General features: G+C 37.0%; 3 protein-coding genes and 1 non-coding gene across 4 annotated transcripts; 2 read left to right on the top strand and 2 right to left on the bottom strand.

Moving 5' to 3' along the window:
- Positions 1–12,797: 12,797 nt before the first annotated feature.
- LOC114411188 lies at positions 12,798–13,265 on the top strand. Its single transcript, XM_028374941.1, has one exon. It carries the CDS (start codon positions 12,798–12,800, stop codon positions 13,263–13,265), a length of 468 nt encoding a protein of 155 aa, XP_028230742.1.
- A 16,938-nt stretch (positions 13,266–30,203) lies between these two features.
- LOC114413865 lies at positions 30,204–30,310 on the top strand. The gene has a single exon (XR_003667009.1). It is a non-coding gene; the product is annotated as a small nucleolar RNA R71 (small nucleolar RNA).
- Positions 30,311–47,977: 17,667 nt separating this feature from the next.
- Positions 47,978–49,320, bottom strand: LOC114411501 (N-terminal acetyltransferase A complex auxiliary subunit NAA15-like). Its single transcript, XM_028375161.1, has 3 exons — positions 48,873–49,320; positions 48,360–48,438; positions 47,978–48,156 (listed from the first exon to the last, which is right to left on the bottom strand). Exons 1-3 carry the CDS (start codon positions 48,921–48,923, stop codon positions 48,026–48,028), a joined length of 261 nt encoding a protein of 86 aa, XP_028230962.1. The 5' UTR covers positions 48,924–49,320; the 3' UTR covers positions 47,978–48,025.
- A 691-nt stretch (positions 49,321–50,011) lies between these two features.
- On the bottom strand, positions 50,012–53,963 carry LOC114411186 (somatic embryogenesis receptor kinase 1-like). Its single transcript, XM_028374940.1, has 7 exons — positions 53,935–53,963; positions 53,121–53,264; positions 52,025–52,096; positions 51,857–51,928; positions 51,664–51,776; positions 50,559–51,280; positions 50,012–50,442 (listed from the first exon to the last, which is right to left on the bottom strand). Exons 1-6 carry the CDS (start codon positions 53,961–53,963, stop codon positions 51,102–51,104), a joined length of 609 nt encoding a protein of 202 aa, XP_028230741.1. The 3' UTR covers positions 50,012–50,442; positions 50,559–51,101.
- Positions 53,964–72,089: the final 18,126 nt, after the last annotated feature.

The raw sequence follows: 72,089 nt of genomic DNA, 5'->3' as shown, positions 1-72,089 counted from the left end.
GTTCGAAGGGATCTTAGGATGCCCGCTAGGGGGAAGTAAGCCATACCTTTTTTCCAGGTTCTATCCTTCTATGGCATGAATAGCAAAAGTGGTCAAGATCTCGGAATAAGAGCTAGACCAAGTGAAGCATAATAGGAATGGGGTGGCAGGGATACCAAGGAAGTGCTTGGAGGAGAAGGCGGAAGGCGGAAGCTCTGGCCAGCCAAGGAGAGTGGGTAGCATTCATCGACATATTGGCTGGATCTTTGAGCTTCAATGAGGTCCTTTAATGGTGGTTTTCCACCATGGAGATGCAGTGGAAGACAAAGGAGAAGAGGTGAGAGGAGGCGCCATCCACTAGGGAATAAGCCATGGAAGAAGGAGCTTCACCACCAAGATGAGCCTTGGATAAGAAGCTTGGAGAGGAGGCTTCAATGGAGGAAAAGAAAGAGGGAGAGAAAGAGAGAGAGGGGAGCACGAAATTGAAGGAAGAAAAAGGGAGAGAAGTTGAACTTTGAGTTGTGTCTCACAAGACTCTCATTCATCAAAGTTACAACAAGTGTTACACATGTTTCTATTTATAGACTAGGTAGCTTCCTTGAGAAGTTTTCTTGAGAAAACTTCCTTGAGAAGCTTCTTTGAGAAAACTTCCTTGAGAAGCTAGAGCTCAGCTCTACACACCCCCTCTAATAACTAAGCTCACCTCTTTGAGAAGCTTCCTTGAAAAGATTCCTAAAGAAGCTAGAGCTTTGCTACACACACCTCTCTAATAGCTAAGCTCACCTCCTTGAGATGAGAAGCTAGAACTTAGCTACACACCCTCTATAATAGCTAAGCTCACCCCCATGACAAAATACATGAAAATACAAAAAAAGTCCTTACTACAAAGACTACTCAAAATGCCTCGAAATACAAGGGTAAAACCCTATACTACTAGAATGACCAAAATACAAGGCTTAAACGAAGGAAAAAAACCTATTCTAATATTTACAAAGATAAGCGGGCTCATACTTAGCCCATGGGCTCAAAATATACCCTAAGGCTCATGAGAACCCTAGGGCCTTCCCTTGGATCTCTGGCCCAATCTACTTGGAGTCTTCTATCCAATGCCATTGCGGGGTAGGATTGCATCATTCCCTCCACCTTGGAAAGGATTTGACCTCAAATCCCGAGGTTCTTCATACTCTGGGCTCCTTCCCTCAACACCTGTAAAAAGACAAAAACATATGTATTAGTGGTTTTTGGTATGTTGAAGTAAAGTAAGGTCTGAAAACTCATTTCCTGGGCATCTTCCCATGAAGGAACATGGTTTCTCACCAACTCAATGAGTGGTGCTACAAGTATAGAAAAATATGGGACAAACCTTTTGTAAAAGTTTGTTAAGTCATGGAAGCCCCAAATTTTTCTTATACTTGGTGGAGTGGGCCACTCAGGAATGACCTTTATTCTCTTAGGGTTCATGGGAACCCCTTGATCACTATTTGAAAAATTAAGAAAAGTAACGCAATAAAACATACCTTTTTCTGTATTTTCATATTGATTATTCCTACCAAAAAGTATGACAAACCTAAGGTGTCCCATATGAGTACCTAAGTTTGTATTGAAACTAAAAATAAGAACAAACCTACCTAATGGATCCCTATGTACACACACCATGAACATGTTAGGTGTACGAGTGATTTTACAAAAGAGGGTTGCACCACTCAAAACATTCATCATGCCACCCATTTTAGGGACTTGGTGCCTAATAATACCTATTTTGGGCACCAACAAAGCACATGGATTTAAGCTCTTGCGAACCAAACCCTCATCCAACAACTTCTTTACTTGAGGAATAAACTCAAGCCCAAGAGGTGTGGCAATGCTAGCAAGTGTCTTTTTACAAAAGAGAAAATGTGGAGGTTGTCTAAGAGGGAAAGTTTCTTTAATGTTTGTCTTTATTGTAAAATGAGTTTCCTTCTTAGCTAACCTCTTGGAGGAGACACTTACCTCCTTACACTTCTCTTTAACCACTAATGGTTGTCCATCTTCTTGGGGGTAGATTTCTTCACTACATTCTTCCCCTTTTGCTTCTTCACTTTCACTAGATGAAGGTGAAGTAGTAGCCTCATCTTGGCTACTATAAATGTCTTGGCCCCTCATAATCATGGTTTTTGTGGTGGGGCTTTGAGAAGTAATGTGTCCTCTTATAAGATATTTAAAGCACTTTATAGAGCTAGTTTTCTCTTGCATACTAGCCTTAGGGGCTTGCTTTTCTATTGTCTTCCCCTTATCATCTTTGGGCTTAGAAGGTGTCACCCCTAAGATGCCTTGACCTTGGTCTTTCTTTGGATAAGAGTGAAAGCCATAAGATTTTGAAGTAGACTTCTTTTTAAGTTGTTGCTCTACCCTTATTTCCCAATCTAAGTTAGCCTCTACATTGTCCTTCCCATGGAAGTATAAGAGGTTAATGTTAGCCTCTTGAGGCTTTCTTTCCTTTTCTCTTCTATGAGAATGAGGTCTAAGATGTGACCTATGCCTTCCTTCGTAATAGTCACGAAGTTCTTCACTTAGGCTCTTGCAAGAGTTATGACTACTATAGGAGGCATGTTTTTCTCTTTTCATTCCTTTCATTATTTTTCTTCTTTCTTCCTCTCTTATTTTCTTTCTTTCATCTTGACTTATTTCTTCCACTTTTTTTTCCTTTTTCTTTTCTCTCTTGTTTTTCTTTCCATAACTTGAGGGAACTCAACTCATCTAAGATTTTAGATAAAGGGTCTTTATGACTAGTACCCTCGCCATTAACACTAGATGAACGATGACTCATGTTGGTTCCTAAGTTATGGTTCTTTCTTGTTGGAGGTTTGAAAATAAAAGGTAAAAGAAACTATGGTTGAAACTAGCCAAAATAAACACTAAAAGAGGTGTGAAAGATAAGGTAAACAACTAATTGGTAAAAGGAAAGCTATCTAGGCGGTTTGGCAAGAAATGAAAACTAGGCGAATCCTAAGAGTGTTTGGATGACCACATTCAAGGTTCCCAACAAAACACTCACTATCCTAAGGAAAAATTGCCTAAAATTATTACACACAAATGGAAGTTTGGTAACCTATTGCAGGCTCCCAACACACTTCCAATGAAAGGCCTTTTTGTTACAAAACTTGAAAGCAATGAAGGTAAGTAAATTGCAAATTACAAAATTACAAAACGGTCCTCAATTTTGGTGGGTGTCTTTGGTGATTCACTCAATTTGGAATTCTTCTTAGTCCAATAGCTCTTAAGGTGGTTTGCCCTTTTTTCTTGACTCAAATTCTTCAAGGGATGGCACCAATCCTCCTTCCAATTCCCTATATGGCAACCCACAAACAAGGAAACAAAGAGACAAGCAATAACCAAAGACCAAAACAAAATGGTTTTAACAAGACAATTTTTCAAGGATTATTCAACAATTAAAGCAATGAAAAGGACATAGAAGCAAGCTAGGACTCAAAGAGAAACTTAGAATGGCTCTAGAGTAGAGTAAAAAAACTGGAAAAAAAAAGACTCAAAAAACCTCTAGCTTTGGCACTTGTCTTCACACTAATTTTCAATTGAAATTTCGGAACTAATATTGGTATAACATAGGCACCAATTATAGAATAAATTTTGAGCCAAAACAACAAGCACACTTCCCTTTCAGTTTTTTTCCTGGATACTGATTTTCCTGCCAACTTGTGTGATTTTTCGTATTTTTTCCTTTTATCCAAATCACTTGTTTCTTTTTTTCTAACTTTTTTTCAGATGTCTAGAAAAGTCAGTAAAAATTTCAGCTCAAATTTTGAAGTAACCAATTCTCAGTAATTTTTACAAGTTTGTATGTCCAAGCTGCCAGCACCAGCGATTTTGTTTTTTAAGCATGGTATATTGATTGCCTTGGGCTTACTTTCAACCTTCCTATGTATGTTGAACTCACTAGGATTGTTTACCACAGTTTTAGGAGTTCAATATTCACTTAGGATCAACATTTCAGCCAGCAATTCAATCACCAAAACTCAAATTCACAATAGACCCAATCATAAGAAAACCTAAAAGTTCAAGAAAAGGTTCACAATCAAAGACTCTCTAAGAATTTTGCATGAACATGTTAAGGACTAATTAACATGAAAGATTTGACTCAAATCAAATAATAGGATAAAAGAATTTCATACACTAATGAGCAAATGAGTTAGACAAAGAAACAAGAAAATAAAATTCAGCACAACATAAGAAATCTTATGTGACAAGTTTCATGACTAGACATTACTTCTATGACAAAACTACAATAGGTGAACAAGTCACTCTAGATTTTTGAGGTTTTCTTCTACTTTAATATTTTTGTAAGAATTTTATGGTTTAGGTTTCAGCCACAAAAAATAACAAGACAAAACTCAAAGGAACCTAAACTCAACACAATTCATGGTTCAAGAACAAGAACAAGAAATTTGAACCATAGAAAATAAAATCTAGCTTCTATAGCAAGTTTAATCGGTGAAAACTCTAAAGAATCATGTTAACAACATTTAGCACAAGACATTTGAGGAGATACATGGAGAAAAAATGAATAAAAAACAATGGAAGAGAAGGTAAAGCAAAAAATTAATGGAGGTTTAAGGAGCACCTACTTGAAGCTCTTGTGCTCTGATTACCACTTCATGGAAGCTTGCTTGTGGAGCTTCTATGGAGGCTGGATCTTTGAGCTTCAATGAGGTCCTTTAATGGTGGTTTTCCACCATGGAGATGCAGCGGAAGACAAAGGAGAAGAGGTGAGAGGAGGCGCCATCCACTAGGGAATAAGCCATGGAAGAAGGAGCTTCACCACCAAGATGAGCCTTGGATAAGAAGCTTGGAGAGGAGGCTTCAATGGAGGAAAAGAAAAAGGGAGAGAAAGAGAGAGGGGGGAGCACGAAATTGAAGGAAGAAAAAGGGAGAGAAGTTGAACTTTGAGTTGTGTCTCACAAGACTCTCATTCATCAAAGTTACAACAAGTGTTACACATGTTTCTATTTATAGACTAGGTAGCTTCCTTGAGAAGTTTTCTTGAGAAAACTTCCTTTAGAAGCTTCTTTGAGAAAACTTCCTTGAGAAGCTAGAGCTTAGCTACACACACCCCTCTAATAACTAAGCTCACCTCCTTGAGAAGCTTCCTTGAAAAGATTCCTAAAGAAGCTAGAGCTTAGCTACACACACCTCTCTAATAGCTAAGCTCACCTCCTTGAGATGAGAAGCTAGAACTTAGCTACACACCCCCTATAATAGCTAAGCTCACCCCCATGACAAAATACATGAAAATACAAAAAAAGTCCCTACTACAAAGACTACTCAAAATGCCTCGAAATACAAGGGTAAAATCCTATACTACTAGAATGGCCAAAATACAAGGCTTAAACGAAGGAAAAAACCTATTCTAATATTTACAAAGATAAGCGGGCTCATACTTAGCCCATGGGCTCAAAATATACCCTAAGGCTCATGAGAACCCTAGGACCTTCCCTTGGATCTCTGGCCCAATCTACTTGGAGTCTTCTATCCAATGCCATTGCGGGGTAGGATTGCATCAGGGACTGTATTATTCTTAAATGTAGACGGGTTGGTGGATCTAGCGGCAGTTGACACCTTTCTTGCTTATCACCACAACAAGGAAAGCCCAGTCATTGTTGTTTTGGTGGATGCATATGATACATTCAACTTGAGATGCGAGAAGAGCAATGCAAGAATTGTCTGTTGTACGCTTGCTCTTTATGTATGGTTGGTATCCCATGTTTTTTATCATGAAGGTAGATCTGTTTGTCCCCTACAAGGTCATCGCATGTGCTCCGAAAAGGGTAAAGAAAATTGGGGAGAACTCTTGGCAAGCATGACGGGAGCGTCCATTAGTTGGTTCCCATGGTGGAAAGAAGGAGGGGCATGAGTGTTATGGTCAGGTGAGGGATTCCCAAATGTCCCCTTGATAGGGATGAGAGATTATATTAATTATAATCCCGTGTTGGCCATAGGAAAGTTAGGCTACCCTATGAGAGGTGTGTCGTCGAAGGAAACCATCGCACCTTTCATCGCGCGAGGTTTCAATGAAGCTAATGTGAAGATACTTCAGAGAATTCATAAAGCATGGAATAGGGTGGAAAGAAAAGATAAGGAGTTTAGGGGAAGTAGCAATGGCATTATCAGCGGCTATCACAAATGGTTGAAGTCTAGAACGCAAGGGATAACTTGGTTCCCAAAGCTAAAAGGTCTAAGTGGGAAAGAGGCTAAAATTCCTGAAGAAAGTGAAGAAGTGCAAGCTTTGAAAGGGGAGCTCGAAAAGACAAGAGTGATGAAAGAGAAGCTGAAGGTGGCAGTCACTAGGGTCAGGAAAGAATGTGATAAGCTAGAAGATATCAACATAGCCACGATTAAAGCGCTAGAGTGGGAAACGAGAAAGCCCCGAAAGGAAGAGTGGAGCAGAAACAAGTTCCGAGGGGCTTTGTGGGGCAGTAGTAACGAGCTCAAACTTAGAAAGGCCGAGAGGGATGAACAAGGATGGAAAGCATGGTGTTAGAGGATAAGTTAAAGGCTTGTCAGAGGTCGAGTAGAAGTTTGACTGAACAGTTGAGCAAAACAGAAGAGAATATGTTAATAATCATTTATCAATATAAGGAGAAGGTGAACCTGGCTGCTAGTCACGGGCAGATGCTGGAAGATGAACAGGCAAAGGTATCGGCTTTGCAGATTGAAAGGGAAGCAAGAGAAGGGGTGATAGAGAGATTGCACAAGGAAGCCATGAAATGGATGAATAGATTTGCTCTCACTCTGAATGAAAGTCAAGAGCTTCCAAGGTTGTTAGCCAGAGCCAAGGCGGTGGCTGACACATACTCTGCTCCCGAGGAAGTTCACGGTCTTTTCGATTACTGCCAACACATGGTCAAACTAATGACCCACATAATTAGAAATTGCTGAGGCGTCTGTGTTGTATTTATGCTTTGACTCTGACAAGATGTGATGAACCATGTTATTTTAATGAAAATGGGATTTGATTCGACCCTATGTTATATGGAATGTCCTGTGTGAATTTAATACTTCAGTGACTTATCATTGTGATGCATTTATTCAGTTGTTGCATTACTAATTACATTCTATTTTTAGCAGTCATTGTCATCCTCAAAAAATAATCATAGTAACCAAAAAGAAAAAACGTACTTTACAGTACCCTTACTGAACACGTGCCAAGGCTAGAGTCATGAGCGAGATAGAGGAAGTTCAAGAACAAATGAAGGCTAAAATGGAGGCCATGAAAGACCAAATGACCACCATGATGGAGGCCATGATGAGCATAAGGAAAATCATGAAGGTCAACATGGTTACAGTCACCACTACAAGTGCCGCCACTGAGGTAGACTCGACTCACCCATCTGGTGTGAATCAAGTAAGTCGTCCAGTCCCGGATATGGTTGGTCAAGGAAGCGAAGCAATAGGAAGTATAGGCGGCCCCCATTTTGCACAAGTCCAGAGCAAGCATTCTTTCTCACCGTATGGCCTGCCTCCCAACTAGGCACCACCCAATGTTGTACATGTGCCCGAGGAGAACATCGACCACTCTGCTCCTATACCCCTTGAGAGCCAACAACCTCAGCCTGGGCATGCACATGTCGCTCAACCCATGGGGGAGACACATGAAGTACCCCGACACCACACTCGGGCTGACTTCGACCCTTACCTCAGATATGCCACTGAGGTTTAGGCATTTGGTGGCATACCCCAGCCGAACACCTTGGGAGGCCCTTAGTATCGTCCACAACCGCAACTACAACCCTTACATTTTTCGGTGGGAAGACTACCTCCTGCCATGTTGGAAAGGGAAAAATTTGATCACATAGAAGAAAGGCCGAGGGCCATCAAGGGAGTTGGAGACTACCCCTTTGCTGACATGGCGGAATTGTGCCTAGTACCCAACATCATCATTCCTTCGAAATTCAAGGTACTAGACTTTGACAAATACAGGGGGACTACTTGCCCCAAGAACCACCTGAAGATGTACTGCCAGAAGATGGGGGCGTACGCAAAGGATGAGAAACTCTTGATGCATTTCTTTCAAGAGAGTTTGGCTGGGGCAGCTATCACTTGGTACACTAATCTGGAATCTTCCCAGATCCATTCTTGGAAAGATGTAATGGCTGCCTTCATCAGGCAATACCAATACAACTTCGACATGGCTCTAGATAGAACGCAGTTGTAGAACATGTGCAAAAGGCAGCATGAATCCTTCAAAGAATATGCGCAAAGGTGGAGGGATCTGGCAGCTCAGGTAGCACCCCCAATGATGGAGAGGGAAATGATCATAATGATAGTAGACACTTTACCTGTGTTCTACTATGAGAAAATGGTGGGGTACATGACCTTAAGTTTTGCAGATTTGGTATTTGCAAGCGAAAGGACCGAAGTAGGCCTAAGAAGGGGCAAATTCGATTACACTACTTCAAAAAGTGTTGGTAATAGAAGGACTAGAATAGGTGGGGCGAAGAAAAAGGAAGGAGATGCCCATGCCTTAACCACAACACCCACATGACCAAATTCCAAACAAACCCCTCACAACCCCATGTACCAGTATCCCCTGCACCAATACAATTACTCGACCAATATCGAATCTCCCCCCTGCCTGACGCTTGTCCGATCGAGCATGCCCAATCAACCACAAAGACCTCCCCAACACCACCCATAAAATCCATTCCCTACACAGCCCGGACCAAGTGTAAATCCCAACCCCAATACAAACACCAACCAAAGGAGGAACTTCCTAGAAAGAAAACCTGTGGAGGTCTAAAGACAAGGGGGAGGCAAAGGCAGATATAGGCGAGAGGGAGAAGACGGGCCCAACCGCGAATGATGAAGGAGATGACTTTAGCAAGAGATAGATATTAGCTGAGGAGGCAACTATATTTCTAAGAATCATTCAATAAAGTGAATTCAAAGTGATTGAGAAATTGAACAAGACTCCAGCCAGCATCTCTATATTAGGGTTGCTCATGAACTCCGAACCTCATCGGGCGTTGTTGGTCAAAATTTTGAATGAAGCCCATGTAACGTAAGACATATCAGTGGAGGGCTTCGGGGGAATAGTCAACAACATCACTGTCAACAATTACCTGACTTTTGCCGATAAGGAGATGCCAGTTGAAGGCAGGGGACACAACAAGGCTTTGCACCTGTCCGTCAAATGCATGGATCACATAATGGCCAAAGTACTCATTAACAATGGCTCTTCCCTCAATGTCATGCCCAAAACTACATTGGATAAGCTGCCATCAGACGCATCGCATATGAGGCCAAGCTCCATGGTGGTAAGGGCTTTTGATGGTAGTCGGCATCATGTGAAAGGAGAGATCGATCTCCCAATTCAAATTGGGCCACACACGTGCCAGATAACTTTCCAAGTAATGGATATAAACCCCGCCTATAGTTGTCTACAAGGTTGGCCTTGGATCCATTCTGTTGGGGTGGTCCCATCAACGTGGCACTAGAGACTGAAGTTTGTGGTGGAAGGACAACTGGTTATAGTGTCAGGTGAAGAAGATATACTAGTGAGTTGTCCATCCTCTACACCCTATGTGGAGGCACTAGAAATTGTGAACAATGCTTATGTGGAGGCTCCTCCGGTGCAACCACATTTATCTAGTGCCTCTTTGATGGTGGCCCGACTCATGTTAAGGGATGGGTATGAGCCTGGAATGGGATTAGGCCAGAATGGTGATGGCCCGGTAATCTTGGTGAAGTTCGTTGAAAACCATGGAAGGTTTGGTTTGGGTTACGAGCCTACACATACCGGCAAGAGAAGGGTCACCTTAGAAAGGAAAGAAAGAAGCCTAGCCCATTTACAAGAGTGGGGATCATAGATGGAGAGGGTCCCTATCTGCCACATTAGCAAGAGCTTTGTCAGCGCGGGGTGGATGCATGAGAATCAGGTTGTTGTGCTACACGAAGAAACCAACCAAGAGCAGCCAAGTTGGGTGCAGTCGTACTCCCCGGGTTTCAAATTAAAGTTTTGGCGGATCATGGAGCGACCAGAGATTTCGGTGTCAAATCCAATGTAATCCAGTAGTTCGAACCCTATTGCTAGGCCTAGGCTTTAGGGTCTGCTTCTTTTATTGGGCATACCTTTTCTTTAAATGTTCCCACAATTATAAATATACAACCCTTTTTTATTGATATGGTCCCTCTTACACTTTCGTCCATTTAATTTTTTTGCATATTTATTTTCGTTGCGATTAAATGATTTGACGCAGATCCAAGAATGAGTCCTGTGAAAGTAGTGATACCGAGGACCCGGATGTTGACTTTGAGCAACTAGTAAATCAAGCCGAGGAGGAAGAAAATGAGGATTGGGGACTTCCCCCGGATTTAAGGAGAATGGTGGAGCAAGAAGAAAGGGAGGTAAAGCCGCACCGAGAAGAGACAGAGGTAGTGAATTTAGGCATTGGTGAAGAAAAAAAAGAGGTCAAGGTCGGCACTTGTATGTTCATGAATGTCCAAGATAAGTTAGTGACTCTATTGCGAGACTACCAAGACATCTTTGCTTGGTCTTACCAGGATATGTGATGTGTCATTATATTCTCCTATTTCTTAACCCTTTTTGTCACCAATTTAATTACTGATTTACTCATATTGTTAAATTTATTATTCAGTCTTATCAATTGGGCCCACTTGACTAATTTGGTGTTTTTAATTCAATTTCAGGATAATTATAAGCAATTGGGCTGAGCCAGATTGAACTTGAAGAGATAAAACAATTTTATTAGATTTCGTCTAATTTCATTTTATTGCATTCAGTTTTTTATTTAGTATTTTTATTTTCATTTTAGGCCAAAATAATGTAATCAGGCCCAGTGACTTTGAGTGACCCTTATAAATAGCAACCTTGGGATTCGTGTAAAAGGATTTTGCTATTCTATTATTCAAGAGTTTTAGGGTTTTACGTTTTGAGCTTGATATTAATGTTCACGTGAATGCATTTTTCCATTTTTTCTGCTTTTAATTGCAATTTCGTTTCTGTTCCTTCTTTTGCCTTTAGTTTCATTTTTGTTTTCTGCCTTTAGCTTCATTTATGTTTTCTGCTTTTGTTGAACTTACAGAAGACTAAATTTCTAGTGTTGTTTCTCTCTGAGGATGAAGAGTAACTCTCTTTGAGGTTCTGTTTTTAATGTTGCTCTCCTATCGGTTTTCCCTTCACTAATTAACCCACATGCGCTCTATTAATTTGTGCACGCTTCGTGTTCGATTAATTGCCTCTGTGCTTAAATTACGTTCGTGCTTAATGAACAAGGGGTTAATTGGTGTATGTGTTGCTTAATCACATATTGACAAACCTAAATTGATTTTCGCTTAGTAAATTAAATTAGGGTTGGATTAAGTGGTTAACTGCCAGGGGTGAAATCCTCATAACCTAGGATAAGAGAATGGCTTCTGAATCAGAGGAAACAACACGTTTTTAATACTATTAATTTCATATTCCAATCTTCTTGTTCTTAAATTCACAAACAAACACCCCCCCAACTGTTACTATTATAACGAAGCATATTATGAACATTTGGTCAGTCATTACTCGTTGGGAAATGACCTAGGATCACTTCCTAGTTACTGCATTTTAATGTTTATTTGATTCGGGTACGGCCTCGATCAATATGTCTGGTTTGAGCTCAAAAATCGTGCAGCACAAGCTACCTCTGAATCCTGAGTGCTCCTTGGTAAAACAAAAATTGAGGAGAATGAAATTTGAGATGTCCCTAAAGATAAAGGAGGAAGTGAAGAAGCAATTCGACACCGATTTCTTGGCTGTTTTTCGGTACCCAGAATGGGTCGCCAATATCATGCCGGTCTCGAAAAAGGGTGGGAAGGTGCGAATGTGCGTGGACTATCGGGATCTAAACCGAGCCAGTCCAAAGGATAACTTTCCTTTACTGCACATCGATGTTCTCATAGATAACATGACTAGTTTTGCCCTATTCTCTTTCATGGATGGGTTTTTGAGTTACAATTAGATAAAGATGGCACCGGAGGATATGGAAAGGACAACCTTCATCACTCTATGGGGAACCTTCTGCTACAAGGTGATGTCATTTGCGCTGAAGAACGCTGGGGCAAGATACCAGTGGGCCATGGTGGTGCTATTCCATGACATGATGCATAAAGAGATCGAGGTCTACGTGAATGACATGATCGCCAAATCAAGGACGGAGGAGGAACACCTAGTCAATTTATGGAAGTTGTTTGGGCGACTGCGTACATACAAGTTAAAGCTGAATCCCGCAAAGTGTATGATCAGGGTAAAATCCAGAAAATTGCCCGGCTTTATCGTTAGCCAGAAGGGAATAGAGGTGGATCCAGACAAGGTAAAAGCAATACTCGAGATGCCTGAGCCACGTACCGAGAAGTAGGTTCGAGGTTTCTTGGGAAGGTTGAACTAAATAGCGAGATTCGTATCACAACTAATTGCCACTTGTGAGCCTTTTTTCAAATTGTTGCGTAAAAATCAGCCTGTTCAATGGGACAATGATTGTCAAGTGGCATTTGAAAGGATTAAACGATGTTTGATGAATCCTTCTGTGCTTGTGCCACCGGTGCCCGGAAGACCTCTTATCCTATATATAATAGTATTATATGAGTCGATGGGGTGTGTGCTGGGATAGCATGATGAATTTGGAAAAAGGGAACGGGCCATCTACTACTTGAGCAAGAAGTTCACTGCATGCAAGATGAACTACTTGTTGCTAGACAGGACGTGTTGTGCCTTGGCATGTGCAACTCACCGTTTGGGGCTGCATATGCTAAGTTACACTACTTGGTTGGTGTCCAAAATGGATCCCATCAAGTACATCTTCGAAAAGGCCGCTCTCACTAGGAGGATAGCTCGGTGGCAGGTTCTGTTGTCAGAATTCGACATTGTCTACACCACTCAAAAGGCGATAAAGGGGAGCACCTTGGTAGATTATATAGCTCAACAACCCATAAGCGATTATCAGCCTATGCATCCAGAATTTCCTGATGAGGATATTATGGCCTTGTTTGAAGAAGAGGTTGAAGAAGAGGACAGGGATAAATGGGTTGTGTGGTTTGACAGGGCGTCTAATGCACTAGGCCATGGGATTGGGGTAGTATTGGTTTCCCTGGACAAGCAATATATACCTTTCATGGCTAGGTTGTGTTTTGACTGCACAAACAATATAGCAGAGTATGAGGCATGCACCCTTGGGATCCGAGCAGTGATCGACTTTAGGGTCAAGTTACTCAAGGTATACGAGGACTCAGCATTGGTAATTCATTAGTTGAAAGGTGAATGGGAGATCAGAGACCACAAATTGGTGCCTTACCAAACTTACATCAAGAAATTGATGGAACTCTTTGATGACATATCATTTCATCACATTCTCAGAGAAGAAAACCATATGGTCAACACCCTTACTACTCTATTGTCCATGTTCAAAGTGAGCCCTCATGGAGATTTGCCATACATTGAATTTAGATGTCGTGTTGAGCCTGCACATTGTTGTTTGATAGAAGAGGAGGAGGATGGTAAACCTTGGTACTTCAATATCAAACTATACATTAACGATAAGGAGTACTCACTTAAGGCCTCTGATAACGACAAGAGGACATTACGGAGGTTGGTAGCCAGTTTCCTCCTAAGTGGGAATGTCTTGTACAAAAGAAACCATGACATGGTGTTGCTTCGATGTGTGGATGCAAAAGAGGCCGAACAAATGCTAGTGGAGGTGCATGAGGGGTCCTTTGGTACACATGCCAATGGACATGCCATGGCCCAAAAGATTCTGAGGGTGGGGTATTACTGGCTCACCATGGAGAACAATTGTCGCATTCATGTGAGGAAATGCCATAAATGCCAGACCTTCGCTGATAATGTTAATGCTCCACCTGCACCATTGAACATATTGGCAGCACTGTGGCCATTCTCAATGTAGGGCATAGACGTGATTGGGGCCATCGAACCGAAGGCTTCAAACGGGCATCGCTTCATTTTAGTCGCCATTGATTAAGGGCCGACTATTACTGGCTCACCTTGGAAAGCGACTATTGCATCCATGTGAGAAAATGCCACAAGTGCCAGGAATTCGCTGACAATGTCAACGCTCCGCCCATGCCCTTGAACATTTTAGCGGCGCCATGGCCCTTCTCTATGTGGGGAATAGATGTAATTGGAGCCATTGAGCCCAGGGCTTCGAATGGACATCGCTTCATCTTGGTTGCGATCAACTACTTCACCAAATGGGTTGAAGCTGCTTCATACTCCAGCGTGACAAGAAGCATAGTGGTTAGATTCATCAAAAAGGAGATAATTTGCCGATATGGGTTGCCCCGGAAAATTATCACGGACAATGCCACCAACCTGAATAACAAGATAATGAAGGAAATGTGTGAGGATTTCAAGATCCAACACCATAATTCCACGCCTTACAGGCCCAAGATGAATGGGGCAGTTGAGGCAGCCAATAAGAACATCATTCAGAAGATGATTGTGTCATACAAGGATTGGCACGAGATGCTCCCTTTCGCGTTGCATGGTTACCGAACCTCAGTGCGCACATCAACTGGGGCAACTCCATTTTCATTGGTGTACGGGATGGAGGTCGTACTGCCGTTTGAAGTAGAGGTTCCTTCTTTAAGGATTCCGGCAGAATCCGGGTTGAAAGAGTCGGAGTGGGACTAAGCACGCTTCGATCAGCTCAATCTCATAGAAGGCAAGAGATTAGCAGCTATGAGCCATGAGCGTGTGTATCAAAGACAGGTGAAGAATGCTTTTGACAAGAAGGTACGCCCACGCAAGTTCAACGAAGGGGATCTTGTCTTGAAGAATGTATCCCAGGCCCTAAAAGACAATAGGGGAAAGTGGGCTCCAAACTATGAAGGACCGTTCGTCGTGAAGAAAGCATTCTTAGGAGGAGCACTGGTGCTTGCCAGCATGGACGATGAAGAGTTTCCTTCACCCGTGAACGCCGATATCGTCAAACAATATTATGCTTAGCACTTGGGGAAACTAGGGGAATCAATACATGATTGTACTCTGAGGCTCCTTGAAGTTTTCCAGTCCTTTGTAAACTTTGATCGCAACATCTAATAAACATCGGATTGATAGCTCGCATTTCAAACCCTTGTGTTGTGTCTATTATTGCTTCAGAATGCATACTCTCAATCTATAGGGGTGCCACAAGTGTTTAAGTAAAATTAAACCTAATAAACATTCGTTTAAATTATTGCACTTGAGCTGCCTAATCATGAGCATGCATGCATATGCATTTTTGTCATCCTGTGAGTCGGAGGATAAGCAGGGATTTGGTCGATACCACGCCATATTCAAAGCAAAGGTAAGTGGTAGCATAGTCATATTTTACTGCGTAGTGCCATTTCCTGCTTTCAAAGACTTAGGGGCAGGTACGAGCAGGTGCTAGGCTCGTGATCAACAGATCATCATCCGGCGTCCAGCTAAAGACGTTAAAGAAGCGCTACTAGGAGGCATCCTGGTACCTTTTAAATTTCTGCTTGTTTTTTCTATTCATTCATCTATTTTTCTTAAAGTCATAGTTGAATTAGCTCGCCTGGGCGAGCACCCTCTGCACGAAAATGGTTGAAAAGGGGGGAGGGTGAATTTTTCTTCACCCAAACATCTTCCCCCTGATTTTCAAAAACAAAAAGCTCACGGGAACTACGAAAACAACAGCCCCCAAGCTTCCATTGTTGAGTTTTCTAGCTTTCCATTGATGTATTTTGGTGCTCCCAAATTGTATGTATTTGCTTGAATTCGAGAACCAATTCATCCTTGAATTTGTACTTGATTCGTGGGATTGAGGGGCTGAAGGGGATGGCCTTAGGCCTATGGTGCATTCTGAAGCATTTGGGCATGACACATTGCCCTCATTTCCGACTTTTTCATGCCTAAAGGTGCGCCCACCAAGTGTTCGGTTAAATGCCTTAATGGCATTTTAACACAATTCTATGTTTTTTGCTTATGGAAATGACTTGGACTTGAGTGGCTGCCATTGATGAATTTAGGGACAGCCCGTAGAGACTAGGATAATTTCCCCAAATATACTTTAGGCCTAGGAACCCAAGCTTGCGTTTTGGGTGCTAGAAAGCACGAAAATGAGAGCATATTAGGTGAAGCTCCCCCTTTAGGCCAGCATTTGGTAGGGGCTGCACCATGATGGTTTCGTTGCGCCTAAATGATGTGAAGCACTTGTTGAACACTTGTTGTGTATGTGTATATAGAATAGGTAGCCATGTGTTTTGCCAATATGCATGTGTATTGAAAATGGCACGAAAATGCCTCCCTAAATGGCAACATGTGGCATGAAATGGTTTGGCAAAGTGTGAATGCGTAGTGAAATTTTTTTTTCTACCTTTCCCATGAATGTGTAATATGAAATTGTTTTTCAAATAAAAGCAAATATGTGTATAGCATGAGATGGACTCTCAAGTGGTATATATATGAATAAAATGTGAATGAAATAGCAAAAAAATGCCACCCAAGATGTACGTAAATTTAGGTAGCAAAAATACTTGAATATGCATATGCGTAATTTAGGTAGCAAAAATATTTGAATATGCGTGTATGTACATTTAGGTAGCAGAAATACCTTGAATATGTGTGTATGTAATTTTTGGTAGAAAAATACCTTGAATATGCATGTATCTAATTTTTGGTAGCAAAAATACCTTGAATATGCATGTATGTAACTTTAGGTAGCAAAAATGCATGAAGTTTAGGTAGCCAAAATACCTTGAGTATGCATGTATGTAAATTTAGCAAAAATACTTTGAATATGCATATATGTGAATGTAGGTAGCAAAAATACTTTGAATGCGCCTGTATGTTGGTATAGGTAGAAAAATATCTTGCACGCGTCTATGTTCATAAATGTATCTCCTCAAGGAAGTGTGTGTAAATATATGTGCATCCCAGAAAAACATGTGCATCGATGTATAAGTTTGCTCTAAATTTACATTGATATTTGTATTTCGTTGGAGGGAGTTGTAAGCCGTTTTTGCTTGATTTTGCTTTAAAATGGCATTTCCTTGTGAACTAACTTTACAAATATGTCTTCGCAGGAGATGGCCCCGAGAAAGCTTCCCGCGAAGAGGTCCAGGAAGGACACCACCGGAGAGGGCTCCAGCGCTGCCCCACAAGCCAAGATGGACTTTGATCGGCACCGATTCCAGAGCGCCGAGCATTAGTAATGTTTTTGAGACCATCAAGGGATGGTCATTCCTCCAAGAAAGGCGGGTCCAACTGAGGGACGATGAGTTCCCTGACTTTCAGGAGGAGATAGCTCGTAGGTGCTAGGCATCACTTGTGACACCCATGGCTAAATTCGATCCGGAGATAGTCATGGAATTCTACGCTAATGCCTGGCCTACAGAGGAGGGGGTCCATGATATGCGCTCCTGGGTGAGGGGCCAGTGGATTCCTTTCGACGTAGATGCCCTCAATCAGTTCCTGGGGGACCCACTGATCTTGGCAAAGGGCCAGCAGTGTGAGTACAACCAAAGGAGGAGACAGGTCTCTGGCTTTGATGAGAAGGCCATTGCCCAGCTGTTATGCATGCCAGGGTAAGATTTCGCTCGGACTGCTGCAGGGAGACGGGTGCAGATCATGCACACCAGCATGACCACCCTTACACAGATATGGATGACGTTGCTACTTAGCAACATTCTGCCCAACGACCACAACTTTGGCCTTCCCCTGCCAAAGTGTCAGTTGGTTTATATCATTCTAACGCAGGTGAGTGTGCACGTGGCTCAGCTGATTTCTGACATCATTTATTAGTTTGTAGGTGTTTCACCCACGAGACACCCTATGGACCCGGATAAGTCCAACAGAGCCCTGGGATTCCTTGCTCTGATCATGGGCCTCTGCCAGTTCTACAGAGTGCTCGTCGCCCCCAGCAAGGTCATTCAGCTGCCTATTACCAGACCTTCATCGAGAAGTATTGCACCCTCAAGCAGGCGTAGGGCGAGGCACCACAGCAGCCCGGAGACGACCAGCCACAGGCAGCCGATGTGGCCGTCTACTTGTTTTGTCGAAGACACGATGTCTATCGACCGAGACTACTTTAGTCTCTCCTTTTCGTCAACCAGAGGCAAGCGAGCCCGTTAACACGCAGAGACCGATGTGGTTGTCTGCTCGTTTTGTTGGAGACTCAATGTCTATCGACCGAGACTACTCTAGTCTCTACCCTTCATCAACCAGAAGCAAGCAAGCCCATTAACACGCAGAGACCGATGTTGCCATCTACTCATTTTGTCGAAGACGCAATGTCTATCGACCGAGACTACTTTAGTCTCTCCTTTTCGTCATCCAGAGACAATCAAGTCCAATGACACGTAGAGACCAACATGGTCATCTACTCTTTTCCTCGAAGACTCAACGTCTATCAACCGAGACTACTTTAGTCTCCATTTTTGCTATCCAAAGACAATCAAGTCTGATAGCGCACAGAGTCGAATATGGACATCTACCCCTTTTCGTCAAAGACTCAAAATCTATCAACCGAGGCTACTTTAGTCTCCATTTTCGCTATCCAGAGACAATCAATTCCGATAATGCGTAGAGACGAATATGGTCATCTGCCCCCTTTGGTCGAAGACTCGATGTCTTTCGACCAAGACCGTTATAGTCCCCTTATCATCCAAAGACAAGCAGGTCCAATGGTATGCGGGGACGATGATGGTCATCCACTTCTAATTGTTTGTTGAGATTGTTGCAGTTCCCTTTGCTATCCAGAGACTATCAAGTCCGATGGCATGTAGAGACAAACATAGTCGTCTACTTCCCTTGTCGAGAGACTCAATGTCTATTGAACAAAGCTACAAAAGTCTCCTCTACTATCCTGAGACGAGCGAGTCCGATAGCATGCAGAGACCATCACGATTATCCATTTTTGTCGCTTTCAAGGCACCAAGGCTTTTGCTGATGCACCTGATGTCTTTTATGCTCTTTCTTTTGACAAGTTTCACTGATTGAGCAAATCGTCGGTCAGGAGGAAATTCAGCTCGAACGAAATTAGTGTCTTATCTTTACTTCCCTTTTATCTCCAATAAAAGGTAAGTAAAGAGGGGCAACTGTCATACCCTAATTTCGTTCGAGGACAATTTTTTGTCGACATGCAAATTTTTTCCAATCACATTGAGCTGCTTAAAGCCAATTTCCGAGTGATCCATAAGGTTTCGTGATGTTTCAGATGGAAATAAGCCAAAAAAAACTCAAAATAAGCCAATTCTTTGTGCATGTCCTTCATGCTTTACATGCCTCATGACACCTAAACACACTTAGTGGAGAATCCTGGACTTGATCTTGGATTAGTGGGCTGAACCATATCTGAAATTTACAAATCATAATTAGTGAAATTTTGGCTCCAAAATTTGGCTCCACAAATTCAATTTCAAATTCCAGTGAAATTTGAATAGAAATTCAAATTTCCCTCCAATTTTGTGTGACACTTAAGCTATAAATAAAGGCTATTTGTGTGCATTTTTGCAACTTTGATCATTTGAAAATTAAACTTCAGATTTCAAAGCTCTTTTAGAGTGCAAAATTTCGTGCTCTTCTCTTCCTCTCCCTTCATTCATCTCCTTCTTCCTCCAAGCTCTTATCCATGGCCTCCTATGGTGGTGAGCTTCTTCTAGACTCATCTACTCCTTGAAGTGGCATCTCCTCTCCCTCTTCCCACTCCATTTCGCTGCCATTCATCTTCCAAGAAGCAAAGGAATCCATTGATGAAGAAGATCTTAGGTCTACAAGCTCCAATGGAGCTTACATCATATAAATACTCAAGAGCTCCTCATTTGTAAGAACTTATGTGTAATTGATCGAGGCCGTACCCAAATCAAATAAACATTAAAAATGCGGTATCTAGGAAGTGATCCTAGGTCGTCTCCCAACGAGCAATGGTCAACCAACATTCATAATAGATAGTGATAAAACAGTAACGAATTGGGGGGTGTTTGTTTTTGTAATTTAAATAGCAAGCAAATTTTAATTAGAAAATAACAGAATTAAGACATGTTGTTTCCCCTTGATTCACAAGCAAGTCTCTTATCCTAGGTTACGAGGATTTATCCCTAACTAGTTCACCCACTTAATCCAACCCTAAATTAAATTACTAAGCGAAAATTAACATAAGGCTGTCATTATGTGATTAAGCAACACATACACCAATTAATCATGAACAAAACTGATCATTAAGCATGAACGTAAATTAAGCGCAGAGACAACTAATCAAGCACTAAGCATGCATGGATTAATAGCAACAAATACATAGTAATTGGTGAAGAGGAAAAACTGATCAGTATTCAATAGTAATAACAAAACCTCAAAGAGAGCTGTGTTTGATCCTCAAGAGAAAACAACGTTGGAGACTTAGCCTTCGATTAATCAGCAGAAAACAAAATTGTAGATTGAAGCAGAAACGAAATTGCAGAAAACAAATTTTATTCTACGTGAACAGTGTGCATGAACAGTAATAAAAACTAGAATTGCCAAAATCCTAGAATTATTCTCCTGTTCAAAAAAAACCTTAAACTAAAACTTTGGTGCTGTTATATAGGTCCTCAGCCCCAAAGCTTACAAATCTAAATTAAGTCCAAGCTCATAAACGAAATAAAATAAAATCTGGACAAGATAAGCTAAGATTGGATGAAATAAAATCTGGACGAAATAAAATCTAGATGGAATAAAATCTGGATAAGATAAGATTTGATAAAATAAAATTGTCTGTTCTCTTCAAGTCCAAGCCCAATTCCGGATTCAAATCCAATTTCTTATAATTCTCCTGAAATTAAATTAAAAACACAAAATTAGTCAAGTAGGCCCAAATGATAAAACTGCATAATTAATTTGACAATTAAGGCTAATCAGTAATTAAAATGGTGACAAAAACGATTAAGAAATAGGAGAAAATAATGACACATCAGTAATTGAAATTAAGCTTGTGCTTAGAGAGAGCTTTAGCCTCTTCTTTGGATTTTGACTGAAAACCAAATTGATTTTTTATCAAGGAAGCTATTCCTTTATGGCGAATCCTCCTTCGGCTTATCGATTCTATGCATATCGTGGTGTCACTCTGTTCACCTTTTTCATGTTCTCCATCTTTTTTGTTTTTCTGTTCTTTTGGTCTTAGAAGGTCATCAATGGTGTTCTTGAATTTGCATTCGGAATGATCCGAACCAAGCGTTCATGGCTTGGACTACATCACTCAATGTAACCTCACCTTCTCACAAAAGGAAATAGAACCACTAGTTCCTTACTCTCTATCCAGTCCTCTTCACTCTAGCCACCGCATCGCATGCACAGTCCTAATACCATGTACAAACAAACAAACAAACAACAATGATAGACGAGGCTCAAGCCTACATACCACTCTCAAGGAACCAATTATGGCCCCTTAAGCGGTAGAACCACTTTTCACACAAACAATTGGACATCATAACAACTATAATTATAGCCATCTAAACAAACCAAGGGTTGGACACCCCCCGAACCCAAACCACAAAGCATACAAATAAAATGACAATATACAAATATATATAACAAGATACAAATTCGCATACAACAAATATAATTGTCGGAGTTCTCAGTCTACCTGTCTTATCATTCAACAACAATAATAATAATAATAATAACATATAGGCATTTCAGAAAATGTATCAGCAGAAAATCATCACAATTTTATAGCATGCATCAGTCATTAGAATTTGCAATTTATCTCAGCAATCATGTAACAATTAAATAAAAAATTCCAAAAATAAATAATTTTAAGATAACTTTATCCAGATGCGCGATTTTCGATATCAAGTTGTGTACTATCTAAAATCACTCTGTTGCTCGGTTATACAAAGTTCTAGTCCTAACTTATTCCCAGTGCTCTTGGTGTTGTGGGAATCGGTTTTTCACAAATCTTATATGCTACCCTACATTTTCACACCTAATAAACTTATTTTTGAGGTCAAAACTTTAATAAAAACAATTCATACTATCGTATCACTCAGTCCAATTTTGTGACATATTTTCATTCTACAAAAGGTTCTTATACTTGTTTAATTCGTAACTTTTGATAGAAAAATCTGATTTAAGTGAAATTTACGGAAAACCCTATGTTTTGACAAGCTCATTTGACAGATGAATGACCATTTGGTTGGCCATGTTCAATGTGCCACTCTATGCCTCAATTGGGTAGTTTTTCTGCAAAACTACCAAAAATGAAAGGGATAGGATTTTTCAAAAATGGTTATTTTTGCTTTTTATCAAAATTAGTAAATTTTATCTTCATCACCTTGATTATTGCACTAATCTCCCTAGGAAGATGTGTACCCAGAGTGAACCTCACATGGAGAATACTTTCACAAAGAGTTATATTACATTGTCGCTCAGTGCGCAATGCAATTTCACTACAGATGGAATTTCCGTTCAGGCGGTTTTTAAAATTTTGCCAACTAACTAAATAAATATAACTAACATGAAACTTGTATAATTAATATTCTACATAGAATAAATTAAATCACACTAGTATATAATTAAATTACACAATGCATAATTTCCAATGTCTAGTCCTTAAGAGTGCAATTTTACATGTGTAGAAAAATAAATTAGGAAGGAAATTCCTAGGTATTACAAGGATAGGTGAAGGGATACGGTGCATCTCTAGTGACTTCATTGCAGTCAAATGTCAAATGAAAAGAGAGGATCAAGTAGGTTTTGCAGCCAAGGAAGAGGCGAGATTGATGAATTAAATGCCTTCATTGAGAAATTGGAGCTCAATGATATTCCTTTGATTGGGAGGAAATTCACATGGTTTAGAGCCAGAGGGTAGGCTATGAACAGACTAGATGGGATATTGGTATCCGTAGATTTGATAAATACTTGGCCAAATTGAAATCAGTATGTCCTTGAAAGGTCTATCTCGGACCATTGTCTAGTCATTCTCAAATACAGTCTTCAAAATTAGGGACCTAGGCCGTTAAAAGTGTTTAATCATTGGCTTAGGAATCCGACTTCTTAAAGTTTTTAAGTAGAAGTATAACTCATTTGATGTTCAGGGTTTGGGAGCTTATGTTCTCAAAGAAAAACTAAAAATGCTGAAAAAAGAAATTAAAAGATGGAGTATAGAGAGGTACGAGGACTACAAGTTTGTTGAAAAAAAAGGTGGTGGGGAAGATTAATGATCTAGATCTAAAGAAAGAGTTGGGATGACTATCTATAGAAGAGGTGTGTGCAAGAGAAGATATGATTAAGGAGTTATGGAGGAAGGCTAGGATGCATGAATTAATTCTACACCAAAAATCTAGATTGAGGTGGCTCAAGGAGGGAGATGCGAACACTAGGTTCTTCTATGCAACAGTGAACTAGAGGAAAATATATGGTTGCATCAAGGGTTTGGAGGTAGGGGTGTTTGGTATGAGGACCCAATGGTAGTTAAAAAGGGAGTAAAAAAGTTATTTAGTCACAAGTTTGAAGAGAAAAAGCCAAATGAGGATGAGGCTAGATGGGGTAATGTTCAAGGAGATAGGTAATCTTGATAATGCCACAATGGCGGATGTTTTTTTTAAGTGATAAAAGTAGTAGTGTGGGATTGTCATGGTGATAAAAGCATGAGATTAGATGAATTCAATTTTACTTTCATCTAGTTAAAAAGGGAGTAAAAAAGTTATTTAGTCACAAGTTTGAAGAGAAAAAGCCAAATGAGGATGAGGCTAGATGGGGTAATGTTCAAGGAGATAGGTAATCTTGATAATGCCACAATGGCGGATTTTTTTTAAGTGATAAAAGTAGTAGTGTGGGATTGTCATGGTGATAAAAGCATGAGATTAGATGAATTCAATTTTACTTTCATCAAAGCTTGTTGGTATGTGATCAAAGAAGATGTCATCTTATCTATCTCTGAATTTCATTCTCATGGTTCCATTCCTACGAGTGGGAACACGTCATTTCTAGCTCTAATTCCAAAAAAGGAGAACCCACAAGAATTAAGTGAATACATACTCTTATTAGGTGCATTTATAAAATTATTGATGAACTTCTAGCAAAGAGATTGAGATGTATTATAGGGGTGTTGGTGGATGACAGGCAATTCACGTTTCTGGGAGATAGGAACATGTTAGATGGAGTGGTCATTACCAATGAAGTGATTCAAGAGGAAAATCGTTAAGTTAAATCATGTGTGGTGTTCAAGACAAATCCTGGAGTGGTCATTGTCAATGAAGTGATTCATGAGGCCTACCAGTTTGGGGCCGATGCTTCTAGACTAACTACTTGACGACCAGTGATAGACAAAATGAGGAAGAAGTTGACCTTGTGGAGAAGGAAGCATCTTTCATTTGGAGGAAGAGTGAGTCTTATAAAATCTGTTTATCTTCTATTCCTTTGTATTTTCTATATTTCTTTAGGATTCCCAAAAAGGTATTTTTGGTCACTACTACAAAAAACACTTTCTAAATTGGTTATTTTGCGCATTTTACGTCGATTATTAACCGTCGTCGTAGAAAGTTTGCACTTTCTACGACGGTTCCCTAGAGAGTCGTCTTAGAAAAATATATCATTTTAAGACTCACGAATAGACATTTATCACAACACTACAACATTTTCCCTTGATGCACCACAAGAAATACAGCCCCGCATAATTTCAAGCAACAATTCAAGCTCATGTTTTAATGAATAAGATTAATTTTAATTTCCTAATTTCATTAAATAACAATCATATTTAAAAAAATGGTGACTTAATGAGAATTCAATCATAATATTTAAATAGAAAAATTAAGAGGTGCCAAAATATAAGGCTTCTTTAAATTGAAAAATCTAGAACTTATTAACTTTGATAGAAATAAGAGGTAGAAAGCTAGGTGTAGAGATAAAAATAAGAGGTGTCAAACCTTTTGCTTTACACTGTGTGTATGCATTGATTCCTCTGCTCCAAGCCAACTATATGATCAGTGTATTAAATATGAAATGTGAAACTCAACCTTCACTTTACCTCTTATATTCTCCCTGCACACAAAGGAATAATATTGTTACTGCAGGCTTTCAATTAAGGGTTAAAGACATGCAAAAACTGCACCTAGCTAGTGTGTAATAAATATATGCCTAGGCACCTTAAATGTTGAAACACTAGAGTGGCTACATGCACTAATAGAGATTTTGTTTTTTGTTTTTATGTGAAAGTAGTACTACTACTGCACTAATAGAGATGCATTATTGATCTATAAAATATCCTTTGAAATCACGCTGCACTTTCAAAATATGAATCACATAGACTAATTAAAAATTGTATTAAGTAACATGTTATCACATGACAGGCGTAAGCAGCAAACAACAAATGAAAATTAAGTAGCAACAAACAAACCACATGCAAGAGCCAGATTTGACAATCAATAGAGCCCAAACTGGTCAATTGCTTCTTTTTTGTGGTTTTAATTTAGTAACTTTTTTTAAAGGCTAATATTTTAATTTATTAACTATGATAAATAATAAATTAAAGATCGACCTTCACCATGTGTGAAACAATGATAGAGAATATAATTCATTTTGTTTTCACTCCAAAAGCAAGCAGTTGAATGTGAATAACACAAGATTAGGTACTTTTGCTTATTCAATATTCACCACTTATTATTATTATTATTTTTTTTGACAAATTTTGATCATTTCACTTGTCAACATGCAAAATGTTCTCCACTTGCTTCATGTTGATGGCTATTCCTGTAAAATAATGTTTATCCTATATGTTGAACTTAATTCTCATTGTGGCTATTTGAACATGATGAAGCAACGATTAGAAACGATCAAGTTGAGGCTACAGAAGAGGAGCAGGTCACTTGTTCTATTGACGATCAAACCGAGAAGGTTTTAAGTACATTGGTTTCCTTAATCTTTCTACTTAATTGTGCTCAACAAAAAAACCTAGGACTTTATAATATATATATATATATATATATATATATATATATATATATATATATATATATATTGTGGTGGTTACTTTTTCTTGTAACTTATAATTTCCTCTCTCGTACTCTCTTTTTTGTCAGCTTTATGGCTTCTATTCTTTTAATTTCTCCTATCTTATTTGTCTCTTTAATTTTTATTTTACTTTACAAGACTTATAAGTTTACTCTAATAATGACCAAAGGGATATGTTTAGAAAGAGTTTTTATTTTGACATTTGCATTTTGGTTCCCTTAGTATGGGACACATGTAATCATAGTTCCCCTAATATTTTTTAAGCCAATCAAGTACCCTTACTTTTAAAATTAAGCAAATGTGGTCCATCTGTTAAGTTACCATCAAAATTTTAACAAAGACATCATGACATGGCAATGAAATTTCATATTGCTAGAGTAATTAAATACAGTTCAAGGAATGGACTGTTAAATCTACATATTCCAAATAAGAAAGAATCATCAAGTAAGACATACCCCAAGCATGGTAGCCATATTTGGGTGGATCATTCCAGAACCTTTAGCCATTCCCCCAACTCTGACCTTAGTTCCTCCAACCTAACCAACACCCAACATGGAAAGCTTAACAAAATTATGGAAAGTCATCATATTAGTGAAGTTGTAGGTTTGTTTTTTAAATTAGTCGTATAACTTTTGGTTGTTGAGTGTTGACCCTATACATATCAACAATTCATTCAAGTGAAATAAACAAGGCAATTTAATGATTTATCCATAGGACTAAATGTATCCATACATACATATGTCAAATGTGTGTTTTATCTATATTTGTATGTGTGCTTATAAAATAGTTACATACAAACTACTTGTATCAACTTAAAACAAGTGAGCAAAAAATAGTAACAAGTAATACTAGAGACTCAATGGCAACACTCTTGCCAACAAGATCTATCATGGTGATTGCCACAGGTGCAAAATCTGCCCTGTTGCAAGCTAATAAGATTTGATGAACAAAGGATTGAAAATTAGACACAGCAAGTGTTGTTCAGAACCATATAGTTTTCAAGGACTAAGAAAAAAAATGGTGAAAGGAAGGCAAAAAGAAAACTACACAAATACAAAGGTCATATAATAATCACACAAAAAAACCTATATCAATGTTACGTGTATAGTAAAGTCATTATAAAGTTTACCTGTATCAATGTTACCAATGATTGTATTTTCACCAAATCTTCCCTTTTTCCATGTTGTGTTCCAACGATTTATTTGTAGTCCAAGAAACTCCCATGAACGAGTAGTGTGCAGTTTATGCTCTTTGCTCAAGAACACTGATACTATGTGATGTAGCTCCATGTGGAGCTTGTAGGCCTTGGATATTTTTCATCAATGGAGTCCTTTACTTCTTGAAGATCAATTAAATTTATTTCCCAACACACATCAAATATTCACTTAATGCATGTGAAATTACAAAACTACCCCTAATACAAAAACTAGTCTGGTGCACTAAAATACAAGGGCTGGAAAATCCTACATTTCTAGGGTACCCTACCTACATTAAGGAGCCCTAAATACAAGGCCCAAAAATAATGAAACCTTAATCTAATATGTACAAAGATAAGTGGGCTCATAATTAGCCTATGAGCCCGAAAGCTACCCTTAAGGCTCATGAGAACCCTAGGGTCTTCTCTTGCATCTCTGGCCCAATCTTCTTGGAGTTTTCTATCCAATGCCCTTACGAGGTAGGATTGCATCATTCCCTCCCCCTTGAAAAGGATTTGACCTCAAATCCAGAGGTTCTTGAAACTTTGGGCTTCTTCCTTCAACACCTGTAAAAAGAATAAAAACATATATATTAGTGGTGTTTGGTATGTTGGAGTAAGGTAAGGTCTACAAACCCATTTCATGGGCATCTTCCCATGAGGGAACACGGTTCTTCACCAACTCAATGAGTAGTGCTACAAATATAGAAACATATGGTACAAACCTTTTGTAAAAGTTTGTTAAGTCATGGAAGTCCCAAATTTTCCTTATACTTGGTGGAGTGGACCACTCAAGAATGACCTTTATTCTTTTAGGGTTCGTGGGAACCGCTTGATAACCATTTAAAAAATTAAGGAAAGCAATGCAATAAAACGTACCTTTTTATATTTTCATGTTGATTACTCCTACCAAAAAGTATGACAAACCTAAGGTGTCCCATATGACCACCTAGGTTTGTATTGAAACAAAAAATAAGAACAAACCTACCTAATGAGTCCCTACGTATGTGAATCATGAAGATGTTGGATGCATGAGTGATTTTACAAAAGAGGGTTGCACCACTCAACACATTCATCATACCACCTATCATAGGGATTTGATGCCTCATAATACCTATTTTGGGCACCAACAAAGCATAAGGATTTAAGTTTTTAAGAACCAAACCCTCATCCAACAACTCCTTTACTTGAGGAATAATTGATCGAGGCCGTACCCGAATCAAATAAACATTAAAATGTAGTAACTAGGAAGTGATCCTAGGTCATTTCCCAACGAGCAATGATACACCAAATGTTCATGACAGATAGTAGGAAAATAGTAACGAATGGGGGGGGGGGGTTGTTTGCTTTTGTAAATTAAACAGCAAATGGATGTGAATTAGAAAATATCAGAATTAAAACACATTGCTTCCCCTTGATTCACAAGCAAGTCTCTTATCCTAGGTTGCATGAGTTTATCCTTTATCAGTTCAACCACTTAATCCAACCCTAAATTAAATGACTAAGCGAAATTTAACATAAGGCATTCATTATGTGATTAAGCAACACATACACCAATCCTCTATGAAACCAGTAGGATAGGCAACACTTCTATTAGCTAAATGAATTACCACATCAGTTGACTGCAAAGGACCTAGAGATAGAGAATTAAAAATAGACAGAGGCATAACACTAACAGAAGCTCCTAAATCTAGCATGGCATTGTCAAAATTATTGTTCCCTATAATACAAGGTATACTGAATCTACTTGGATCTTTACATTTTTCAGGGATTTGGGGAACAGATTTACCAATCAATGCAAAGACATTTCTGCCCATACTAATTCTTTCACTTCCTTTAAGCTTCCGCTTATTAGTGCACAACTCCTTCAAGAATTTAGCATATCTTGGAATTTTCTTTATTGCATCCAGCAGAGGTATGTTTACCTCTACTTTTCTAAATGTTTCCAAGATCTCCTTCTCTGCCTCTTCCATTTTTTTGTTGGAAATTGCTCTTGGAGGGAATGGAAGAGGGATATGTTGCTTCTCTTTAGATTCACCTGCATAGAAATTTTTAGGTAACTTACTCTTTAAATTTTTGTCATCATCTTTTTCTGGAGCAGAGTGAGGTTGGGCAGGTTCATTTGCAGATGAGGAAGATGCTACTGGTTGAGGTCCTTGACACTGCTTTCCTGACCTTAATGTAATGGCTCTCACATTTTTGGGATTCTGGACAGATTGAGAAGGTAATCTATCAGAATTATGGGACTGTTATTGATTTAACTGTATAGCCAACTGTCCCATCTGATTAGTTAAGCTCTGAATGGAGGCTCTGGTCTCTTGTTGAAACTGCATGTTTTGCATAGTCATTTGCCTCACAAGTTCTTCAAGGGAAGGTTGCGAAAGGGCCTCAACTGTTTGTTGTTTCTGGGGCTGTTGTTGTTGTTGTTGCTGGATTGGTGGAGGAACGTATGGTCTTCTTGGGCCAACAACATTTTGAAAATAAGGTTGTTGTTGTTGCTGCTATTGTTGTGAAGGATTTGACCATCTAAGGTTGGGATGATTCCTCCAGTCGGGATTGTACATGTTGCTGGAGAGGTCATAGTTGTTCTATTGTGGCTGATTTTGCTGCTGAGGTTGAGGAGGTCTATTGTAGATGTTTGCAGCATAAGCTTCTGGTTGTTCAATTGCTTCAGATTGTTGCACAGAAGGGCAAAGATCTGTGTGGTGGTCGGCAGAGGAGCATAAACCACAGAGTCTGGCGATAGGTGCAGATTTTTGATTCATGGCCAGTTGGGTTACCAGGTTAACCAAGGCATCTAGTTTACCTTCAAGCTTCTTAGTCTCGGCTGATGAAGATGAATTCATGGCTACTTCATGCACTCCTCTAATGACAATAACATCACTTCTGGCACTAAATTGCTGGGAGTTTGAAGTCATCTTCTCAATTAAATTTCTGGCTTCAGCAGGGCTCATGTCTCCAAGGGCTCCACCACTGGCAGCATCTATCATACTTCTCTCCATGTTGCTAAGTCCATCATAAAAATATTGGAGGAAAAGCTGCTCATAAATCTGGTGGTGATGGCAACTAGCACATAGTTTCTTAAATCTCTCCCAGTATTCATATAAGCTCTCTCCACTGAGTTGTCTAATGCCTGAAATATCTTTTTTGATGGTCGTGGTCCTGAAAGCAGGGAAAATTTTTTCTAAGAATACTCTCTTGAGGTCATCCTAGCTCGTGATGGACCGTGGAGCAAGGTAATAAAGCCAGTCCTTTGCCACTCCCTATAAAAGATGAGGAAAGGCCTTCATAAATATGTGATCCTCCTGGACATCTGGGGGTTTCATGGTGGAGCAGACAATATGGAATTCTTTCAGATGTTTGTGTGGGTCTTCACCTGCAAGAACATATGGGACATCCTCATCAGGGTATTGGATGCACAAGCTTTCATAGGTAAAATCAGGTGTAGCCATTTCCCTTAGAGTCCTCTTACAGGGTGGAGGTTGTGCCATGTTCTCAGAATGTTCAAAACTATAATGCTCAAAATCACCAATAACAGAATGTTTAGGATGCTCAAAAGGTACTAAATGATGTCTAACTAATCTATGAAATGTCCTATCTATCTCAGGATCAAAGGGTTGTAAGTCAGATGGATTGCCTCTAGTCATACACTATATTCAGCATGCACAACTAGTTGTCTTCTTATGCAAGTAACAGTGTAGGTTTGAACTATAGCTACCTTCAAATGATATCCAAATGAATTGAAATTTTGTGAACAACCTTATAAAATGATGAGAAGATAGCACAAAAAATTTCAAACGAAAATTCAAAGTCTAACTATAGAAGCTAAAAATGATAAGTTAAGAAAAATAAGAGAATAATACTTTGAAAATAAAAAACTTTTGACAGAATCGCAATTTTTAGAAGAAGGAGACCTCAGCCAGCCTATGGCGGGCTTCCATGGCGTTGGAAATTTTTTTCTACCCCAAATACATATATAAAATAGCGATTCTGATAACCAGAGCAAAAGTTATGGTCGTTTGAAGTTTTAAAAAAAAATCAAATTTGCTACTTTTTTGGAACTTTCAAATCTGACCAAACTAAGGGCTCTAGCTATTTTTCCCACAAAATATGGATCAAAAGAAGTGACAACAAAAAAATTCAGCCAAAAATAACAACTATAGCTACCAAAACAAAAAATTCCAATTAATTCAGCAAGGGTGGTCTCTAAAATCCGTCGCTAAGGGATTTCCACTACTACCCTGTTTTCCAGTTCAACAAAAGTGGTCGCTAAATCTGTCGCAAAGCACTATTCACAGCAAACACAAAAACTAAAACATGGGAAACGCTGAACAGAAAAACTAAAACAAAACACCACACTAAACAAAATATCAACACATTAAACCACACTTAATGCAACATGAACAAGACACTAACACAACACACAAAAGCATAAAACAACTAAACATAAAACACGAATCACTAGCTATTATGAACCTTTGGACACTGCTCCCTGGCAACGGCGCCAAATTTGATCGAAGCCGTACCCGAATCAAATAAACATTAAAATGTAGTAACTAGGAAGTGATCCTAGGTTGTTTCCCAACGAGCAATGATACATCAAATGTTCATGACAGATAGTAGGAAAATAGTAACGAATGGGGGGGGGGGGTTGTTTGCTTTTGTAAATTAAACAACGAATAGATGTGAATTAGAAAATATCAGAATTAAAACACATTGCTTCCCCTTGATTCACAAGCAAGTCTCTTATCCTAGGTTACGAGAGTTTATCCTTTATCAGTTCAACCACTTAATCCAACCCTAAATTAAATTACTAAGCGAAATTTAACATAAGGCATTCATTATGTGATTAAGCAACACATACACCAATTAATCATAAACGATCATTAAGCATGAACGTAAATTAAGCGCAGAGACAATTAATCAAGAACTAAGCATTCATGAATTAATAGCAACAAATTAAGAGTAATTAGTGAAGAGGAAAAACTGAACAGAATTTAATAGTAATAATAGAACTTCAAAGAGAACTGTGTTTGATCCTCAAGAGAAAACAACGCTGGAGACTTAGCCTTCCATTAATCAATAGAGAACGAAATTATGGATTGAAGAACGAAATTTTATTGCTGAAACAAAAAGTAAAAACTGGAATTGCAAAACGAAAAAGTGTCTAAAAGAAGAGAAGCCTAAAACTAAAAACGAAAACAGGAGAGAGAGAAGAGAAGAGAAGGCCTCAACTAGAACCTTGACGCTGTTATATAGTTTTTCCAGCCCCAAAGCTTACAAATCTGTTTTAAATCCAAGCCCATAAAATAAAATCAAATCTAGATAAGATAAGATCTAGATGAAATAATATCTAGATGAGATCAAATCTAAATAATATCTAGATAAGATAAGATAAGATCTAATTCTGTAGAATAAAATAGTCTGCCCTCTTCAAGTCCAAGCCCAATTCTGGATTCAAGCCCAAGCCCAATTCTGGATTCAAGCCCAATGCTTCATTAATTCCTGAAATTAGATTAAAAACATCAAATTAGCTGAATGAGCCCAAATAATAAAACTGCCTAATTAATTTGACAATTAAGACTAATCAGTACTTAAAATGGTGCAAAAAGGGTTAAGAAATAGGAGAAAATAATGGCACATCAATAATCACAAGCCCAAGAGGTGTGACAATGCTAACAAGTGTCTTTTTAAAAAGGAGAAGATGTGGAGGTTGTCTAAGAGGGGAAGTTTCTTTAATGTTTACAAAATGACTTTCCTTCTTAGCTAACCTCTTAGAGGAGACACTTACCTCCATACACTCCTCCTTAACCATTAAAGGTTGTCCTTCTTCTTGGGGGTCGATTTACTCACTAGATTCTTCCCCTTTTTCTTCTTCACTTTCACTAGAGGAAGGTGAAGTAGTAGCCTCATCTTGGCTACTATAAATTTCTTGGCCCCTCATAATCATTGTTTTCTTGGAAGGGCATTGACAAGTAATGTGTCCTCTTCCAAAACATTTAAAGCACTTTATAGAGTTAGTCTTCTCTTGCATAATAGCCTTAGGGGGTTGCTTTTCTATTGTCTTCCCCTTATCATCTTTGGGCTTAGATGGTGTCGCCCCTAAGATGCCTTGACCTTGGTCTTTCTTTGGATAAGAGTAAGGGCAATGAGATTTTGAAGTAGACTTCCTTTTAAGTTGTTGTCCTACCCTTATTTCTCAATCTAAGTAATCCTCTACATTGTTCTTCCCATGGAAGTATAGGAGGTTAATGTTAGCCTCTTGAGGCTTTCTTTCCTTTTCTCTCATATAGGAGTGAGGTCTAAGTTGTGATCTATGTCTTCCTTCATAATAGTAACGAAGTTCTTCACTTAGGCTATTTCAAGGGTCATGACTACTATAGGAGGCATGTTTTTCTTTTATTAATTCTTTTAGTATTTTTCTTCTTTTTTCTTTCCTTATTTGTTCCCCCACATCTTGATTTATTTTTATCCTCTCTTTTCCTTTTTTTTTCTTTTCTTTCTAGTTTTTCTTTCCATAACTTGAGGAAACTCAACTCATCTAAGATTCTAGATAGAGGGTCCTTATGACTAGTACCCTCACCATTAATATTAGATGAATGATGACTCATGTTGGTTCCTAAGTTGTGATTCTTTCTTCACTACTAGAAAATTGGCTTTAAACAGCAGTTCTAATGTACATTTAACAACGATTGTGGAATTGTCTTTAAAGCCAACGACGTTAAAAGTGACTCATGTATCACGACGGTTATAGAATAAACCGTCATAATAAATATGTCTCTTCTAAAATGGTTCATACATAAGAACCGTCTTAGAATGTGCCTTTTCTAAGACGGTTTTTCCATAAGAACCGTCTTAGAATGTGTCTCTTCTAAGACGGTTTTTCCATAAGAACCGTCTTAGAATGTGCTTCATTAAGTAATTTCACTGATATATACAAACATACTACATCATACCATCTCAAAATTGATATTTATACTGAACTACAATCAGAGAAAATAAGGCAATGGAAAAATGAAAACAATGACTTCAAATCCCTAGAAATTACCAAATTCAACCTTATTTGAAGAAAAAGATGCCATTTGAATTAAGGTAAAATTAAAATGTATCACAAGGTCTACATAATAGAAACCCCATCTATCTTGAAGCATCATCTCAAAGTAAACTTGATTGCCAGTTATCTTGATGAGGATGGATGAGGTATGTCTGCAAGAACTTATTTGCATGTCTTTTACATTAGGTGTGCCCTTAAGCTGCCTAGTCCCTCACTATATCAATATTAATTCAATCTTCCCCCATGAATGGAATCAATATTTTGAGATGGTTACATTAATTTAGTCAGCGTCACATGTACAATGCACACAACAAACCCCAACAATAGTATTAATAGGTCATTTTGTTAAAGGTTGAAAGAAACTAGATTAGAAATGCCACACTTGTGGACCAAAAATAGAATGCCAAATTACAAAGTAGCAACTTAAATACAGTTATTCAACTGAGCATAACATATACATCCACATAGGCATATAGCATATAATAAACATAAATCTGTTAAAGAAAGAGGGTAAACAGGAGAAGGAAGATTATATATAATAGATTTTACCTCTTCTTACGCTTAGCCATTATATTGTAGTCCGTACATCTCTGTAGGTATAATGACTATAAGACAGACATGTATATTGTTAGAATGACATGCAATGATATTATCTTCAAAGACTCGAAATCGGGAGATCAAGAGGTAAAAAAATAAAATAAAAGGAAGCAATGCGTACTACTAAAGAGAAGTAAACAATATAATAAATTCTCCTAAAACAACAGATAGAAAAAGAGAATTGAAAATGTTTTTCAATTTCACATTCATCAATACTTGAAAATTGTTTCATTTCGTAACATGGAATATTTTAACTCTTTCTTTTGCAACTCCTCAAGAGTTTTCTGAAAAAAAATCTGCATTCTTCTAGCAAGTAGATCTGGATGAATACATTCGATGCAAAAAATCACCATGTCAAGGAAATATACCTTGTGTTTTGAAGTGTTTCATTTTAATTATATTTTTCCATAATTTTTATAATTATTTTTAGGACATTTAGGAATACTTTCTGCATCAAGAACATAGAGATCGCCAAATTCATGACCTTTACCAATAATTTTCTTTGTCCTAAGATGTTGATGGTGTATGTAGTTAGTCAGTAATTTAGGCTACATTTTGTGTAACCAAGTACAAACATGTTGAGTAAGCTCTCAGGTTAGCTATGCCAGCTGCCAGTTACTTATGACAGTTGAATTATGTAATGATTCAGTTAGAAGCTTGTATCTCAAACCTATCATGCATAAATAAGAGTCTTTTGACTCTCCTCTGTAATCAGAATTTGCATTCACTTTCAATAAACAAAAGTTACTTTTCTCTCATGTCATATTTCTATAGATCCTGAAATAAAAAGTGATCAGCACAACAAAGTAATTAAAGGCATGGGTAAATATAGCAATCAATTACATTATCTCAAAAGCATCAACAAATTAAACAATAGGAACATTAACAATTTAAGGGCCTTTTTAGCTAGGGAAAACATTTTCTATTTTTAGATATAATTACAAAAATGCCACCTTGTTTTTACTTTGTTTCTAGTTTTCAATATTTCATACATGAAATAGTGAAAACAACATCTAAGAAGATAATCCTTAGGTCTCATATTATATATTATTTAGTAAAAAAGGCAGCTCAAGTAGCTATCATTAGGATAAATCATTTAATTTTATAAAAACAAAAAGTCATACTTAGTGTTCTAATGATGAGCAACAGCAAAGCCAATCCAGTTCATGCGATGATTTGACTTGAGCATCAAAAGTTGTTGTCGTGTCTCCACAAAGCCAGTTAAGTCTTGCATTTGAGCTTGACAGTGAGAAGTAAAAGCACATTAACATGGATCAAAACATTAAAGGAATTCACTGACTGTGACTATGTAATTTGAAAGTGATACAGTAAAATATCTTTGCAGAATAGTTTTATCTGTTGGAACTTGGAACTATAAATAACTTAATTACTATCGACTTTCCAAATAGCTTTAGTTCATTGAGAAGCTTAGATTCAATATGAAACATTCAACTAAGTGTGAATTGTGCAATAAGGAAAATTCGCTGTAAATCAGTTTTCTCATATTTTTATCTTCAACTGCATCCTTCTAACTCTCCAGTGATGTGACCTTTGGCTATGTAATGGAAGATTCCAAACGGTAAAAGGCTGGAGAGAGATTTTCCTTTCACCTTTATTGTTAATCGTGCCTAGGATTAATTAAAAAAATAATTCTAGAAAGATTTATATTGAATTTGATTTGAATAGGTAACAGAATGGCAGTAATTTCTAACGTAAGTACCTATCTACCTTTGAGCTTCATCAAGAGTCATAATTCATAAATGAACTTAGAAAGAAAATTATAGTATCATAAAAGTACCATTTTTGGCAATGATGGTAAGTTAAGGACAAAGCTCACAATAAACTTTCCTCCACACCAACAAACAAAGCAATAACAACAAGGTACATGTTTATGTAAAAAATGTCATTGATAATGCCAGAATAGGAAAACTAACATCAAAGTAAAAGTCATAGTAGAAAAGAGAGATAGGGAAACTTTATAAGTTTACATATGCCGAAACAAATCAAGTAGAAGCAAATGGACTTAATATGCTACCTGTAAAAGTAATAGGTCCCGCGAGATTTCAATATTGTCAGGATCTATTTTATGTGCATTCCGATAACACTTAATTGCTTCCCTATATTCTCTGTTTGACCGATACAAGAGACCATACACATACCAGCAAACATGACTTTTAAGGTCATTCTGCACCAGAAATTAAAAATTAAGCTTGGATCATCTGACAAACATTAACTAGACTATTGATAAATGGTGCAAAATCAAAGGCAACCCACCTTCAATCCTTGGCGAACCAGTTCGTATGCCTCAGACTAATGATCTGATGCAATCCTACCCCATAAGGGCATTGGAAAGAAGACTCCAAGAAGATTAGGCCAGAGATGCAAGAGAAGGCCCTAGGGTTCTCATGAGCCTTAGGATAGATTTTGGGCCCATGGGCTAAGTATGAGACCGCTTATCTTTGTACATATTAGATTAAGGTTTCATTATTTTTTTTGGACTTGTATTTAGGGCTCCATAATATAGGTAAGGTACCCTAAAAATGTAGGATTTTTCAGCCCTTGTATTTTAGCGCACCTATACTAGTTTTTGTATTAGGGGTAGTTTTGTAATTTCATGTGCATTAAGTGAATATTTGATGCGTGGTTGGAAATAAATTTAATTGAATTGGGAGAAGCCCAATCCAATTATATTTTATAGGGGGAGGTGAGCATTTGCTTGCTACACCCTATTGCCACATCTTATAGTCACACTTTGTACATGTCCTTCATGCCTTACATGCCTCATGACACCTAAGCACACTTAGTGGAGAATCTTGGACCTGATCTTGGATTAGTAGGCTGAACCATTGCTAAAATTCACTAATCATAATTAGTGAAATTTTGGCTCCAAAATTTGGCTCCACAAATTCAATTTCAAATTCAAGTGAAATTTGAATAGAAATTCAAATTTCCCTCCAATTTTGTGTGACACTTAGGCTATAAATAGAGGCCATGTGTGTGCATTTTTTCAACTTTGATCATTTGAGAATTAAACTTCAAAGTTCAGACCTCTTTTGAGGCATAAAATTTTGTGCTCCTTCTCTCCTCCCTCCACTCATCTTCTCCTACCTTCAAGCTCTTATCCATGGCTTCCTATGGTGGTGAGCTTCTTCTTGACTCATTTTTTCCTTGAAGTGGCATCTCCAATCATCTATCTTCCTACTTCATTATGCTATCATTGATATTCAAGAAGCAAAGGACTCAAGGCCTACAAGCTCCACATGGAGCTACATCATGTGGTATCAAGAGCATCTTTATCTAGGTGATGTTCTTTTGTTTCCTCTATCTTTTTGTTCGATCAATTCACTTTAAATCATTGTTATTCATCTTATTCTCCATTTCTTGTGGTTTGGTGCTGTTTAGAGTAGATTCAAAAAAATAAACCGATTAAATCTTAGATCTACACTTGTTCTTGCATTTCTATGGTTCAAATTTTATAGATCTACTCTTGAATCATGTTTTTGTGTTGAATTTAGGTTCTATCATTTTTCAGTCATAATATTCTTGTGCTGAACCTTTGGATCTAAATTTTCTTCCAAAATGTTGATTAGTAAAAAAAAAACACAAAAATCTAAGTGTAAATCACTTAATCCATATTGTCTTAGAGTCATGTTTAGTCATAATAATTGTCACATTATATTCTATGTTTGTGTTGAATTTTTATTTTGTTGATTGAATTCTAGATACATTTGTTCATGTATTCTTGTCATTATTAGCCTATCTTTTGAATTTTGATTCTAATTCATGCATTTTATTTAGTTCATAACATGTTCTAAATCAATTCCTAGAAGTAATCTTGTTGTTGAACTTTTTTTTGTTTTCTAAGTTTCCTACATGATGCCTATGATGAAGTTGAGTTGTGGTGCTGAGTTAAGGCTGGATTTGTGAATCAAAATAAGTCTTAAGCTCTCTTGAATTTTGTTATTCAAGATAATTGATCATAAGCAAACACAAATTGTAACCATCCAAGTCTTAAGCAACATAAACACTACTCTTGATTTCTAGGTTGAAATCGCTGGTGCAGGCAGCTTGAACATACGAACTTGTATAAATTACTGGGAATTGGTCACTACGAAGTTTGAGCTAGAATTTTTAATAAATTTTCTGGACATCTGGAAAAAAAATTATGAAAACAAAACCAAGCGATTTGGATTAAAGGAAAAAATAAGAAAAATCATACAAGTTGGCTGAAAAATCAGTGTCCAGGAAAAAAAAAGTGAAAGGGAAGTGTGCTTGTTGTTTTGGCTCAAAATTTGTTCTATAATCGGTGCCTATTTTATACCAATCCTAGTTCTGAAATTTCAATTGAAAATTATTCTGAAAACAAGTGCCAAAATTAGAGGTTTCTTGAGTAATTTTTTTTTTAGTTTTTCTACTCTACTCTAGAGCCATTCTTGGTTTCTCTTTGAGTCCTAGCTTGCTTTTGTGTGCTTTTCATTGCTTTACCTGTTGAATAATCCTTGAAATTTTGTCTTGTTAAAACTCTATTGGTTTAGCTTTCATTTCATTTTTTTGGTCTTTGGTTATTGCTTGTCTCTTTGTTTCCTTGTTTGTGAGTTGTCATATAGGGAATTGGAAAGGAGGATTAGTGTCATCCCTTGAAGAATTTGAGTCAAGAAGCAAGGGGCCAACCACCTTAAGAGCTATGGAATTAAGAAGCACTCCAAATTGAGTGAATCACCAAAGAGAGAACAACCACCAAAATTGAAGACCTTTTTGTAATTTTTTTAATTGAGAATTTACTTACCTTCATTGCTTTCAAATTTTGTAACAAAAAGGCCTTTCATTGGAAGTAAGTTGGGAGCATCCAATAGGTCACCTTACTTCCATTTGTGTGTAATAATTTTAGGCAATTTTTCCTTAGGATAGTGAGTGTTTTGTTGGGAACCTTAAATGAGGTCATCCAAACACTCTTAGGTGTTGGAACGAGTGGCCTCGGAATAATTAAGAAGGGGGGTTGAATTAATTATTAATGTGTCTTGACTAATTAAAATTTATCCTTCTTAATATTACTAGATTCAATTAGGCTTTACTACTAAGTTATGAGAAAGTAAAGAATAGAAACAATAACTTAGACAAAATTAAAGCGGAAATAAAAAGTGCACAGCGGAAAAGTAAAACGTGTAGGGAAGAAGAAAGCAAGCACAAGATTTATATTGGTTCGGCCACAACCCGTGCCTGCATCCAATCTCCAAGCAACCCACGATTCTTGAGATTTTCAATAACTTTGTAAAATCCTTTACAAGCAAAGATCCACAAGGGATGTACCCTCCCTTGTTCTCTTTGAACAACCAAGTAGATGTACCCTTGAAGCAAACCACAAAGGATGTACCCTCCCTTGTGTTCACTATTACAACCAAGAAGCTACCCGCTTCTTACACAAAATTCTCCGACGGTTAGTTCTTTGAATTTAGTGTTTGGCCAAAGAATTCTCAGACGGTTAGTTCTTTGAATTCTTTGTTTGTGGAATCAAAAGAATTCTCAGATGGTTAGTTCTTTTAATTCTTTTGGCAAGAGGGAGAAGGAATGAATCAAAAGAATTCTCAGACGGTTAGTTCTTTGAATTCTTTTGGCAAGAGGGAGAAGGAATGAATAAGAAGAATAGCACTAGTTTTTGGCCAATGAACTTTTCTTGAATAAAGAAAGTATTGAACAAAAAACTCTTAGAAGAATGCTTTGAATGAAAGGAATCTGTTTTTAATTCATAAATGAATGAAAGGAATCTCTCTTTTAAAATTCGTGCCATGGTGACATATTTATAGTCATTTGATGACTCAAGTTATAGTTTGTGACTCTTGGCAATTTCTTTAAAACTAGTCACTTTAAAAGTTGTCACTCTTTTTGAAAACTAGTCACTTTAAAAGTTGTGACTCTTTAAAAAATCTTTAGAAACTAGTCACTTTAAAAATTGTGACTTTTGGTAATTTAATTTTCAAAATAAGTCACTAGTAATCGATTACCATCATATTGTAATCGATTACACATCAACAGATGTGACTCTTCATGTTTAAATTTAAAAATCAAAACATTTAGAAACATTGATAATCAATTACAAATGTTGTGTAATCGATTACACAAGTTTGAAAATGTTTTATCATAAGTTGTGACTCTTAAAATTTGAAATCCAACGTTTAAAAAACATTGGTAATCAATTACATGCCCATTGTGACACCCTCTACCCCTCACATATATACTGACAAAGGAATAAAAATCCAAATATTAATTAATAGTATTTTCTTTTTTTACATTTGTAAATGCAAGTCTTCCAAAGGGATAAAAGGCTCACATTCACTTTCTTCTACATCATATTGAAACTTGTCCAAATAAATAATAAAGTTATCTCGGTTTAAGCAAGACCGTCTAAGACTTCATACAATTAATATAAAACCCTATACCCCAATGCCACATCCAATCAGAGCGTTGTGTCTCGACGTCTTTCAGCACAAGGTTCCTTAAATCAATTCACCTAGTCGTCTACTCCCCCGAACACAAAGTTCATGATCATCACAGGATCCAAACACAAACAACACACGGGGAGTGAGTTATCACATTCCTAACTAATAGAGAAACAAGACAACTAGATATACATATCATATAAACTAAATAAAATTTACTTACACGTAATTCACGTAATTCCACCACTTTGTCATTCAAAGTTCATTTTTCATCCATCAATCACACTTTTCAATCATCAATCACATTACACATAAATCACATGCTCTGATCAAGACATAATAACACATCAATTTCATAATAAACAATTAGCAAGCGCATGAGATAGTTATGCTAAGACTCAAGCCTATATGCAATGTGGTACCATGTCAGTGAAAAACCACCCTGGGGCACTTAGGAGTACATAACAAGACACACCACACAATGGGTTTGCCAGGTCACTCTCACTAAGTAAGATCATAGGGAGACCAGTCAGGGTCACGATGTTTTGCGAGAATGCTCCAACCATATGGGATCAGCATAGGCTTAAAGGAACACTCAAACCCGGTGACCCCCAAGGCCTACACTCCGAAGAGTCCGTCAGGGCCTCTCCCTCCTGATTCAAGTCCAACCCCTAAAATCATTTTAGCACACAGACATTGCTCGTGAATTATACAATACTCACGACCTCACACTCGTGTTTTAAACACGTACAACATATTGCGCTACAATTTAACACTGGTTCCTGAATAGGAAACCTACACTTTCTCTTTAACACTGGTTCCTAAATAGGAAACCTACACTTTCTCTTTAACACTATGCATTTACACTTTTCTCAAGATAACACTGGTCGGGTTATTGTACAATTCACAGCTTACAACACAAATAATGTCACATCAAGAGTTAATCACACACTTATTTACAATCAAAACTCATTCACAATTTCACATCTCATAATGTCACAATCTACCATCACATGTTTTCACGTATCTCATAATTCAACACCTGTTCTACTTTACACTTTTACTCAATCTCAATAACAATATTATAATCTCAAGGCAACATATTATTCCACAATTCATCACATATTTCATTTATAAGCACTGCTCATGAATTATACAATACCACTGACCTCACATTCGTGTTTCAAACACGTTTAACACATTGCGCTACAATTTAACACTGGTTCCTGAATAGGAAACCTACATTTTCTCTTAAACACTGCGCATCAACGCTTTTCTCAAGATAACACTGGTCGGGTTATTGTATAATTCATAACTCACAATATAATTATTGTCACATCAAGTGTCAAACACACACACTTATTCACAATCAAATATCATGCCCACAATTTAACATCTCATAATATCACATCAATCATCTCATTTTTACATGTATCTCGCAAATTGACACATTCAACTTTGCCCTACTCAATCTTCACTATAACATTATAATACCATTATAATAACTTATTACACCTTATAACTCATACACATCACACAATAATAATATTTGCATGACACAAAACATATATATGCATATGTATATAGTAAATTAAACTACATTGTTTTTAATCAAAGGATTTCTATAACAATTAATTTAATATTACATCAAAAGAAATTACCACTAGACATTAACCTTACAATTTTCTTTAATTTATTATTCTAGTATTACAATAATTATATACACATAACATGTTGATCATCGTCGTAGAAAAATTAGAACAAGATAATAATTTATATTAAATAAGTCATTGAATAATATTATTTAAAATATAATTTACGTTAATAAAAAGAGCTTAATTTTTCTAAGGGGTTCACACTCAACACAAAAACACATCAATTTCATAGCAATTTCTCATTGGGACATCAACTGATTCATCAAACATATATAATTCACTGTAATAATTATAAGGATAAAATGAAAATTGTGAAAACACCCAAAAACTCATTCTAATTTATATCTCTAAGGATCCCTACACATGTTCTCACTAATCCCCAACTGTGAATAACTCATCCCTTACCTCTGAGCGGACTCACGTGTCTTCCGACAACGATAACGGCATCTATAGCGGTTTCCTGAGATTCCTCAAGTTTTTTCTCCGACTGCTCCGATAGAATTCTCGAACATCAGAGAGACAGAGAAGAGATTGAAGCCTCCGCTTGTACTGTCTTCATGAGATTCCTTTTTCTCCCACCACAAATATTATCTCGGAAATCCCAACGGTGAGAGTGTGAGAAATTTCATTTCGAACAACATATCTAAATTTCATGAAAATCCAACGGTTAACAAAACTGGGATCGTAGTTTTACCGAGACAATTTTGGGTTTCTGCGGGAAAATAAAAAGCTACAATGCGAAGGGTTTTCCTCTAATTGCAAACATAATTTTGCAATTCCAAACGGTCAGAATGCTCGAAATTTGGTTGTGAACGTGGTACTCAAATTTCATGACGATCCAACGGTGAATGAGTCTGAGATCATTGTTTTTCTGAGACAGATTTTGTGGGGTGCGGGAAAAAGAAAGGGTTTTGAGAGGTGAAGGGGAAAAACGAAAATGAGAGGCAGAGGAGGCTGAGGAGTCAGTCTGAAAAACCTAGCATGTTGTTATTTATAGCTAGGGACATTTACGACCTATTATTTACTCTATTTATTTATTTTTATTATTTTTACTAAAAAACTTTTTAAATTTATTTATGAAAAAAATGGGATGTTACACCCATGGTAATCGATTACTACTTTGTAAAATAGTTATTAAACTGTTTGGGCTTCTGGTAATCGATTACCAGAGAGTAAAAACTCTGATAAAATATTTTTCTTTGAAAAATTCTTTTGGACAAATTGTGCTATTCAATCTTTTCTTTAGAAAATTTTTTTTTATACTTATCTTGATATTTTTCTTTAAGTTCTTGCATATCTTGAAACTTGATTCTTGATTGAACGACTCTTTTATTCTTGAAACTTGCTTGATTCTTGATTCTTTACTAGAGTCTTTGGCATCACCAAAATAAACTTGGAAAGCTTTGCTTCCACATTAGGATCCACCTAGTTTACATTTCTTTCACTTTAATTTCTTGTTTACTTTCATAATTTATTTTCTTTACTAGCCACACCTAGTTTATCTTGTTATTTCATAGTGCTTTCTTCTTTCTTATCACGCTTATCTTGAGTTCTTTTGGAACCTTAGCTTTTACCTTTTTTACAAACCCCCAACAAGAAAGAAGCAGAACTTAGGAACCAACATGAGTCATCATTCATCTAGTGTTAATGGTGAGGGTACTAGTCATAAGGTGTTGGAACAAGTGGCCTCAGAATAATTAAGAAGGGGGGGTTGAATTAATTATGAATGTGTCTTGACTAATTAAAATTTATCCTTCTTAATGATACTAGATTCAATTATGCTTTACTACTAGGTTATGAGAAAGTAAAGAACAGAAACAATAACTTAGACAAAATAAAACTGAAATAAAAAATGCACAGCGGAAAAGTAAAGAGCGTAGGGAAGAAGAAAGCAAACACAAGTTTTATACTGGTTCGGCAACGACCCGTGCCTACATCCAGTCCCCAAGCAACCCACAGTTCTTGAGATTTCCAATAACCTTGTAAAATCCTTTACATGCTAAGAGCCACAAAGGATGTACCCTCCCTTGTTCTCTTTGAACAACCAAGTAAATGTACCCTCTACTTGAAGCGAACCACAAAGGATGTACCCTCCCATGTGTTCACTATTACAACCAAGAAGCTACCCGCTTCTTACACAGAATTCTCAGACGGTTAGTTCTTTGAATTCAGTGTGTGGGCCAAGAATTTTCAGACGGTTAGTTCTTTGAATTCAGTGTGTGGGCAAAGAATTCTCAGACGGTTAGTTCTTTGAATTCTTTGTTTAGGGAATCAAAAGAATTCTCAAACGGTTAGTTCTTTAAATTCTTTTGGCAAGAGGGAGAAGGAAAGAAGAAGAGAAAAATAGACGGATAGCACAGTTTTTGTTTTTGCAGAATTTTCCTTTCTTCAGAAAATCCTTTTTCAAACAAAGAGTGTGTTATTTGATGTTTTTTGAAAAATACTTCTTACTACCTACTTTGACTTGGCTTGATGCTTCTTGATTTCTTCATTTGATTCTTGAATCTTTGAGTGGAATCTTGAATGCTTGATTCTTTAATCTTGAAACAACTCTTTGAGCTTTGGCATCATTAAAACATCTTGGTGAATCATCATGGTAGCTTTTCTTCCACATAAGGACCCTCTATCTAGAATCTTAGATGAGTTAAGTTCCCTCAAGTTATGGAAAGAAAAACTAGAAAGAAAAGAAAAAGGAAAAGAGAGGGTAAAAATAAATCAAGATGAGAGGGAACAAATAAGGGAAGAAGAAAGAAGGAAAATACTAAAAGAGTTAAGAAAAGAAAAACATGCCTCCTATAGTAGTCATAAACTCTTGCAAGAGCCTACGTGAAGAACTTCGTGACTATCATGAAGGAAGGCATAGGTCACATCTTAGACCTCACTCCCATGGGAGAGAAAAGGAAAGAAAGCCTCAAGAGGCTAACATTAACCTCTCATACTTCCATGGGAAGGACAATGTAGAGGCTAACTTATATTTGGAAATAAGGGTAGAGCAACAACTTAAAAGGAAGTCTACTTCAAAATCTTATGGCTCTCACTCTTATCCAAAGAAAGACCAAGGTCAAGGCATCTTAGGGGTGACACCTTCTAAGCCCAAAGATGATAAGGGGAAGACAATAGAAAAGCAACCCCTTAAGGCTAGTATGCAAGAGAAGACTAGCTCCATGAAGTGCTTTAAATGTCTTGGAAGAGGACGCATTACTTCTTAATGCCCCACCAAGAAAACCATGATTATGAGGGGCCAAGACATTTATAGTAGCCAAGATGAGGCTACTACTTCACCTTTCTCTAGTGAAAGAGAAGAAGCAAAAGGGGAAGAATCTAGTGAAGAGATCTACCCCCAAGAAAAGGGACAATCTTTAATGGTTAAGGAGGAGTGTAAGGAGGTAAGTGTCTCCTCCAAGAGATTAGCTAAGAAGGAAAGGCATTTTAAAATAAAGAAAAAATTTAAATAAATTTCCACTCTTAGACAACCTCCACATTTTCTCCTTTGTAAAAAGACACTTGTTAGCATTGCCACATCTCTTAGGCTTGAGTTTATTCCTCAAGTAAAGGAGTTGTTGGATGAGGGTTTGGTTTGCAAGAGCTTAAATCCTTGTGCTTTGTTGGTGCCCAAAATAGGTATTATTAGGCACTAAATCCCTAAAATAGGTGGTATGATGAATGTTTTGAGTGGTGCAACCCTCTTTTGTAAAATCACTCGTGCACCCAACATCTTCATGATTTGTGTACATAGGGACTCATTAGATAGGTTTGTTCTTATTTTTAGTTTCAATACAAAATTAGGTACTCATATGGGACACCTTAGGTTTGTCATACTTTTTGGTAGGAATAATCAGCATGAAAATATAGAAAAAGGTATGTTTTATTGCATTACTTTTCTTAATTTTTTAAAAAGTGATCAAGGGGTTTCCTTGAACCCTAAGAGAATAAAGGTCATTCCTGAGTGACCTACTCCACCAAGTATATGAAACATTTAGGGCTTCCATGACTTAACAAACTTTTACAAAAGGTTTGTCCCATATTTTTCTATACTTGTAGCACCACTCTTTGAGTTGGTGAGGAACCATGTTCCTTCATGGGAAGATGCCCAAGAAATTAGTTTTCAGATCTTATCTTACTTCAACATACCAAACACCACTAATACTAATGTTTTTTTTTCTTTTTACAGGTGTTGAAGAAAAAAGCCCAGAGTTTCAAGAACCTCGGGATTTGAGGTCAAATCTTTTTCAAGGGGGAGGGAATGATGCAATCCTACACCGCAACGACATTGGATAGAAGACTCCAAGAAGATTGGGTCAGAGATGCAAGAGAAGGCCCTAGGGTTCTCGTGAGCCTTAGGGTAGATTTTGGGCCCATGGGCTAAGTATGAGCCCGCTTATCTTTGTACATATTTGATTAAGGTTTCATTATTTTTTGGACTTGTATTTAGGGCTCCATAATATAGGTAAGGTACCCGAGAAATGTAGGATTTTTCAGCCCTTTTATTTTAGGGTGCCTAGACTAGTTTTTGTATTAAAGGTAGTTTTGTAATTTCACACGCATTAAGTGAATATTTGATGTGTGTGGTTGGAAATAAATTTAATTGAATTGGGAGAAGCCCAATCCAATTAAATTTTAGAGGGGGAGGTGAGCATTTTCTTGCTACACCCCATTGTCACATCATATTGTCACACTTTGTGCATGTACTTCATGCTTTACATGCCTCATGACACCTAAGCACACTTAGTGGAGAATCTTGGACTTGATCTTGAATTAGTGGGCTGAACCATAGCTAAAATTCACTAATAGTAATTAGTGAAATTTTGGCTCCAAAATTTGGGTCCATAAATTCAATTTCAAATTCAAGTGAAATTTGAATAGAAATTCAAATTTCCCTCCAATTTTGATTGACACCTAGGCTATAAATAGAGGCAATGTGTGTGCATTTTTCAACTTTGATCATTTGAGAATTAAACTTCAAAGTCTATACCTCTTTAGAGGCACAAAAATTCGTACTCCTTCTCTCCTTCTCCCTCTACTCATCTTTTCCTACCTTCAAGCTCTTATCCATGGCTTCCTATGGTGGTGAGCTTCTTCTTGACTCATCTTCTCCTTGAAGTGGCGTCTCTAATCATCTTTCTTCCTTCTTCATTCCACTGCCATGATCTTAAAGAAGTAAAGGGCTCCATTGATGAAGAAGATCCAAGGCCTACAAGCTCTACATGGAGCTACACCATGATCCATGCAATTTAATGTCAAACCCTTCATTGATAAAGTTTCTATCAACCAGAAGGGGGAACAGACACATAAATAAGAAGAAGAAAAAACACAAAGAAACAAAAATAATTAAAAATGGAAAGAGAAAAACAACTGCTGTAAGTAAAAAAAAAAATATCATTTTTTATGTTACTCATTTAAGAGAAAATAAAATATCCCGACAAGAAAGAAAAGGCATGGCCAAACAAGTACTAAAAAGTTATACCTCCATGGTCAGGAAATTTTTTCAAAATGGTATTGGCTGCTTTGAGGCCCTTTTTGTATTGTTTGGTTTCATAGGATTTCTGCAGCAATGCAAACAAGTAAAATCAATCTCATCCATAGTCCATGTGAGAGCAGTTCAAACTTCATTCCTACTTCCCATAGCCGCGAGGAGAAAGGAAAAAAAAAGAACATAGAGAGAATGCAAATAAATTCAAAACACGCAAAAGTTCGGGAAATTCTAATCCCGCTCTAACTTGCAGAAGAGTTGAAATACAACACAACGGTGAACCTCCTCACAAATCACTATAGTCAATCCTGAATGCTCTGATTTTTTTACATTTAATTTCTATAAAGTCTAGACTGGATTGTCAGCAAAGAAATAAAGGAATAAGAAGAGAATCTAGGGTTTTGAGATGGAGAAGAAGCAATCACGGAAGCAAGAGAAAGTGATTGAAATTGGACCGAGCATAAAATTTGAGAGAGAGAGAGAGAGAGAGAGAGAGAGGAAGCTTACAACAATAAGCTTGAAGAGGTTGGCCTCTTTTGGAGGAAGAAAAGCACCCATTTTAGCGGTGGCAGAGACTAAGAATGAGAGTATGTGTTTTGGCGGAAACGAAGAAGAAAGAGAAAGGGTTCAGTTGTGTTGTGGATGGCATGTGCGTGAAGTGCAAGTTCAACCCTATTGTCAACAAGAAGCAAGGAACCGAACCACTACGTGCTATTGCTCCTATATTTCCTTTTTTCTTTTTTTATTTGGTTTCTTCTAAAAATAATATTTACTACACAAGAACATTGTGCCTGCGTGCAGTTAACTTCCACACTCACCCACATTACTAATTTACAACACCTGTCGCGGTTCGGGTCGGTCTATAATGGGTCACTCACTCATAACTTTTCGTGTGCTGTATCGGATTTAATTGTCTCAAACGTGGTTATCAAACTCTCAAATTTACTCATTAAATCTTACGAGTTTATGAGTCCACTTGTCCTCTACGAGTAAATTCTTTTTTTAATAGACTCTGGGCAAACTCTATAAAATCTAAGTAAACTCGACAGACTATTAGTGACTTTAAGTGTGTTGACTCAATCAATACATTAGCCAAATCTACGTGTTAGGAATGTTAGGAATTATACATTATATCTGGGATCATAAAATAAAGTGTACAAAGGTTGCAGAGAAAACTTAGTTGCACTTAGAAAAATGTTGGAATGAAAAGGATAAGGAAATGAAATTACTAAGTACTACTGGTGTTCATGCAAGAAAAAAAATGTATGTGGTTTGTTATGCTTCCCAATTAGCTGACTTCATACCTCCTAAGATAGACAAATTGTGATTAATACTCCAATAATAACCAATTGTATTTAAAATAAAATTTAAAAATTATACTGGTAATCCTTGTCTTACATGTTTGTGAAAAGTGCACCCTTAAAATACAATTGAATTTTAAATAATAACATAACTTTGCTCTTTATCTATCAACATACTCTGCTTATTCTAATGGAGAGTTTAAACAGAGGATTGCATACAAAATTAGTCTCTATGAAGGGGGAATTTTCACCTATACCAGCACCCCCTATCGAAACAAAATATCAGAAAAGTTGCTTGCTAACAAATAGGAGTGATAAACAATTTTCTATGTGTACATTACTTGTTTTTCCTCTAAATAACATATTGCATCTTGCAAACATGTTAGAATCCCCTCTGTAGCTATTTTTGTCAACTCACGTGGATCTAGCTGAAATGATTTACATGATGTCTAGATTCATATAGAGTACAACTATCAACCCTAAGCACAATTAATTGGGAACAACAGATATACTACGCTTTTCTAACAAGTGAATTTGATTCCAATGCAAACCTCTTTTGTTGCACTTTCGTCTGATTCTATGCAAGTTCTAAATGCAAATAAGAAAATTGTAACCTCCAAAATGAACAGAAACAGTCTTTTTATACAGGAATGGAAGATCATAACCTTTTCTTCTTGACTTTGCAGCCACTGAATTATTTTATTCAAATCATCAATGGCCCACTTTTTCACTTCCGAAGGCTCAAAGCATTTCCTAGCAACATCAGTGTCTTTTCCCTGGAATATGCAGCAAACATAAAAGTCTACACTCTATAACAAATTGTTTGCAGATAAAACAAAGGTTATTTAGAAACCTAAATTGTCACTTATAAAACATCTTGTCATCTTTTTACCTTTGATTTTATAGAGGCAGTTGATGTTGAAGGCTGTTCTCTTTCAATGTGCTTCGATGATTTTTTGGGTACAGATGGTTTCTTCTCTGCACTCACCAATAGGGTTTACAAGAAGGATAAATTAGATATGAAATTGGATGGAGATAAATGGTATGGGAATGGGGCCATAAAGACATACAGTAAAACATTCAACAACATGTAAGGATAAGTAGCCTTTCAGTAGGAGTCATACAGAACCCACGTAAATGGAGGAGATTTCGGTGCACAACCATGCTAATCATCTCTACTTCAGTCTGAAACTGAAGCTCCCCACCAGGCATGCGCTCCTCTTTCAATCTTTTCACACCAACCAGTGAACCATCAGTCAAACATCCTTTGTAAACCTTACCAAATCCTACCCTTCCAAGAATGTTCTTATTGTTGAAAGTATCTGTTGAAACTTGCAGTTATCGTAATGAGAACCTCTTAAGCTGCCCAAGGTGTACTTCAGGATCCTCTTCATTTGTAATTAGATGTAAGTAAGTCAAATTCCATCCAATTAATTTATTCAACCAATACAGTATTCAATTGAATTGGATGGGGTAGCTCACTGGGCACATCAAAGAAAAACTCCTGTGGTTTCCTTCGACGCCACCAAGCAAACACAATTGCAGGAGCAGCAAATAACAGAGCAACACCTGCAGCTACTCCTCCAGCTATTGCACTAGTGGCACTATTTCCTTCTGCAATCAAACAAATGAAAGTTGAAACAATAGTGCTTCTTTTATCTTGAGGTTTCCAAGAACATACAAAATAAATGTAAAGTTGTTGTAGCAAAAATAGAGATTGGACCTATTAAAATGTATATCTGACCAATGAGTTTTTATCTCAAGTGGATTCATTAATGAATTTAGTCTTAAAAAATTAACAATACAATACACAGTAATGATGGATAATGAACAAGTCTATGTAAATTGATATAACAAACTCACTAGCATGAGATAGTAAGAGTCCAAAAACATTGAATGAAAAAAGAAAAATAAAAAACACCATATTAAGAGCTATAATTATATTTCAATCAATAAAAAGTACAAAAATAAGTATGATGGAATATGGCCCAGGTTACCTGGAGTTGAGATTGGGGATGGTGGGACAAAAGGGGGAGGAGGAGAAAATGGAGGAGACCCGGGACAAGGATGCCCAGTGACTGGGCCACATAGGTCCAAGTTGTTGTTAAAACTGCAAGGGCATTCCATTCAGAAATTGTTTGCAAGTCAGAACCACTGCATGCAAGAATATCTCAAATCTGAGCAAAAAACCTGATAGGAGTGAATAATGAGAAGGAGCCACTATCGGGAACCACACCTGATAGTTGGTTGTTAGACAAATCCCTACATTTAAAAGTAAATATTCAGAACAAAACATTAGCTTTGCATAAAAATATTGTGTAATAGAAATAAACCACGTGTTGAGGTAAATTGGCTCACAGCATTTGGAGAGTTGTAATATTACTTAGTGGCATGGGAATAAGACCAGTCAGGCTAGTGTCGTTAAGCCGGCTATCCTTAGACAAACATACTAGGAAAATGGCATTAGAAATTATATTCAATAGTAATACAAAAAAAACAAGAATACACACATCAACAGGCACAAACCACCATACTGAGCTTTTACAGTTCTACCCTATGACCATGACAAAAAAGTATTAGCAATTCATACCAAAGTGAAAATAGCTCTCTTTTTCATTTCAGGTTCACTCTTATAGTATTTTTAAAAAAATTTCAAAGAAACATGCATGAAAAGCTAAAAAAAATGTATGCATAAAAAGGCGAGTCAAATGCACAGGCTTTAATTAATGAAGATCAAATGTTTTGGAGCAAGGGAGGGTGAAGGAGTAATTTTGGGTAGATAGGAATAGAATGAAAGTTCCTTTTATGAGTAACTAATCTAACCTAGTATTTCAATATGCATTTAGAACAAAGGATGACACCTTTGGTTTTATCAATGGTTAGTTTTCAGTTTGGAATGTTGCATACAAAGAACAATTTTATTTTGATTGGTTTTATGTTTTCACTGTCATATAATAGATTTAAAAATTTAAAGTTTCAAAGAACTCCACAGAGAATACACATAATTTGCAGCAAATGCATACCAAAACCATAGTTGGATGCAATTCATCTAATTTTTAGATTTATTATCGAATTTAATTGGTATGTACTGACATTGTCATCTAATCATAGCTTGCCATGTATGGTAAAATTTTTTTAGTTTTATAATAATTACTTTAAAAGTCATATCTAGGATAATTTCTAATTTCTAATTGATTGACACTGCAGAAATCGTTACACTGATAATGTATGAAAATTAAATTCTTTATTATAACCCATAAGAATTTGTTTTGTTTTATCATCTCAGTTTCAATATTTTAACTCAAGAAGGCACTTTGGCATATTCATTTTTTCATATACACTAATGGGAGTTGTTCATAAATCATAATGCAAACAAAGTATACTGATGGTAAATAATTAAATTCAGAATAAAAATAATTTCTTATGAATTTCCACTATCAATAAGTATACTCACAGACAACACAATTTTGACAACTTGCCCAATGACTCTGGGATAGGTCCACTGAAACGGTTTAGATACAGATCCAAGCTCACCAAGTTAGTAAGATTCCCCAAGTCATTTGGAATTGGTCCACTAATGTTATTGCTGTAAAGTTCCCTATTATGAAAAATAAATTACATAAAAATATGAAGATATCAGATATCCAAATTAATATTTTGTAAAATTAGCATTTAGCTACCAGATTTGTTTCAAGGCTCCTTATAATAGTACATTTAGAATATGATCCATGTAATCCCAAAACACAGGAGGCCTTGGATTACCTCTTTAAGAAACTTCTGATCAAGTCAAATGCAACGGTTGAATCTCACAAACTCAAATAGATAGCATAACCAAAGAGAACCTATGCACAATTATAATGCTAGTCAAACTACCCTTAGCCAAATACATTTTCAATTTAGATAGCTTCTCAATAATCCACAGTCAACAGTGTACAGACAAATAGAGACTAGTGCATTCTCAAGAATCGAGACCAACCCTCAACTCCCCCTTCCCTCCTAACATAAAAGTGTGAAGCAATACATCATCATGTAGAGTCAAAAACAAACAATCACGACAGAAGAAAGGAATAAAGATCCCCTTGAGAGAATCTCTTATAAAAAGCGTGCTTGTCCCTGCCCCCATGCCATGGTTCTTATTGGCCAATTATAAAGGCTATAATGTTACAACTTCATCATGCTTCAAAAGCCTTAGATAAACTCACCAGTTACAGAAATTTTTTATGATTATTTTGAATAATAACATGCATTTATCAAGTTCAATGTCTTACATATAAACCTTACCACCAAAAGTCTGCATTGTAAAAGCTGAATGACTTGCTATAGAGAGGAAACAACTTTAAAAAGTGAGAATAAATCATGAAAATAACCATAACCTTAGAGATTTGAGGACCAATATTGATCATTAAGAGAGTGCAATCAGAGTTCCAATCAGGCTTATATTCTGCTCCCATTTCCATAGCTCATGGCCTCAACATGCCCCTCTCCGGATTCACAAACCCTGAAAGCACAAAAACCACCCCTTCCTATCCTCAAACCAGTAGTTAAATTAATGAACTCAATCAGACATTCAACAACAATGCAAGAAAAATAAATAAAATAAAAAACCCACAAGGGAACCTAAATTGTTCCTTATAAACCAAGTACCAGAAGCTTGTTGAAGCTTTTAGATTCCAAACTTGAGGCAGAATATTTTCCACCATTTTGATTTTGGACTTTGCTCTTGTTGGGTGTCTCAGCATCACTAGATTTCTCACCTTGGCCATCCAAAGTTGGTTTCTTTGCATAATTAAGCACCAAATTTCACTTAACCCGTCAAGCTCAAGACAGAACAGCACATAGCATGTCTGTTGTTATATATCTATATTTATATATACTTCTTTCCCTCTGAACCTTATCAATGAACAGAAAACCCTATTGAATCTCACTCTTTCTCCCATGAAACCATCTAATATAACATACTAACTGCTAACATTCATCTATATAAACAAACTAGGACCTACAATGGCGTTGGCCTAGGGACCTCGATTAGGAGCCAAGGAGAAGAGAAAAAGGAAAGGGATATGATAACACAATGCAGTGCATAACAATGATAAAAAAACTGAAACATAAGCTTTCTCCCTGTTCACGATGCTATGTCTTGACTCTGGCACGACAGGGATCGTGGAGGCCTTGGGAGCGACGATGACCTTCACGTTAGGGTTGTGAACTTGCATTGTTGTTGGCTACATTTTGTATAATATATTTTATTAATTTAGAGGGAAAACTTAAATAAATAAAATAATTAAAAATTTTATAACTTTGATCAAATACAGTTTTTAAAAATCGTAGTAGTTAGGTCGACTAACAAAGACGGTTTTTATAAAACCGTCTTCGTAACATTCACATCGAAGGCGGTTTTATAAAAACCATTGTAGTTGGATTAAAAAAGTTTGCTTTATTTTCAAAAATGTCATCGTGTCATTTACTACATCGGTTTTTTTATAACCGATGTAGATATGGCGATGTGAAAAGGCACTTTTGTAGTAGTGCTTGTTGAGGGTTTGCAAAAGGTAAAATTTAGGGTTCAAAATAACTCAAGATAAGCGTGATAAGCAAGAAGAAAGTATTATGTAATGACAAGATAAACTAGGTGTGACTAGTAAAGAAAATAAGCTATGAAAGTAAACAAGAAATTAAAGTGCAAGAAATGTAAACTAGTTGGATCCTAGGAGTGTTTAGATGACCACATTTAAGGTTCCCAACAAAACACTCACTATCCTAAGGAAAAATTGCCTAAAATTATTACACAGCAATGGAAGTTTGGAAACCTATTGGAGGCTCCCAACACACTTCCAATGAAAGGCCTTTTTGTTACAAAACTTGAAAGCAATAAAGGTAAGTAAATTGCCAATTATAAAATTACAAAATGGTCCTCAATTTTGGTTGTTGTTCTCTCTTTGGTGATTCACTCAATTTGGAGTGCTTCTTAGTCCAATAGCTCTTAAGGTGGTTGACCCCTTGCTTCTTGACTCAAATTCTTCTAGGGATGGCACCAATCCTTCTTTCCAATTCCCTATATGGCAACTCACAAACAAGGAAACAAAGAGACAAGCAATAACCAAAGACCAAAAAATGAAATGAAAGCTAAACCAATAGAGTTTTAACAAGAAAAATTTTCAAGGATTATTAAACAATTAAAGGAATGAAAAGCACACAAAAGCAAGCTAGGACTCAAAGAGAAACCTAGAATGGCTCTAGAGTAGAGTAAAAAAAAACTCAAGAAACCTCTAATTTTGGCACATGTTTTCACATTAATTTTTAATTGAAATTTCAGAACTAAGATTGGTATAAAATAGGCACCAATTACAAATCAAATTTCAAGCCAAAACAACAAGCACACTTCCCTTTCACTTTTTTTTCTGGACACTGATTTTTCTGCCAACTTGTGTGATTTTTCTTATTTTTTCCTTTTATCCAATTGAATTGGTTCTTTTTTTCTAATTTTGGTCTATATGTCTAGAAAATTTAATAATACGTTCAGCTCAAAATTTGCAGTGACCAATTTCGAGTAATTTTTACAAGTTCGTATATTCAAGCTGCCAGCACCAGCAATTTCAACCTAGAAATCAAGAGTAGTGTTTATGTTGCTTAAAGCTTGGATAATTACAATTTATGTTTGCTTCGGCTCAATTGTCTTGAATAACAGAATTCAAGAGAGCTTAAGACTTATTTTGATTAACAAATCCAGCCACAACTCAGCACCACAACTCAATTTCTTCATAGGCATCATATAGGAAACTTAGAAAACAAAACAAAGTTCAACAACAAAACTACTTTAAGGAATTGATTTAGAACACGTTATGAATTAAATAACAGGCATGAATTAGACTCAAAATTCAAAATATAGGCTAAGAATGACAAGAATACATGAACAAATGTATCTAGAATTCAATCAACAAAATAAAATTCAACACAAACTTAGAACATAATGTGACAATTATTATGACTAAATATGACTCTAAGACAACATGGATTAAGTGATTTACAATTAGATTTTTGTGTTTTTTTTTCTAATCAATATTTTGGAAGAAAATTTAGATCTAAAGTTTCAACACAAGAATATTATGACTGAAAAATGATAGAACCTAAAATCAACACAAAAACATGATTCAAGAGTAGATCTATAAAATTTGAACCATAGAAATGCAAGAACAAGTGTAGATCTAAGATTTAATCAGTTTATTTTTTTGAATATACTTTGAACAATACCAAACCACAAGACGATGAAGGATATACATGGAGAATAAGATGAAGAACAAGGAGTTAAAGTGAATTGACCGAAAAAAAGATAGAGGAAGCAAAAGAACATCACCTAGACGAAGATGCTCTTGATACCACATGATGTAGCTCCATGTGGAGCTTGTAGGCCTTGGATCTTCTTCATCAATGGAGTTATTTGCTTCTTGAAGATCAATGGCAACGAAATGGAGATGGAAAAAAGATGATCGGAGACGCCACTTCAAGGAGAAGATGAGTCAAGAAGCAGCTTACCGCCATAGGAAGTCATGGATAAGAGCTTGAAGGTAGGAGAAGATGAGTGGAGGGAGAGAAGGAGCACGAAATTTTGTGCCTCAAATGAGGTCTGAACTTTGAAGTGTAATTCTCAAATGATCAAAGTTCAAAAAATGAACACACATGGCCTCTATTTATAGCCTAAGTGTCACACAAAATTGGAGGGAAATTTGAATTTCTATTCAAATTTCACTTGAATTTGAAATTGAATTTGTGGAGCTGACTTGTGGAGCCAAAATTTCACAAATTATGATTAGTGAATTTTAGCTATGGTTCAGCCCACTAATCCAAGATCAAGTCTAAGATTTCCCACTAAGTGTTCTTAGGTGTCATGTGGCATGTAAAGTACGAAGGACATGCACAAAGTGTGATTATGTGATGTGGTAATGGGGTGTAGCAAGCAAATGCTCACCTCTCCCTCTAAAATTTAATTGGATTGGCCTTCTCCCAATTCAATTAAATTTATTTCCCAACACACACATCAAATATTCACTTAATGCATGTGAAATTACAAAACTACCCCTAATACAAAAACTAGTCTAGGTGCCCTAAAATACAAGGGCTGAAAAACCTTATATTTCTAGGGTACCCTACCTACATTATTGAGCCCTAAATACAAGGCCCAAAAAATAATGAAACCTTAATCTAATATGTACAAAGATAAGTGGGCTCACACTTAGCTCATGGGCCCAAAATCTATCCTAAGGCTCATGAGAACCCTATGGCCTTCTCTTGCATCTCTGACTCAATCTTCTTGGAGTTTTCTATCCAATGCCTTTGGGGGGTAGGATTGCATCACTACGTTTGGGTTTTCTACATAGTGGAATCATTGTGTCAACTAACTAACTTAAAACTATATTATAATAAGAAAAAATTAGTACAAAAAACACTATTGATTTTCTCACTTGCAATATCTGCAACTTCTTTCTCTTCAAGTGCTGCCGCAAAAAATACCACTGCTTACGCTAGAAGCCAAACGACAAATGTGACTAATTGAACATCTATGAAATACTGATAACTTTTTTTCTACAGTAAAAAAATAATAGTTTTTCTAGTCATGTTACTAGATTCCATAAAAAAAAAAGAAACATAGATCTCACTCCTAAAATTAATGTGATGGATCTGAGGTCTTAAGTTCATAACTACTCCTAGATAAAACTATGTCTGATTAATTTGGAAGGTACTCAAGCAAGGATCATACCCAAAGACAACGATTAGAAAGATTTCTAGTATGGTGTTCTTAACAGCATTCAAAGCTTCATCTTTCTCCTCTGGAGTTTGCATTTCCCTTGAGACAATGTCAATTATCTTCCCACCAAATTTTTGCTGCATCAATTATCTTACATCCAACAATGGTGACAGCAAATAACTAGATACATGCTGATAGAAATTTTAGTAACTGTGTGTATGAGAGGTACAGGAAGAAGGAGGTAGTAAAAGAAGCATACAAGCAATATACTTGATGTGGCTGCAATCAATAGAGCCACTATACCAATCATTAATTTTCCAGCCTCAGGTTTTGCCTGCAATGTCAAACGAAAAAAAGAAGCAACTTTAATGATCACAAAAACATGGCAGCAATTCATCCAAAGAAACACCGGCCACTTACAAGTGAAAGGACTCGATAGAATCCCACATTTTTCGCCTGTATGGACATGACTTAAATGATGTATGGACAATGATCACCGGCACTGCATCACCAATAAACCATGCATGAGTTCCAAACAGTTTTGAAATCGTTAATTAAAACTATGACCTCTCTTATAATTTTTAATGGTTTAATTATTCATTTAATCGCAATATTAGCACAATCTTTACATTTTTAGTCTCTGAACATACATTTTTTCCAAAACTGACTCATTTTAGTTCCTAAACATACCATTTTTTTAATCCAATTTAGTCCCTATCGTCCAAAAATTGTGGGTACTAAAATGAACTAAAATGTAACAGTGGCCAGTGGGAACTAAAAAGTGTAGGTACAGGAAATTGAATGTGTTAAAATGTATGTGTAGGGATTAAAAACTAGTAATTTCTAGGTACAGAGATAAAAGGTAAAGATTATGCGGTTATAGAGACCAAATAATTAAATCAATTTTAATCTCATTAAGCCCTCAAAAAGAAAAGGAAAAAAAATGAAACATGACAAAAATAATAAAGACTCCAAGTCCAATTATGTTTTCAACTGAGCATACGAAACATGACAAAAATAACAAAGACTCCAAGTCCAACTATGTTTTCAGCTGAGCATTGCATACACTTTACAGAAACAGAAACTGAAATATACGCAGAGAAGCATATAAAAAAAAGTTTCAAACAGTGTAATACTTGACATGCTTCCTGTTGGTTAATTTGAAAATCGAGATGATACTGGATAAATTTGAAGTCGTGTATAGCACTTTCAGATTGAATTAAATTTCGGGGTTCAACCAAAATTGTTCAATCGGATAAAATCAGAAGATTATAATTCAAGAGTTTTGTTTTGGTCTTGTATGTTTTGTCACCCGTTATGCTTTCTGAACCAGAATGATTATTTATGATCAAAGAAAAGGTGGTTTTTGGCGGTTGATGGAAGTTATTTCTTTTTAAAAATTGTCGTTGATGGAAGTTTTAGTAACTTCCATGTAACTTCCAACCGTTGATGGAAGTTTTAGTAACTTCCATGTAACTTCCAAAATTTGCCTAAACCGAACATCTCGTTATTACATTAAAACAAGCGTGCACTCTTATTTTAACATAATAAAGAGATCAATTACACTAAAATGTCCAACAAACCTCTCCCATTTTAGTGTAATTACCGATCGAATCACCAAAGTCATAACATACCACAAACTACTGCATAGATGAAATATCGTGACGATTGAATTTCATCTTAGCAAATTACACGTTTCAAATATTCGAATATCAGGGTGTCACTAAGGATTGAACCCTTTCTATTCATAATGAATACATGAAGATAATTTGCACAATAGTTTATAACATTACTCTTGCTCGACACTAGTTTACTAGCCTGTGTCCCTATCCTTCATAAGCATATCAAAGCCAAGTCTCAACTTCTTGAAGCGGTTAAACTTCATGCTTATATGGGTAGTTCTTTTCTTTCTTGCACCTGCAAATGCAATTTTTCAAAAGAACCATTGAGGAGTTATACTCCAACCTCCTTAACTTACAGAACTGAACACATACCTTTTGGGATACTTTCGATGATGTGTTCCAATCTCTACATGTTAAGCTTTCCACATTGAATTCAGCACCTAATGTCATATTAGATGGGAATTGGGTATCTTAACATAAGAGATTTCAGATGGACTTTAATCCTAATCCCATAGCCGACCTTTTCACGAGATCTCTACTTAACCCTTTGGTTAAATGATCGGCCAAATTATGCTGAGTTCTCACAAACTCCACTGATATCACACCATGCATGATTAACTCCCGAACCATGTTGTGTCTAACACCTAAGTGTCTAGACTTCCCATTATACACTTGACTATATGCCTTAGCCAAAGTTGTCTGACTATCACACCTGATAGACATGGGAGGTATAGGTTTGGGCCACAATGGAATCTCATAGATCAGATTTCTTAGCCACTCAGCTTCTTTACCAGCTGCTGCTAAAGCTACAAATTCAGATTCCATTGTTGAATTTGTAATGCAGGTCTGTTTCTTGGATGCCCAAGAGATAGCACCTCCTCCAAGGAGGAATACCCAACCACTTGTGGATGAATAATCCTCCATATTGGTTATCCAACTTGCATAAGAGTAACCTTCAATAACCGATGGAAATCCAGTATATGTCAAACCATAGTCAATGGTTCCCTTTAAGTACTTGAATACTCTATTCATAGCTTGCCAATGATGAGAACTAGGATTACTTGTAAACCTACTGAGTTTAGCAACAACATAAGCTATATCAGGCCTAGTACTAATCATTGCATACATGAGTGATCCTATCGCCCTTGAGTATTCAAGTTGAGACACTGCTACACCTTTATTAGGTAATAGCTTCAGGTTAGGATCAATGGGAGTACTTATCGGAGAACAATCTTTAAAATTAAGTTTCTCCAATATCTTCTCAATATAATGTGATTGAGAGATGGAAATACCATTGTTTCCACGTTTGATCTTTATTCCTAAGATCACATCCGCCTCCCCCATATCTTTCATATCAAACTTAGAAGACAAAAATGCCTTAGTTTCATCAACTTGATCTTGGTCGGTACCAAAGATCAACATGTCGTCTACATACATACAAATGATAACTCCTTTGCCATGAGTATCAAACTTGCTGTATAGACATTTATCTGCTTGGTTTATAACAAAACCACTAGACAACACAACCTCATCAAATTTTTGATGTCGTTGCTTAGGCGCTTGTTTCAAGCCATAAAGAGATTTCATCAGTTTACACACCTTATTTTCATTTCCTGGCATAACAAACCCTTCAGGTTGTTTCATGTATATCTCTTCATCCAATTCACCATTTAAGAATGCAGTTTTCACATCCATTTGGTAAATCATCAGATTATGGATAGTAGCAAGTGCTAACAACAGTCTAATAGTGGATATCCTAGCAACAGGAGCATATGTATCGAAAAAATCAATACCCTCCTTTTTCCTAAAGCCTTGGATAACCAATCTGGCTTTGTACTTGTCAACAGTACCATCCACTTTCATCTTTCTCCTAAAGATCATCTTACATCCTAATGGCTTACATCCAGGAGGTAAGTCAACCAATTTCCAAGTATTATTTTGCATGATGGAATCCATCTCACTTTGGATTGCTTCTTTCTAGAATACAGCATCCCTTGAAGCCATTGCTTCACTAAAAGTCTTTGGGTCTTCCTCAACATTAAGGCAATATTGATATTGAAATTTAATATCATTCCTTGACCCTTCAACCAAATAGAGTTGAAAGTCATCACCAAATGACTTAGCCTTTCTTACTCTCGTACTCTTTCTAGTTTCAGTACTAGTTGAAGGTATATCCTCAATATTAACTGAGACTTTCGACATGGAATTCATGTCCTTTGGCCTAGGTATAGATGTAAACCTTTGTTCATCAAAGATAGCATCCCGTGACTCTATAACCGAGTTCACAGCAACATAATCATTAGATTCTAGCACATAGAATCTATATGCTTTAGAATGTTCAGCATATCCAATAAATATGCAATCTATACCTCTTTCACCTATGGTTTTCCTTTTAGGTTTTGTAAGCCTGACTACAGCCCTACATCCCCAAATTTTGAGATAACTCAAATTTGGTGTCTTTTTGTGCCAAAGTTCATATGGGGTAACCTTATTCCTTTTGTTAGGAATTCCGTTCAACAAGTAACAGGCTGTCAACATAGCCTCTCCCCAAAATCCTTCACTTAAACCCGAATAGGATAACATGGAATTCACCATTTCTTTCAAGGTTCTATTCTTCCTTTCGACTACACCATTCTGTTGTGGTGTATAGGGAGCTGTAGTTTGATGTATTATTCCAGTAGATTGAAAATAAACCGGATCATAATACTCACCTCCCCTATCCGTACGAAGAGTTTTGATTAGCCCATTTTGATGAAGTTCTACCTCTTTCTTATAAATTTTAAATTTATCAAGAGCTTCATCTTTTGTATTTAATAAATATACATAACAATACCTTGATGCATCATCAATAAAAGTAACAAGATATTTTTTATGACCTAATGATGGAGTAGCATGCAAATCACACAAATCACTATGAATAAGGTCTAAGACTTTAGTCTCACTTTTAGCATCCTTAAAAGGTTTCCTAGTGATCTTGGTCAACATGCAAGTTTTGCATTTTTCAATGTTCATATCAAAAGGAGGAATCATACTTGTTTTTGACATATCTTTTAATCTTTAGTAATGAACATGTCCTAATCTAGCATGCCAAATTTCTGATTTTGTCATATTAGTTATAGAACTACACGAGGCCATACAAACAGATTCATGAACAAAAGGAACATCAATGTTTAATTTAAACATTCCATTACAACGATAACCAAATCCAACAAACGAACCATGTCTTGACAAGATGTACTTGTCACTTTCAAGTACTTGCTTGAAACCACAATTATTTAAAACCATACCAGACAATAAGTTCTTACAAATACCAGGTACAAATAAGACATTATCCAAATACAAACTTTTTCCGGAAGTAAAAACTAAATTCACACAACCTAATCCTAGGATTGGTTCAGTTGCAACATTGCCCATCTTCACAATAGAGCCATCATCGATTGGTCTAAATTCCTTGAACCAACTACGATCTTTGCACACATGGCTTGTTGCTCCCGAATCAAACCACCAAGCAACGTCATCATCCTGCACATAGAATGCATCAGATACTAGTGATACATAATTTGAATTCGTATTCGAATTAAAATTATTCACTACAATCTGACCTTGTTGCTTTTCAGGATCATTAGACCCACTTGGACCAGCCTTGTTCTTTCCTTTGAACACCCGACAATCCCTCTTTAAATGACTAGGTTTCCCACACTTCCAACATGACAATTTTGTCTGTTTGTTTGGACCTTTGTTCTTATTTCCTTGAAATTTTCGTTTGTTACCTTTAGCATTGTAATTTTGCTTAACTGTTCCACTTTCCTCTACCATATTAACGGAAGAGGAACCTGCTACGTTTTTATCATTGACTTTGTCAATTTCCTGAGCCCTCAGCGACTCCTCAATCATGAAATGACTACCGAGTTGAACCAGAGTCAACTCTTCCTTCTTATGTTTCAAGGTATGCTTGAAGTCTTTCCAAGAAGAAGGCAGTTTATCAATTATAGATGAAACTGCAATGGATTCATCCATTTTCAAATCATGTTGAGTAAACTGACCCAAAATCTGCAGCAGTTCATTATATTGTTCCATAACAGGCCTCAAATCAATCATTTTGTAATTAAAGAAATTACTAACTAAGAATTTGTTACTTGAGGCATCTTCTGCCATATACTTGGATTCAAGAGAGTCCCATAATTCCTTAGCAGACTCAACATTTTGATAAATATCAAAGAGAGAGTCAGACATACCGTTCAGAATGTGTCCACGACAAATGTAATCGTCGTTCTCCCATTTCAAACGCTTCCTTGTTTGATCCAGAGTTTCGTCTTCCATATACACCGACATCGGTGTACTCAGCACATACACCACATTCAATGTTGTCAAGAGAAAGTGCATCTTCTTCTGCCATCTTCTGAAATCCTGCCCTTCAAACTTGTCCAACTTCGCAAACTTGTTTGTCATCTTCGAACTATCGTTCGTCATCTCGAAAGATTTGATTCAATCTTTTGTTGGTTAATTTGAAAATCGAGATGATACTGGATAAATTTGAAGTCGTGTATAACACTTTCAGATTGAATCAAATTTCGGGGTTCAACCAAAATTGTTCAATCGGATAAAATCAGAAGATTATAATTCAAGAGTTTTGTTTTGGTCTTGTATGTTTTGTCACCCGTTATGCTTTTTGAACTAGAATGATTATTTATGATCAAAGAAAAGGTGGTTTTTGGCGGTTGATGGAAGTTATTTCTTTTTAAAAATTGTCGTTGATGGAAGTTTTAGTAACTTCCATGTAACTTCCAACCGTTGATGGAAGTTTTAGTAACTTCCATGTAACTTCCAAAATTTGCCTAAACCGAACATCTCATTATTACATTAAAACAAGCGTGCACTCTTATTTTAACATAATAAAGAGATCAATTACACTAAAATGTCCAACACTTCCTATATATATGATGCAGAAGTTTAACTCTAACAGATGAGTTGATTGATGCATTCAAGATTCCGGGATCCTAGAAGCATGAAATGTAAAGAAAGGCACTTTGCAAGTGAAAGAAAGACTCTCTATGCTTGCAATTTTCATTGAAAGAAAAAGACAGAATAAATATTGAATAGAAAATGAAAAAAATAAAAACAGTTATAAACTTATAATATGTAGTTAAAGGATAAAAAATATAGAAACCAAATATGTGGTTGTGGGTCAAAAGGAGAAACTGAAATAAAAAATGGTGTATCATTTCAAAGCTGGTGAATGTGATTAATGATTACGGTAGCACAGCCTGCATACACAATACAAAAATATTTGTTGTTTGTCTCGTCAAACAAAAGAAATGAGGAGTAAGGAATTCACGAACCTAACTCAAACCAATATGTATATGACATGATGACTTTCTTTATTGACAATGAAGGAAAGGAAATTTATTAAAATAATAATAACAATTATAAGCTCAAAACATTTCAAGAAACAGCTAACAATGTGCAATGAAATCAATAGTATTCTAAAGGGAAAAGTGTATTCAATTCAATCAAACTTTGGATCCTTTGTAAAATATCATCATGAACTTTGAGTTATCTCAATTAATCTCTAAACTTCAACCATTTTCTTAACGAACCTTTCATGCAGACTCATGTGTTTTATCAAAGACATATGAATCTATCAACTACCATCAAGATTTCTAATTAGGAAGATTTGAATATTCATTAAAATCAGAATCTAACGTTATTTTTTTACTAATGGGTTCCCAAATTAAAATAAATCTCAAGTAAAAGAATAAATGAAAATGGTCCAAACATACCCATTCAAGATTTACTAGTAAAGTATAAATAATCATTGTGAGTTTGTGATATGAGCTTACTAACCAATAAAGTAATAGTATATTCTAATAAAATGAAGCATACACAAACAAACACGGTCACTCTTACAGAGCATAAGGAGATTCATTTGTGAAGAACTACTCAGTCCCAAAAATCTGAATTTCAAATATAATTTTGTGAAATTATAATTCATGAAAACAAAAATATTACGTTACTGCATAATCAATATCCGAAAAAGTTTGAATCAGAAAGCACATTGTTCCGCCCCACTTGGTGAGAGCGTGAAGCTTCCTAAATTAAAACCCAAAAAATAATAATTAGTGTTAAGTAAAAGAAAGTGCCTAGATACAAATAAACACATGGTGAGAGAAGTGAGCACTTCTTCTACAACCTGTCCTTCTAGGGAAAAATTAGCAGCCAGGGCTTAAAGAGGCGTAATGCAATAATTACTTAAACAGAGTCATGCAGAAAACCATGGACGGAGAACACACCACTGGTACACTCTTGGCATTTTCCCTTCTTTCACTGTACACTGAGAGCGTTGCACCAAACAGCAACACGGCGGAGGACATTGCTGCCCCAAACGGCATCGTCATTGTGGAAGATAAAGAAGCCCCAAACGACGTCGTTGCGGCATCGAAAATTGAAGAACCAGTGGTGCAGAATGCGGGTGCGGGAGAGGAAGAGGAGGCCAAGGAGAAGGGTATAGAGGAAGAAGAAGCGAAGGAGAAAGAGAGAAGATGGATAACAAGATGCAAAGACGGTAGGGTTTGTGGAAAAGAAGGCCAACAGGGTGAGTTAGGGATTTTAAAAGGTTAGGCAATGACAATTTTGTAAGTAGAGGGAATGAAAACTAAGACGATTTTAGATAAAACCATCTTAATTTTCATTCTCTCTAATTACAAAATTATTACCGTGTCACTTTCTAAGACGGTTCTCAATAACCGTCTTAGAATGTGTCATAAAAAATAAGTTTTTTAGTAGTGGGTTTTGAATGAAATTCAAAAGGACTTTTATGGGGGCTAGTTAAGAAGAGAAAAAAAAAATGAGTTGGGTAGCTTGGGACAAAATGTGTATGGCAAAAGGTAAAGAGGGGTTAGGAGTAAAAGATTTGGAAAGGTTCAATACAACTATGTTAGGAAAATGGGCTTGGTGGCTTCTAACTGGGGAAGAATGTCTTTGGAGGAAGGTTGTGGTGGAAAAATACGGACCATTAGAGTTGGAAGGTTCTATATCTGTGAGCGAGGGTAGGGGATGATCTCAGTGGTGGAGTGAGGTGATGAGGGCATGTGAGTTGGGGTGTCAAAATAAGGAATGGTTCTCAAATAATGTGACGAGATCGTTGGGGGATGGGACAGGGTATGTTTCTGGCATGACATATGGGCGAGTCAGCACTCCCTTGCAAATGAATTTGGGAGACTTCTTTCTAACCAGAGCAAAAACTATGCTCAGTTAGTTAATGGGTTAATTGGTGGAAGATGAATGGAGTTGGAACTTAGTGCGGAGAAGAGTTTGGTCTTCATGGGAGATAGAAATAGTTAATGAGTTGTGGGATGTGATTGGTGCGAAAAAACCAACCAGGGGGGCATCGGGATGGTTGATTGTAGGGAGAATCTAGTGTAAAGGTTATGTAGTGAGAGAGATTTACGACTTGTTAGGCGAGGTCTTCATTGAGGACTCCAACTTCTTTGAAAAGATTTGGAAAATTAGAGTTCCATCAAAGGTCAAAGGTCTATGCTAGAAGCATGCCCATAATAGACTTCAGACGAAAGACAACCTTGTGAGAAGAAGGATTATTACACTAAGGATGAACATTAACTATGTTTTTTGTAATTCTCAACAAGAAATGACATCTCATATTATGTTTCTTGCAACATGGCCATGGAGATCTGGAGGAGAACTTCGCTTGGATAGGTGAAGAGGTCAGAGTACCACCTGGGGATTGTAGACCACACTTTTGGCAACACCAGGTAGGTCCAGGGGAAAAGGAAACCATTTTTAACTGGTGGGTTATCTGGATAGCAGTCATCTGGGCATTGTGGAGTCATCAGAATATAATATCCTTTCGCCTAGAGACTTGTTGTGCTGGTTCGATAAAGGACATGATAAAATTTAAATCGTGGGAATGACGAAAGATTAAGGAGAAAAGTATGAGTGCTTCACTTTATTCGATCTTGGAGGCTTGATCCATAGCATGGCCTGAACTTAGCAAATTGAGTTGCATATACTCGTGAAGAAGATAATTAAGGAATTATGTGTTGCAAGCTGAGATCGGATTATGCGTTGGGGTGGGGTAAAGTTCCATTCATAATCAATGGTAACAGTCTCTATCATTTGTATATTTTGCGTGATGCTATGCCTCATTCCGGTAACTTCTCATGTTTGCTAATTTATTCAAAGCTTGTGATAAATTACAAACACCATATATACTAGATTCGTTTATTCTCTTTTCCACCATTGTTAATGCTAGAGTATACTATTGACCTCTATACATTAATAGTTGCGCATGGCCAAAAACCAAGAACCTACAGTAAATAGTTGCTAGCAAGCTGTTTGGCATTCATTGTTTTGGATGTTGTTTTTGTATAGGCTGTCTTTGATTCTTTATTCTTATTAATTGCTACTCCCACTTTGCTGGAAATACATGCGCGTTAATGGTTCAATGAACCAACGTGTGATTAATCAATATTGAGTGGCCTTACCTTTTTTTTTCTTGAATTACTCATTTTACCTAACGCTTGGACGGTTTTATTTGGACAAACATTTTCAATAACTTTATCGAATGTTGATCAAAATTCCCATACTTGATTATCGGGAAATTAATTTCACTGATTTCATGTCGTGTACTTGGGGACCAATGCGAAATGCTGCCAAAATTTTGTCAAATTTAACAAAATAGAATTAACCCTAATGTATGAAGCTACCATAAAAGACGGTCTTCCCGAATGGGATAAGGCCACACCTATAATAAAAAAGTGAGATTTTCATGCATCAAATAACTTTGAGAGTATGACCGAGTTATTACTTAGATGGATTAAAGTTGGATGAATGAAAGTCGCATCAGCCCAGAATATGAGGAAGGCGTCAAGCAGTTCTTACAATTTGCTTCAAAAAGAGGTCGACCAGATGAAGATGAAAAATATTATTGTCCTTGCATCAATTATTTGAATGGAAGACGACAAATACTGGATGACATACGAGAGCATCTGTTGTGTGATGGAATTAAGAGGAATTATACGACGTGGATATGGCATGGTGAAATGACAGACATGCAGAGTGGGCACCAATCCAAACCGTTTGATGTAGAAATGGGAGATCGCTTGGAGGATATGATTCGTGACCTTGGACAAGAGTCTTTCCAGCAAGCACATGCCCCTGTGTATGAAGGATTGCAGAGTGACTCAAAGAAGCCTTTGTATCCGGGGTGCAACAATTCCTTGACGTTGTTGTTGGCGGTGTTAAGTCTGGTTAATGTCAAGGCCAAATATGGGTGGAGTGACAAAAGCTTTACTTCACTGCTTCAAGTAGTGCACGATCTACTTCCAGAGGATAACACGTTGCCTAAAAGCTACTATTAGGCCAAGAAAACACTGTGTCCGATGGGTATGAAGTATCAGAAGATTCATGCTTGCCCTAATGATTGCATACTGTACAGACATGAATTTGAAGAAATGTCCAAATGCCCTAGGTGTGGGGCGTCACGGTACAAGGTGAAGGATGATGAGGACTGCAGTTTTGATGAAAACTCAAAGAAGGGCCCTCTAGGGAAGGTGTTGTGGTATCTTCCCATCATTCCAAGGTTTAAGCATCTATTTGCTAATGAGGACGACGCAAAAGATCTTACCTGGCATGCAAATGGGAGAAACTCTGATGGAATGGTCCGTCATCTGGCTGATTACTCCCAGTGGAAGAAGATTGATAGTTTGTATCCGGATTTCGGCAAAGAGGCAAGAAATCTTAGGCTTGGACTAGCCAGTGATGGAATGAATCCATATGGAAATTTAAGCACTCAACATAGTTCATGGCCAATTCTACTAGTAATTTACAATTTGCCTCCTTGGTTGTGCATGAAGCAAAAATACATGATGTTGTCTATGATGATATCGGGCCCAAGAAAACCAGGAAATGACATTGATGTTTATCTAAGTCCGTTGATTGAAGACCTGAGAAAGTTGTGGGACGAAGGGGTTTTAGTGTTTGATGGGTTTCGCAAGGAGACTTTTCAAATGCGTGCAATGCTTTTTTGTACCATTAATGACTTTCCAACATATGGGAATCTCAGCGGTTACAATGTTAAGGGTCATCATGCGTGCCCCATCTATGAAGAAGACACAAGCTACATACAACTGAAACATGGTAGAAAAACAGTGTACACTAGGCATCGCCATTTTCTAAAATCTCATCACCCTTACAGACGATTGAAAAGAGCTTTTAATGGAAGTCAAGAGCACGAAACTGCGCGAATACCGTTAACTGGTGAGCAGGTCTTCCAGCGGATTGAACACCTGAATACTATATTTGGAAAGACCCGAAAGAAGGATAAAAGTAAGAGTTGCATATGGAAGAAGAGGTCCATTTTCTTTGATCTTCCTTACTGGTCTGATCTAATTGTTAGACATTGTATTGATGTTATGCATGTAGAGAAAAATGTATGTGAAAGTGTCATTGGGACACTCCTTAAAATTCAAGGCAAGACGAAATATGGTCTAAATACCTGTCAAGATCTAGCTGACATGGGCATACGATCCCAGTTGCATCCAAGGTCTGATGGTAAAAAAATATACTTGCCTCCAGCTTGTCATACTTTGTCCAGAAAGGAGAAGATCAATTTTTGCCAGTGTCTGCGTCGGGTTAATGTCCCACAAGGATACTCTTCAAATATTAAGAGCCTTGTGCAGTTGAAGGAGCTTAAGCTGGTGGGGTTAAAGTCTCATGATTGTCACGTGTTGATGCAACAATTGTTAGCTGTGGCCATACGAGACATTTTTCCTAACAAAGTCAGGTTAGCCATAACTCGTCTGTGCTTTTACTTCAATGCCATATGTAGCAAAGTCCTTGACCCTGTCAACTTTGATGACCTGGAAAATGAGGCTGCAATTATATTATGCCAGTTGGAGATGTATTTTCCTCCTGCTTTCTTTGACATCATGGTCCACTTAATTGATCACCTGGTCAGAGAAATCAAATGTCGTGGTCCTGTTTATCTGCGCTGGATGTACCCGGTTGAGCGCTACATGAAGATCTTAAAAGGGTATACCAAGAATCTACATCGTCCAGAAGCATCTATTGTTGAAAGGTACATCGCAAAAGAAGCCATTGAATTTTGTTCAAAGTACATTGAAATGGCTAAACCTGTTGGGCTTTCAGAGTACATTGAAACGACAGAGTGGGCGGTAAGGGTTCAAGAGGACTGCATGTTATCACTCCAAGTGTAGAAGATTTGTTACAAGATCACTTGTATATGTTGAACAACAGTAATGAAGTTTTTCCATACATACTTCAGCATGAAGGTTTAGTCAAACAAAGTAATCCAAAAATGTCAAAGAACTGGGTCTTGAAAAAACATAACAAGACTTTCTCTAATTGGTTTAAAGATACAATCTTTGCTGATGAAAATGCTTCTGAAACATTAAGAAAGCTAGCTGATGGGCCTAAAAGAAATTTTATAACTTGGCAAGGATACGACATAAACAAGTTTTCCTTTTACACAAAAGGACAAGACGACAAAAGTACAATGCAAAACAGCGGGTCACCCTAATGGCTGAATCTTAACACTTTGCAAGTGTACATGATGACAATCCCTGTGTAGCTTCCATCCCTTACTTTGGGTTCATTGATGAAATATGGGAGCTTAACTATGTCAAATTTATTGTTTGTGTTTTCAAATGTAAGTGGGTTGACAGCAACACCGGTGTACGGACTGATGATGTAGGATTTACGTTGGTAGACCTAAAGAAACTAGCTTACCAGAATGACCCTTTCATCATGGCAGAACAAGCTAAGCAAGTATTTTATGTGAAAGACCCTTGTGATGAAAGGTGGTCCGTGGTTCTACACGGGAAAACAATTGGTGTTAATGTAGAAGATGATGATTCATACATGGATACTTATGTTAGTCCTTTGTCCACACAAATGACTTCTAACATCATCAGAGAAGAAGAAGCTGACGACATTTGATGTGCCATCATTTTCTTCTATTTTCTAAACCCTTTTTGCACCATTTTAATTATTGATTGGTCTTAATTGTCAATTAATTAGGCAG

This window comes from Glycine soja, chromosome 5 (assembly GCF_004193775.1).
Source record: "Glycine soja cultivar W05 chromosome 5, ASM419377v2, whole genome shotgun sequence".
NCBI classification, from domain to species: domain Eukaryota; kingdom Viridiplantae; phylum Streptophyta; class Magnoliopsida; order Fabales; family Fabaceae; genus Glycine; species Glycine soja.
Note: the sequence above shows the minus strand (reverse complement) of the source record. Positions and strands in the feature narration are given on the sequence as shown.

Coding starts and splice junctions, on each gene's coding strand:
- LOC114411188 (XM_028374941.1), top strand. CDS start 12,798: ATGGATCCCATCAAGTACATCTTCGAAAAGGCCGCTCTCACTAGGAGG.
- LOC114411501 (XM_028375161.1), bottom strand. CDS start 48,923: ATGGGTGCTTTTCTTCCTCCAAAAGAGGCCAACCTCTTCAAGCTTATT. Junction 48,439..48,872: donor ACCTCTTCAAGCTTATTGTT/GTAAGCTTCCTC, acceptor GCATTGCTGCAG/AAATCCTATGAAACCAAACA. Junction 48,157..48,359: donor AAAATTTCCTGACCATGGAG/GTATAACTTTTT, acceptor TCTGGTTGATAG/AAACTTTATCAATGAAGGGT.
- LOC114411186 (XM_028374940.1), bottom strand. CDS start 53,963: ATGCAGACTTTTGGTGGTAAGGTTTATAT. Junction 52,097..53,120: donor TTGTCAAAATTGTGTTGTCT/GTGAGTATACTT, acceptor GTCTAAGGATAG/CCGGCTTAACGACACTAGCC. Junction 51,281..51,663: donor ATCCCCAATCTCAACTCCAG/GTAACCTGGGCC, acceptor GTTTGATTGCAG/AAGGAAATAGTGCCACTAGT.